Source organism: Rhamphochromis sp. 'chilingali' (assembly GCF_963969265.1).
Source record: "Rhamphochromis sp. 'chilingali' genome assembly, chromosome: 11".
Classification (NCBI taxonomy): Eukaryota; Metazoa; Chordata; class Actinopteri; order Cichliformes; family Cichlidae; genus Rhamphochromis; species Rhamphochromis sp. 'chilingali'.
In genome coordinates, this window is record NC_137938.1 from 13,905,462 (window position 1) to 13,966,409 (window position 60,948).

At 40.3% G+C, this 60,948-nt stretch overlaps 2 protein-coding genes across 12 annotated transcripts in view; one reads left to right on the forward strand and one right to left on the reverse strand.

The window, feature by feature from the left end:
* The window catches only part of ulk4 (unc-51 like kinase 4), a 108,528-nt gene extending 99,185 nt beyond the window's left edge, over positions 1 to 9,343 (reverse strand). For all 5 annotated transcript variants that reach the window (XR_013973384.1, XM_080896417.1, XM_080896419.1 and 2 more), the window contains exons 1-16: positions 9,319 to 9,343; positions 8,504 to 8,644; positions 8,078 to 8,177; positions 7,647 to 7,786; positions 7,391 to 7,553; positions 6,918 to 7,019; positions 6,739 to 6,822; positions 6,493 to 6,568; positions 5,082 to 5,225; positions 4,196 to 4,389; positions 3,731 to 3,800; positions 3,325 to 3,496; positions 3,050 to 3,110; positions 2,753 to 2,937; positions 1,904 to 1,950; positions 1,413 to 1,491 (exon numbers count right to left, since the gene is read on the reverse strand). Coding sequence is in view for 4 of the 5 variants with exons in the window: in XM_080896417.1 (XP_080752543.1) it covers positions 1,413 to 1,491; positions 1,904 to 1,950; positions 2,753 to 2,937; positions 3,050 to 3,110; positions 3,325 to 3,496; positions 3,731 to 3,800; positions 4,196 to 4,389; positions 5,082 to 5,225; positions 6,493 to 6,568; positions 6,739 to 6,822; positions 6,918 to 7,019; positions 7,391 to 7,553; positions 7,647 to 7,786; positions 8,078 to 8,177; positions 8,504 to 8,641 (1,755 nt within the window). In the remaining variant the exon portion in view is untranslated. The remainder of the gene's footprint in view (positions 1 to 1,412; positions 1,492 to 1,903; positions 1,951 to 2,752; positions 2,938 to 3,049; positions 3,111 to 3,324; positions 3,497 to 3,730; positions 3,801 to 4,195; positions 4,390 to 5,081; positions 5,226 to 6,492; positions 6,569 to 6,738; positions 6,823 to 6,917; positions 7,020 to 7,390; positions 7,554 to 7,646; positions 7,787 to 8,077; positions 8,178 to 8,503; positions 8,645 to 9,318) is intronic.
* A 14,108-nt stretch (positions 9,344 to 23,451) lies between these two features.
* trak1a (trafficking protein, kinesin binding 1a) lies at positions 23,452 to 60,051 on the forward strand. Of its 7 annotated transcripts, none has more exons than XM_080895771.1 (16): positions 23,452 to 23,662; positions 32,305 to 32,499; positions 46,131 to 46,207; positions 47,141 to 47,257; positions 47,398 to 47,498; positions 47,704 to 47,812; positions 48,558 to 48,636; positions 48,756 to 48,886; positions 48,992 to 49,066; positions 49,588 to 49,725; positions 49,853 to 49,929; positions 50,039 to 50,278; positions 50,726 to 51,036; positions 52,996 to 53,472; positions 54,945 to 55,047; positions 56,238 to 60,051. In XM_080895771.1, the coding sequence occupies exons 3-16, from the start codon at positions 46,157 to 46,159 to the stop codon at positions 57,298 to 57,300; spliced, it is 3,072 nt and encodes a 1,023-aa protein (XP_080751897.1). In that variant the 5' UTR covers positions 23,452 to 23,662; positions 32,305 to 32,499; positions 46,131 to 46,156; the 3' UTR covers positions 57,301 to 60,051. The 7 variants fall into 7 exon arrangements, 5 of the variants coding, with proteins under 5 accessions (XP_080751897.1, XP_080751895.1, XP_080751896.1 ...); XM_080895769.1 differs by lacking the exon at positions 23,452 to 23,662 and adding an exon at positions 29,132 to 29,255; XR_013973301.1 differs by lacking the exons at positions 23,452 to 23,662; positions 32,305 to 32,499 and adding an exon at positions 41,865 to 42,270 and having other exon boundaries at positions 56,238 to 59,037; positions 59,303 to 60,051.
* The last annotated feature ends 897 nt before the right edge of the window (positions 60,052 to 60,948 follow it).

The window sequence follows — 60,948 nt, forward strand, 5'->3', positions numbered from 1 at the left end:
AACAACACTGCTTTCCAAGCACCAATCAGTTCCCCAAATTATGTCAAGAAACCATTTTCAAACATTAGAAAGAAAAGAAAAAAAGTCGAAGTAGAGCTGGCCAATTTCAAAAGAAATTATGGCAGAATATCTACTCCACGGTTAGAAGCACGGTTAGAAGCACACCAATAATCTTAACTAAGTACATTAGTGGTCACTCTTTGTGTAGAGTGGAGTTGAGTGGTCAGAGATACACATCCTCCTACAATTTCTAATGTTTAATGAAACAGCAATGTTTACAGTAAGTACTTCAACTCTTTATATTATATATACACTCCTTTGGCGAGGAGCGAGGCACACCCAAGGGTCCCTGAATGACCAAAACACACACATTACATGGATTCATCCAGACACAAACATGAAAATGATATATCATAGACTGATACATAACAGTTATATATTAATCGTTATACTTGATTAAATAAATTGTATAAATATTTATACCACTATTATTGTGTACACTCAAATTATTTTGGCAATATTTTTTTCAGAAGCACCGTGCCAATATAGCCACTCTGAATTTAACTGAACTGATGAGAGCAAAAGTGAGAGAGAGAGAGGGAGAGAGAGAGAGAGAGAGAGCGAGAGTGAGCAGAAGCAAGAGAGCGCAAGATATCTCTAAAGTTCCTATTTACTGTACACAGGCTATGGTTGTCTTGTAGCTTTTTAACGCCGCCAGCTGGTAAATACTGGTACTATAAAGTATTTCTACATCTTGTTTCAGGACAGTTTTTTTCCTCCTTCCTCAGCTAAAAGCTTTTATTATTGTTTGCATGCCTCTAAACAAAAGTACTAATTATGGCCACATGCACAATAAAATTAAGCAAGACATGCTAAATCAACCTTTATGTATTTTGTTGTGGATAAATTTACATTTTTACATCAATAAATGTGCTCTTTCTGGTATTTACTGCCACATTGTGGTGTAAATTTGTACTGCAGGTCTGAGGATCATGAAACATTTTGAAGAAAACAGGACTTCTCAATTTTTTGGTTACTCAGCGCATTAAATAACTTGTCGTAAATAAAATGACTGTTTTGCTCTTTCTATAGTTGCCAGTGTTACACTTTTATTTCTAATACATAATAAATAAATAAAATTCCATAAATAAAATATCTATTTAATTGCATTGATAATGTCTTGGGGTTTTAAATCTGTGTTGGCACACCTACACAATTGTGACAATTAGCTAGGAGCCCTAGTATAAATTTTATACTAACATTTGAAAATTGTGTTAGGTTAAGGTTAAAAAAAAATGAGCAAATGAGCAGTAGCTGTTCTCCCTAAGTAAATAAATAAATGAATACATGGAAATAAAAAAATCTAAAGGAAATAAGCATAACTCTATTTAGTATGTGTGTATATTCCTGACCTCAGAAACAGGACTGTCCAATCCAAGGTCACTACAGTGCAGAGCCAGTAGTCCCATCACTCTGAGAACCTTGCTCCGTCTGCAAGGCATTTTTCATTTTTATTTATTATGTTAATTGTGAATTTTCAGCTTGGATATCATCTCGGGATTTTTTAAAAACATTTTCAGTTACTGATTTTATAAAACTGGTCATGGTGTTTAAGTTTTCCAGCATCCTTAGAAGAAAAACACAACATAAAGCAAAGAAAATGTATAAACATCAAATTTCTTAGAGCATGCTTAACCACTCTAGATATAATCATAGGAACTGCAGTTCATAAAACAATGTTAAAAAAAAGCAATTGGGAGAGGATGTAGAATCGTGCTTCTTCTAATTATTCAGTAGCTTTTCTTTAATCATAATGTTTTGCCACATCAGAAATTAGCACTTTAAAAAAAAGCAATGTTACAGTGTCCCCTGTTTATAGAACAAACATACATTGTATACTTACATGTCCCAGTTAGGAGCTTGTCGCAACAGGTGGACCAAAACTAGAAGCTGAATGAAGAATTGAGGAAATTAGAGTGACAGAAAGAAGGAAAAGGATAGCAAACAATGTAAATATGTAGAAAATGATGATATATTGCCACAAAGCATGGAATCTAAGTTCATTGTGACTTCTAAAAGGATTGTTAATGAGAGTGTTCGGTGTTTTAGTAAAAAGAAATTAACTTTTTTCAAATTCAAATTGTTGAGTGGAAAAGATGAGCCGTATAAAAAACAATTATCATTACTTTATTTAATTACAGATAGAAAAAGTATGGTTATATCAGTAATAATACCATAAATAAAAAACATTCTAAATATAATTTTCCTGTGCTTTTGTTAATCTTAATCTTACATTTTTTTCAGGAACTCTGTGCCCAAAATCAGATTGAAAGAGGTATCTTTATTTGAGCCCTGAATAATTCTATGAAACTGCATCCTTGTGCGGTACTAATGACTCCCACTTGACTAATGACTAGCTGGGAGCAAAAGCATGACCCACACACCTACATCCTCTTACTGAAGTTCTCTGTTGACAGGGCAAACAAACAGACAAAAAAAGACAGCACAAGGTCAGTAGAAAATGAACAAACTGGAAAACAATAGCTCATTATAAATATTCAATTGTAGACATGCCAGTGGAAAGATTTCCAACTATAATCTTCCTCAGCTAACACTAAGGATCCCTTGCTGTCATGTAGGGTTGAGATATTAAATACATTCTATTAAGCTGCACAGTTATGCAACTGTTCTCAAGAAACCCACCCAGCAGATCATATTTCAACAGGAGTCTAAAACAAATATGTTTTCCTACCAGTCTTGAGTTAATCAGCCTGTTAGCGATAACTGTATGTCCAACCACACAGCCGAGGTAGCACAGGAGGTTGAGTTTGGATCGAGTGGCCGTGGAAGTGGAGTGGCTCTGTTCTTCAATGGATGAACAAAGCTGTGATAGAAAGACAGTCCACTCTTCATCACTCAGAGACTGTAGCTTCTCACCTGCAGGAAAATAGAGAGGATTCAAGATAAAAACCAGGGACAATACACTGAGATACTTTTTTGCTTTTTTTCAGGACACTAAACTGACTTTGTGCCAGCTCAAAAAACATACCTGAATATGCAGGTACACATAGGGTTTTAGGATCATATCGCCCAGGTGTGTTCTTCAAAATCTGTTAAACAGAGCTCAAAATAGTCAATTGTAGCCATTTTTTCTACATTGCTAGTAAAGGTTGTTAATAAATGTCTTATTCTTATGTAAGAAGGAGCAAGAAAGTTTCCCACTAAGAAGACTTAAAGACTAACAGAGGTTTGACAGATGTATTTTAATGAATTAAAAAAAGAAATATGAAACAGCCATCATATCATATAATTACACGCCTTTACCTTGGGGTTGTCGAGGACTGGGGTGACAGTGAGATCAAATTCAGTGTGGAGAAGATCCTTCACACAGGGTGTAGTGTCAGTACAGTTACTGGTAGTGAGAGTAACCTGAGGTGCAATGTTCTGATTTGGACAGTCAGATGAACTGCAGTTTCTGATTGAGTTGGCACGGGAGCTACAAGAACAGGAAGAGAAGAGTATGGAGAGCAATGTATGGTTTACTATAGACATCTGAGTACCACTCGTTCTAGGTGTGTTCCTACTGTAAGAGTAAATCCAAAGCTTACATATCACTTTTGAGACACGAGATTCACATTCTTCCTCTGGAATGATTTATCTGTAAACTTGTGCACTGAAAACAGGAACAAAACTCTGTAAGGGAAACTAGGAAAGAGTGAGTACAGAATACCTGAGCAGAAAAATGGCCTCAGTGCTGTCCTCATCCAAACCACTCTTTGGCTTCAGGTCTGAAACATTATCTGGAGAAGTAAGCACGTGTGTACTTAAAGACACATAAATTTGTGGTATGGTGAAAGATGAACCTTACATCATAATAAGCAGAAATCAGATCTGCACAATAGAAACTACTAGTATAATGTAGACCTACAACAAACCAAAACCAAACACAAACAAATTCTAGTAAAAAAAAATGGTAAAGCAAAACAGTGGAATATAAAACCAGATTAATGATTAATTAATGGTTTGAAGATAAATATTGTAAAAAACAGAATCTATCACACATACAATGTTCATATATACAAAAATGACTAGTGTTAAAGTACAAATTAAAATTCAAAGTTAAGTAGCTTACTGTGGCTAAGTATTAAATTTTGTTGCTTAATCTAAACCACACAGACTTTGACGAATCTGTTACCTAGTGTGAATGACTTATTGGGCTGCAGTGTGCGGCACATTTGCAGACTCCCAGTTAACTTAGAGTCATCGTCAGGTTCTCCTTCTCTTCTTCTCTCCCTTCCGACTTCACTATTCAGGGTCTGGCTTTGGCTCAAGGCTCCAGAGGATGTGTGGTTGACAGAATTTTGGCTGTCAGTCCTTCTGTCACATGGCCTGTCAGTTGTTGTAAGAGATGATATTAGTTTCTCAGACATCCCATAAGCTAGCTGACTGAGGGCTAAGTGGCTGTTGGCAAGGCTCGCTGCTTGCCACGGATGGAAAAGGTCACATGTGTTTGTGTGTCTGTGGAGGTAGTGAGAACTAAAAAGACTTCATGGTCATTTTCTTTCTTTTTCAGGTCTGAGCACTGGCTGAAGTTACCCTTTCTAACGTGTAACAGAGAAAAAGGAAGTATTTCCGTTCAGACGGGTTCTTACTACTCGTTTTACTCGGTCAGTTGGTGTAAGTGAAAGTGCTTCCTGCAGAAAGCAGGACACATGAAGTCTACTCATGAATGCACCCAGCTATCATCTGCACTATTCTTGAATGGATCCAGACAGATATTGCAGGCAAAAAAAGAAAATTTAAAGATCAATTCAACTTAATCCAACATCGGTGTTCTTGTATGTAGCTCCATCGGATAATGCCAAGAAAAGGTCTATGCTGAAGCACATGAGTGAAAATGGCGATACAGAACCCTTTCTGCAAGCTGTTTCTTTATTAGCTAAATTCTCTGATATCAACCTTTGTCAAACACGATTCACATCCCGACTGACAGCCAAAAATAACAAGGAAAATAAATGCTGGTAATTATGTTGGACTTTTAAAATCAAAACAGATTAGAAAAATGAAAAAACATAACCTACCTGAAACTACAAGAAACAACCTCCTTGCAGACATTTTCTGCCTCTTCATTTTCTTCATTCTTCTCTTCACCTTTTTCGGCATCCTCTTCCTCCTTTATAATCTGTTTCCAGAAAGGGTGAGCCAGCAGTTGTGGCCAGTTCATCCTAAAGATACATCAAAAAATCAAATGCATTATGAGTAACACCTTACAATACAACCAGGAACTATAGCAACTCCCCTGTAAATGGAACTTTAATTATTTTATTTGAAATTACATTGTAGTTACATTTACCTACAAGTAGTATCCCAAGACTAAGGGGTTAATAAGTCAGTTTTTTATATTAAAAAAAAAAAAAAAAGAGAGAGAGAGACATAATTAAACTGTAGGTAAATTTAAGCATGTATAAAAAAATTTAGGTAGTGCCTAAATTCCTGGTATTATACTGTATGTATTATACTGTATTTTTAAATACTACATAAGTATTTTTAAGTACTGTGTAATTTCTTGGTAATTTTGTAGAAAATCAAACTACACTAAACTACAAGTCAGACTTAGCTCCATTACACAGGCCTGCAAGTTTATTTGTTCTTGTAATTTAGAAAGGGAGTCCTTCTTGCAATGCATTGGCAAAATAAAAGGACAGTTAAATAATAGAACATCCATCATGCAAGCACTCAGAAGCTTCAGTTAATGTCATTAGAATTGGGAAAAATATGATCAGGCCGTATTTCCAACCATGATTCTGGCATGACTGTTGATGCCACACGAGTTGGTTTGGGTATTTCTATAATTACTGATCTCACTGCAGTCTGCACAGCTCTGTCGAACTGGAGTGAGAAACAAAAATACCCCGTGAGAAATACCTTGATAATGACAAAAGTCTCGGGAGAATGGCCAGAGTGTGCTGACCTGACATTAAAGCCGAAAAGAGCTCTGATAACCACGCTGGGGTGAGCAGAAGAGCATCCAAAACATTTACAACTTCCAGGCAGATGGGCTACAACAAAACAGGACCATGTGTGTTCTCTCCTATCAGCCAAGAACAGAAATTTGAAGCAGCAATGGGAACAGACTCACAAAAACTGGACAACGCAATACTGGAAAAATTAATGATTATGAATAATGAATTTTAATTTCTGCTAAGGCACACAGATGGCAAGGTCAGACTTTGGCATAACTAGCATGACTCCATGAACCCAGACTGCTTTGTGTCAGTTCAGACAGGTGGTGTAGTGGTGTGGTGATTTTTTGTTTTCAGCACACTGAGCATTCATTCATTCATACTGATCACTCATTTATTAAATCCCACTGTCTGAGCAATGCTTCTGAACATGTGCATCGATTTATAGAAGCATTTGAGCATCCAGATGATGAAACTATAGCAACTGTATCAGAATTGTAAGTGTTTGTTGTGTGTGTATGAGCTTAACCTCCTCTCAGGGTTTTTGTTGAGCAACCCTTTCAGAAGACTCTGGAAATCCTGGCAGGGAGAACCTGCAGAAACCACTGTACAAAGAAGAAAATTAACCAAACAAACAACAACAAGAATAAAATCAACAATTATCTGTTAAAACTATTTTTTTCTAAATATCAAACACTATATGAAATGTGACATCTTTGTGTGCGAGTCTGTGTCTGTATATAATGATGTGGGTGTGCGAGGAAGTGTTTGTCACCTGTCTGCCTGGGAGGTGGTGGTTCCTTATTCAAGATCATCTCTCTCAATTCAGTGTAGTTGTCAGAGAAGAAGGGGGGTGTACCTGGGAAACAAAAACAATATAGAACAGTACCGTATAACATATTACAGGCCAGAATTAGTATTTTCATTAGTTTGAGTCTGTTTGCATATCAGTACCGGTGTACATGTAGTATAATATACAACCAAGAGACCAGAGATCAGACTTCATATTAGTTTCTGATCCTTCCAAAACCTCTGGAGCACTGTAAGCTGTAGAACCTGAAAATATACATACATAAATGCACACAGAGTAGTTTAAAAAACAGATAGTATAAAGTATACAATATGGTATAGTCTTAACATATTTTAATTTTTTAAAAAGTTTTTATGCTGCTATTTTTTAATCTCACCAAGATTTCAAAACAACATTCCCTACACAAGACTTGTTTTTGTCATTGCCTTAAGTGAAATACCTCTCCTAAGGTTGCACACCCAGAGCACTGGATGCAACATTAAGACCTTGCTTACATTTCCATCTGATCAACAGCAGCTACTAACAGCTGTATATCTTTAGAGCCTCTCTTATCTCTAATCAGCTGGTTTTATACAGTCAACAAATGATAGCATACAGAAACAGCATGATTACTAACCTTGTAATCTTTTCTTTAAGTTGTCAGTGTTCTGATTGCTGTCTCCTTCCTCTATCTCCTCAGATGCAGAGAACAAGGTAAGGAAATCCTGCAGCGTGTCTCCCTCTGCCTTAGACAGACAGAAGTTACCAAACTTCAGAATGCCGCTGCCATCAAGTAGGATCTATGAGCAACAGAAAGAGAAATATTACAACATTCATATATGATGGTAGCATTGCTGTTATACACTTACATAGAGATGAATGCAGGTGCAAACCTTAGCAGGAGTCAGGTCAGAGAAAATGATTCCTAACTCATGGATGTGTTTCAGTCCTTTGACTAAGTGCCATCCAAACCTTCGTACCGCATCTTGTGACAGGCTTCCATCATGGGCAATTACAGACTCCATGGAACCCCCTGAAATTTACAGCACATGTTTGTATGCAAGTTTGGCACATGAGGTAAAAACAAAGAGAACAAAGAATGACACACCTTGCACTGCTTAAAAAAAATGTGGTTACAGACTATACCAACACTGAATATATATGAGTAATGGGGAAAAACACATTCTGAAAGGACATTTATTATTAAAAACTTAAAATATTAAAGTAATTTAAGCCTTAAGCTGCTATAAGTTGTGGTTCTCATCAAATATATTCTTTGATATTCGGGTACTGTTTATAACAACTGCCAGGAATAATGACTGACCTGTACAAAGCTCCACCACCAACCACAGGTGGTTACTTGTCTCATACCACTCGTAGAAGTTGGCTATATTTGGATGATCCAGATCCTGGGTGAGGCGTACCTTATACAAAAGTGAATCATCAGAACACTTTTATAAAGCAGGCTTTTTACGGCAAAGCTCAATGCCAAATTCCACCTAAAAATATCATGCACTAATCATTCACATGATCTTATTCAATATGAAAAGCACACTGTATATATGCTAGTGTACTGGGAGCAGTGGCCTCAGAAAGGGAGATCATCCCCTAACAGGCGGAAAATAGATTGACAGTTAGATATATCAATACTAATCACAGCCTTCTTTGGACTGTTAAAAACAACTCTGTTATTGGTATATAAAACTAATACAACTAGAAGATGTACTACTAAGTTCAAACATTGTCCTACATGGTTAGTAATCTCGGATTTCTTGGTTTTGTCAGTGCATTTGATGGCAACATAGTTGAGATTGCCCTTCCTTCTTCCTTTATAGACAACTGAGTTGTGGCCTGCCCCAAGCTCCTCGTACAGAATGAAGTTTTCCATTTGCTGTGGAGAAGAAAAAAAAGGCCTAATTTATATCTATTCACTTCAAACTTTTTTTTCCCATCAGTGAAAAACAGAAGCCTTACAGTAATTCAAACTATACCATGCAAGTTGTACAGTACGTATGGAATATTATCTGCTCTTGCACGCGTTTTGATAAATGGGACCTCTGGGATCTTGTCATAAATCTGTTTTAACAACATCCAAATACATATATATATTTAAAGATGGGGTACTATATTTGTTGGAGAGCCACACCTGTAAAAAATCCGCCTGATTACCTTTAATTAGCGGAACACCTGTTTTACTACAGCAGCTTCATTAGAGTCAACCACTTTCATAACGAACTCTTAACATTCACCCAGAAAGACAAGACAACAAAGTGTGTATTTTATGCTTAAAATAAATAATTAACCTTTATGTGTGAAAAAACATATATGTTATGAGGCATTAACGTAAACTTTAAAATAACGGTTGACCTCGGGGGCTTCATGGTCTGTTGTACGTTCAGGAGCTCAGGTAGTTTGCACTCTTTGAACAAAAAAAGTTAACAGTTGAAGTGAAAGTAATTATAAGAGACCTGCACACGCCTATACACAGGCTCATAAAAAACATTTGCGATTAATGCTGAGCTTGTTATTTTTTTACACTTCACATTAAAGTAGCTTGAAACCTACCTCTTCAACGACCCGCTGTTTGTGAGCGGAAGAGTGATGGGTCGCATTGTTCCAAATGGAAGAGTGGGGGGTAGTGAAAATGTTGGCATGAAATAAAGGCTGTATCTTCTCGTCATAGTCATTATATGTGCATACAGATAAGTAATTATATGTAATAAAATGTTTCGGTTTAAATAAGATATAAGCAAAACTGTGATTTTGTGAAAAACGCTGTATTAGTTTTAACCTGATCCACCTCCAAATGGTATATTCCCACGTTGCTAGGATACTAGAGTGAACACAACAGACAGCGGGCGCTTGGAATCCAAATTAAAGTGGCTGTAATGGGGTTTTATAATAAACTATAACAGAGAAATTTATAAAACTCAGTTTTAAATTTGTGTTATAAAAATAATTTTCAGAGTACTTCTGAATATTCCGGAGGTAAGCTCTAACTCTGGTCATACTCCGGTCTTCGGGGTCTAAATGCGGGCATACACACAATCCATGTGAGAGTGTAGAATGACGTCATTAATTAAATGATATTGGCAGACAAAAGGCCTTACAGTGTTTGCCAGCCCACAGGGCAGCGGGGACACTGGTGAATTAAGTTAAAACTGTGTGAAATGTGGTCACGTGTGAGACGTTTTCCATTGTGGCTTCGTAAAAGGTGATTGACTTTATTGAAACTGAAATGTTTTTCTAAACCTAACCAAACGGTTTTGTTTCCTCACTCTAATCAAACTGTCTGGAAATGAGAATGAATAAATAAATTGTTTTTAAAAAATGTTTGAAGCTGGCTTACGAATAACTTAATAAGCTAGGGATAGAAGTATGTCAGTCTTTTGCGGCAAATTTCTCTCCATATAAGAGCAGGGAACGGTGGAAATCTGCATAAATTTAAAACTTCCCAACTAGCTAGGTTACATAAAAATGCCAGGGACGAATTCCGGAGAACATATTTCATTCAACAAAATAAAAGCCAGTGATGCTTTCAATGTATTTACCATAGTTTTTTGTTATTGCAAAGTTCAAGTAAAGACAACAGTCATTACATTTCTTAACCCGGCTGTGTAACCCGACTGTGTCAACTGAGGAAGTTCAGGGTCTCTCCAAAGATCCTCAGGATTTTCTATACAGGCGCTGTGGAGAGCATTTTCACAGAACATCACATCGTGGTTTGGGAACAGCTGTGTTAAGGACCAAAAAGCTCTCCAGAGAGTGATCCGTACAGCAGAACGCTGCTGCAGGATTGCTCTCCCCCCGCTTCAGGACACCTAAACCAGGAGATGCCGGACTAGAGCAGCGCAGATACTGAAGGACCCGTCCCATCCTGGCAACAAACTGTTCCAACTTCTGCAATCCGGTAGAAGGTTCCACATCATCCGAGCAAGGACAGAGAGACTCAAGAGAAGCTTCTATCCCCAAGCCATCCGGGCCCTAAACACACACACCCGCCCTCTCACATCATCTATAATTGACTGAGACAGGACTCTCTTCCAAACACTCTAAACCCAGGCACAATGTACATTTCAAATTCCTTTAATTTTAAATATGTTTATATTGTCTATTCTGTAAAATAGTCAGATTGTCTATTCTTATTAATGTACAGAATTCACCTGCTTGCTGCTACTACTGCACATTCACCTAATGTATATACTATATATATATATAATGTTCTTCCTCTACCCCCCCCTATTTTTGCACATGTCGAGGAGCGTGTCAGGTTACATTTCACTGTGTGTTATACTTGTATAACTATGCATGTGACAAATAAAGAACCTTGACCCTTGAACTTTGTAAATACACAATGACAGCTTTCCTGGTTCAATGAAATAGATTGTCTTGACGCATGCTCAATCATCAATGTAAGTAAATCCCAAAAAGTTGATTCTGTTCATCTGGGAATGAAATAGTAACTCCTATGCAATGCCACTTAAATTTATGAAAAATGTGTATGTGTCCATACACTGTAATATAAACAAGAAAATAAGTAAAGTCCTACTCTGAAAATGAAAATGGGGAAGAAAAAAAAATCAGACATTGTCTAGGTAAATGATTTTTCTCACTATCCGTTGTATTATGTTAATTATAGTTTTTTATGTCCTCTGAAATGTGAAGAAGGACGGTGTAATATAAATCTATGGTTTGTCAGATAAATTTAATTTCAATTCAGATTTGATTTATTTTCATTTAGATCTAATTTATCTTCGACACACGAGCCATTTATAAAATTTATACTGATTTTACTGCATGTTCTAGTCGATATTTCGTCAATGGAGGTTCACCTCATGTAGTTTGACAACGAATACTGACATTAAGTATTTTATTTTGAAATCTCACAGACCGGAAGTATGTAGTGAGTTTTTCCCGCTTGTATTCAGCTGTGCTCGGTCAGCAGCTTTGTTTCAAGCGCCACACATTCGCTCACTCTTGCCGAGGAAGTAAGAAAACGGCATAAGTTTTGTGAACAGACACGGGGTTTTGATTCAGATTACACCCGTCGCTGGTTTGCTTGTCTTATTTCCAGACTCGTGTTGAGCTGGTACTGTGACCGGCAGCATCACGGATCATTTTATACCGCCACAGTGTGAGCAGGGTCCGACGGAGCCGCTAAAGTGTCCTTTGGTGTTCGCCCCCACCCCAAAACAGAAACCGGAATCATTTGGACTCTTCGGGGAAATTTGCGCCACAGAAGCGGTAAGAAGTGTTTCACGGTGCTGTGTGTGCAGGTTCGAAAGTTTGCCGATCATGTGGAGCAGGTGCAGGTTGCCACAAACTGGTACCCCTGAACTGTCACCCTAAAAAAACGACGTGAACCCTCTGTGCGTTAATATGCGGTGCGATGTTTCACTGCATTTCCTTTATACGATTTTGTTTTAAGTGACCGTTTTTGTAACCGAACTAATCCCTTGAGCTAGATCGACAGCCTAATAATGAAGCCGTGTTTGCACGAGAGCCATCTGTCTCATGTATTGCCACTGTTTCTAGTCCTTGCCTGTCGCTGCTGCTTTGGGGTGGGCACTTTTAATAAGATTAAGGTAAGATTTAGGTTGATTTAATCTTATCACAGTAAACCTGTCTTCATTCATTAAAAACAGCCGAGGGTCCCTCGGTCTTCACGAGCGGGCTGACAGATTACCACAACCTCAACTTTTGCCCTTAATGTCAAGTGACATGAGGTTATTATTATCATTTCTCAGTTTAGAGAGTTGCCTCTGTGAATAAAACCCCTATATAAAGTTTTTTGGGAACAAATTGGCAGAAAATGTATCAAATTGAGCTTCAAAATCCAGTCAGAAAAAGGGGCACTCTGCCAATACACTCAATTAGGGAAGAGCCCACCAGAGAAGTCACAGCAACACAGTACTGTAAATTCAATCCATAGTACACTAAACTCTTGCTCCATTTATATACTCTCTAGAGGCTTCTTGCATCATATATACCATGTTTGAGTAGGCTGCTATACCAAGTTGTTCACACATAGTAAGTATCCCTTCACTGACTTCCAGTGAAGCTAGGTATCTTTCCTGTTAGCATATAAGGCTCCACATGGACAGGTCCCTGCTTATATAGCAGAGCCTTTTAAACTTTATCACTGCAGCCGGTGTCTCTGATCCTCTAACCACAGTCTCCTAACTATTCCTCGCTCTACTTTTAAAATGAGAGGCGCTCATGCTTTGAGGTTGTGGCACCCAAACTGGGGAACAGCCTTCCTCAGCCTATCAGGTCAGCCGATTCCATTATTAGTTTTAAACAACAGCTGAAAACACATTTTTATTGGTTAGCTTTCTCTTAATCTTTTCCTCTTTATTTTGGGATGTCGTTTACAGCTCTTTGTATGTATGGAAATATGCATGTTGGAATGCATGCCTGACCACATGGCTGATTACGTGTCTGTATGTCTGTATTTGAACATGTATACTTTAAAGTGTGCATTTTATCCAAACTGTGACGTGCTACGTAACTCTGTGTCTTGAAAAGTGCTATACAAACACACTTATTGTTATGAAGTGATAGTTTTCAGGCGCAACGTTTCTTTGTCGTTCCTAGGAAGCTAAATTAAGGTTCCACTTAGTTTGCCAACTAACAGCACATGATCTGTGGATGGTCTGCGTACTGTCTCACTGCTCAGACACACAGCAGAACACACTGTTAACGCTGTGTCTGCCAAGGAAGTTCACACGGCGTTACTGACAGATTGACTGAGGTGTGTCTCTGGTTGTTGTTTTTTTTCTCAAAGAGCTGTTAGTAGTAATAGCCAAGCCCCTCAATAAGCCAGAATGAGCCTCTTTCTTAAGGACTGCAAAATGTACATTGATTTATTTTGGATAAGAAATATTTCTCCAACTCATAATCAGTCAGCACCCAGACCTCCATGTTGATGTAACACTGGTTACAAATGCTCTGAAAAATCCAGAATAAGTCAAAGGTTGCTTTTATGAATGAGACTCTGAGTGTTAAGGACCTTCAAACATCTCTTACTTCACTGGGATTGTACTTCATGAAAATATGGTCTGGTGTTTGTTTTAAATTATAAATATTATAATATTATTAAAAAATAAATATAGTAACAGTATTTCCAGATTTTAAATAAACAAACAAAAATGGGCACTTTTCTTCTTTGTCATTGTGATTTTTATCACTTGTTTGCCTTTGGCATTGGCCTTTGTTTGCCTGAACACTGGCACTGTCACAAGAATAACTTTGGTGCCGAGTAAAGTTTATCCCATTCTAAAAAATATATAAACTTTAAAAAAAAAACTATAAATATATAAAATAGAGGAGCCACATCAACCTTAACTCTGTCCTCGAGACCTTCATTTTTTGTCTTGCGTTGATTCTGTGAGATAAAACAGAAGAGCAGGAGAAAGGGAAAAAATGTTAAATCCAAATCATGTCTCACCCAGCAGGTTCAGCTGAAGTGAACTTCAGCTTATCTGTATTGGCACAAATGAAGCTGATGTACTGAAAGCTTTCAGCTGGTGGGCTATTTCATATCGTACAGTGTGCAACAATAACAAAAAAAAGCAGGACGAGCACATCCTGTAGGATCTGTGTTGCTGTTTAATACTGTTGTCTAAAAAACAAACAGCGATTCACATCACAGGTGATATCTGACTACTTTACTTGATAGTGACATTTGCTGTTAAAAGCACACAAACTATGGATAAAAAAAAGCCTATTTAATGTGAATTATTATGCTAATTTCTACCTCAGTATTTTTATTCTTTGAATGATTCAGTTTAAAATAATCCTTAATCTTATTTAATTCATTTAGTGTCTGAAACATACAGCTTTAGCTCGCTACTATCTCTTTAGGTTAACCTTTTTCCTGATTGGCTAGCCCCGGCAAGCAAAAGTTATGCACAGCGATTGGGTGTGGCTGTGTTTTTCCTCAGAGCCCAAGCTCTGTATCTGAGATGGTCATAATGAGGATATCAGCTCACTTTGACACACCATACAGAACCTAGAGTAGAAAAAAAGCCTGAGTATAAATATGATAGCAGAAAGCCTAAAGCATAATAGGGTACCCTTTAATGGCAAACAGGAAGAGAGTTATTTTTAGTGGGTTACAGTTCGCTGAGCTGTCTCTGCAAAGCATATGTGCTGGTGGTTATTGTGAATCGGGCTGAAGTGTGTATCAGACTCCAACCCAAAAAACGAATAGTTTGTTTTTATTGGTCAAAGAAGATAAAGGATTGCTGGATTAGATACTCCCCACAGTGCTCTTTGCGCTAAGAAGTTCTTCTTGTTTTACAAATACTACAAAGTGTGCAAATACCAGGCCTTGTGTACTCTGCTCTGGTTTGCTGTCACAGTTTGCAGAATCACTTCAGACTGTCAGATTGGCCGTGGGAGGGATTTACAGTACAGTGCAATCAGTACAAAGTGTCGACATGGATGGCTTTCTTTTCTTTTTTCTTTTTTGAAAGATCTGTTTTCCATTCCAACTGTGGGCTATCCCAATGTGAGTCACCTACTGTAAACAGCTTAACTGTATGCATGACATTCTTGGCCATGGTTTTGTTGCTATAACACTGTCTTTCTCTTGTCTATAGAATAATAACAATGATAAATCACTTTAAGAGATGGAATAAGAACTAATCCTTCTTCCACCATGTTCTCCTTCTCATTCTTTCTCTGGATGTGGTCTCGTCTTTCCAGCCGATGGCTGGGATGGAAGAGCTTCTCTCCATTGATGCTTATTTTTAAATGTGGCTGTATCGTCATCTTTATGAGAATCTGTCAACTCCTTTTTCTTGTTTGCTCTTGCAAAGCAGCATCCCTTCCTTTCCTGTCAGCACTACAACCAGGAGGTATTCAACTCTGATAAGTGAAGGGAAAGGTTTTTGAAAAAGCTGTCTTAACCCTCTTCAGCCAGTCATGTGACATTTTTCCTCAACTTCTCTCTTTGTCTTCCTCTTCCTCTTTCCTCCCTGTGAAGACGGTTGAATTGAGACTGTGTGAGTCCATATGAGTAATGGTATCAGATCTCTGTTATCTGACAACATGATTTGAGTCTGTAGGAACACAAAGGACTGGTTGCTATGTGTCACTGAAAGGCGCTCGCATTGTAGGAAGTACGTCAGAGAAGGATACAGTGAAGAGAGATGAAAGGCCAGAAGAGATTCTCTCCTTTATTTGTGTTCGTTTTATGCAAGTCTTGATCTGTTCATAGTTAACAAATCGTACCAGTGAAGCACGGGGACTTAAAAATGCTGTAGTGATACGACCACCTCTGTAGGACAGGGTTCTGTAAATTCAGTACTCATAATAATATAAAACTGAACCGAGCAGGCAGAATGCTAAATCAAAGTCCCTGCATCTACAAAGGTGATTTCATTTGTTAGTCAAATGAGATCCTGCCTGGAGCTGCTGTGTTTCAAAAAACACCAACTGTAACAGTGTGTGGGTACTAAAGATACTGCATTTAGAGCACAGAAAAGACAGTTTTGAGTACTCTCTGGCAGGCATTTATATGTCTGTCACACCATGGAGTGTGAGTGATTGCAACAGTGTAAGTTACAGCCATGAAACTTCACAGGTGTGTCCTAGAGATCAGGCAGAGTTTGAAGATGGGTGTGGTCTGAAAAGCCACTGGGGTGTAAGATTCTCTAGTTCTCCTTTTTCATACATTTGTAAGATATAAGCAGTCATATTTTACCATCAAACTACTAAATCTCTACAAAAGCAGTGTGTTCACAGGGTTAGTTGTCTGTGAAGGTTCTCAGTCATCCAGGTCATCGTAGTCAAAGGAGCTTGCAAAGAAAAGCGTCTGGACTTCTTTAAGTTGCTTGAAGACGTTTCACCTCTCATCCGAAAAGCTTCTTCAGTTCTAAGGTCAAATGGTGGAGAGTCCCAGATTTAAACCCAGTGGGAGTATCCCCCCAAAGATGGACAAAAGGACCCCCTGAAATCCTCTAAGCCCCTGAGCCAAGGTGTGAAAATGGGTGGACATTTTTGTTTGTGCCCAATATTTGATATTGCTGATATCTGAAACCTAGAGAAGATGATGCTGGGGAAAAATGAAAGGTTTCACATAATCTCATTTGCAGGAAAAAGAGTAAGGGGTAAGCAAGAGGGAATTAAAGACGCATCTGAGACTTGACTGAACCTGTTAGGTAAGCTTCTGACCAGTTAAACACGGCTTAAGAATTAGCATTACCCTTTGTATTCAACAGTGCTTGATCCCTTTGTGCATTTGTTGTGTAATAACACGATTATGTGGGCGTTTTGGTTTTTAGTCAAAACCAATGGCTGCCTGATTTCTGTCACCTTCATGTCATTATTATTTATTCAGGGATTTAACATGTCGGCCTGCAGTCCTGAGAGACGTTATGGTACCAGTTTTTACACATTTATGTCTGGTTCAGGACACCTCACCCATTTGCTACTGAGGCTCTTACATGTTTGTGAGCATAGCCAAAAAAGAGGTTTTGAAATATGTCTTAGAGCTGATTTAAGTTCAGCTCAATTGGTCCCTTGAGTCAAAAAACACTGATAGGAAGTAGTTTATGGTGGACACAATGTTTCCTGCGTTTACGCTCTAATTCATGATCACAGCTTGTTTTGCACTCTCTCCTGCTACTAGACTGATGACCACCAAATGTCTGTCAGGATATCTTTGTATATTCCATTATCCAGAACACACACATGCTGCACATAGCAAAACACTGAAAACTGCACAGCTCCAAGTCTAAGTGCTTTACGTGGTCTGCTGCTAAAAGTAAGGAAATCCCCTCTAGCTAGGACAAAAGTGAACACTCAGCTGCTAAAAAGTGCTGCAAAAAGCATGTATTGTGAATTGATGTATTGACTGTGGTGTGCTTAACAGCAGACATGCTAATGGTATGGCTAATAGGTTGTGTTGTGTATCCCAATTCTAACTCTCATAGTACTTGAAAACTGCGGTATTAAATCTCCGTCAGGTAGCTGATATTTAGCAAATAGCGCAGTTGGATGTCTTGTTTCGCCAACTTGGTTGTTCAGCGTAGCTTATTTTGATTCACAGTTGTCTCGATCAAAAGGTGGTAGGTTAGAATTTTGTGCGTGTGCGTGTGCGTGTGCGTGTGTGTGTGTGTGTGTGTGTGTGTGTGTGTGTGTGTGTGTGTGTGTGTGTGTGTGTGCGCGCGCGTGCGCGCATTTGAATGTAGTAAGAATCAGTTGTTGTCAGTCAGCGTTGGATTAAAGCACTGCTATTCTTTTCCAAGTAGTCGAACATTAAAGGAGGCTTGTCCTCAGTTGGATGTCAGGAAAGAGCTTACTCACCTTGGAACACTGTGAGGTTACACCACATGTGTCAGAAAACAATAAACATATTTTGGTGTCTCCTGTGAGTTCCCATGCATTAAAAGTATGTGAAGTGTAATGCTATCGGGATTCACTCGAATCGACACATTTCTGTTGTTCTCTTGGCGTGTGGTATACGTGGTTTTTCTGTTGTTGCCTATTATCTAAGAGTTGTTAAGGTTAAGTTGGAACAAAGGAAGGGTTAGGCCACTGAGCTGGCCTTGACTCAGTCTTGAAGGAAGACGTTTTTAGCATTACTAAAAGGTTTGGGTGGTGCAGCTCTGGTTTCTTAAAGCAGCTGTTGAATATTTGTGGTCTGTGTTGTAATGTCCATGTTGTTGCATTTTCAAGCCCAGTCAATAGTAACTGATTAACAGACTGCACTGACAAATCAGCTGTTTGTCTTTTTCCAGACTGTCAGGGCTAAGATTGAATAGTTCTTATCTCTGCGTAAGATTACAAAATCTTTTTGGGGTGTCGCAAGTTTTATCTAAAGACTTGCTAACTCAAGTCCTAGGGATCCACACGTAAAGCCTTCCAGACAGCTGATGTAAATGATTTAAAATGTCCACTTAACACATCTGTAATCTCATAGTAAACCCACCTTTACACTTACTGTTATTAACCAAATACAATCAGTGATGAAGATGTGTGTTTGCATGTATTTATCGCAGTCATCTTATACGTGATACAGTGGAACAATTCTTGTACTTTTGCCTCTTAAAAGCAATGAATACACTGACCAGCTCAGTCACACTAAAACACAATGGAAGAGAAGGATAGGAGGGGAAAAAGTCAACACAGTGTGAAGTCATGCTGTTTTGCAATGTGATATTGCATCCATACTGGGACACCAAATATCAGTATTTTATTAAAGAAATTAAAATACCAGTAATAAAATGGCCTCTCTCATGCACTACCATCCTGAGATAATGTTAGTTGAGCAAACTTATTAAATGACCTCAACTGAAAAACAATCCAAAACTGGACACACTCAGCTTGACAAAGATACCTGCTAATTCGAAGTAAGCTAATGGTTTAGTCACACGAGTAAAGGTAGGACAGCAACCACCTTGGATATACTAAAATAAATAAATGAATAAAACAACCTGCCTGGTGATTGCACAGGTCACCTGATAGGAGGCATCTTTCTGCAAACAGACTGACTAGGAGAGACTGCAATTACTCTCAGAGATTCTCAAAGGTTTGCAAATAATTTAATCTAATTTAAAACATTCCCATTTATAATGTTGCCATAAACATGTTTGCAGCAGTCTGAATCAGTCTCAACACCTTCAGTGGACTCGACTCAACTGACTGCCAGCTGGTTATTTTCATATGGAACAGGAATTGCTGAGCACAAACGTAAATATTAAATGTGAATTTCTGTCTATGTAGTCCTGACTATTTATCACAATTAATTGGTGAGTTATGAGAAACCGATTGCATGTAACTCCCAACTAGAGCAGGGCGATATGACCAAAAATATTTATCACGATATACATTTGAAAATTTGCAATAACGATATAACTGACGATATAACTGACACTAGACAAAATACTTTACAACTCCACAACTTTATTAGTGCAAAAAAAAAAACCCAAAACATCAATGTATTTTCACTTAAACAAGCAGGTGTTTTATGTGAATTAAAGTTATATAAAAATGTAACAGTGCAAATTCAAATTCCTTGCTGACAATTGTTGAGACAACGCCGGTCTCTGCGATTCTTTTGGTCCTGGTAGAGATCACGCTGAGATGTTTCCATGTTTTGCACAATCCTTTTATTACCAATTATTCTTACAGATGCATCTGGAGATCAGCACACTGCAGTTCTATGCTAAAGGCTGATCTCTAGAACTCCACACAACAGTTACAGTTATAACCTCTGGTCTCCTCCCCCCTACAGTAAACATCCCCACAAATGGAAATACACTAGTACAGTGGCCAAGGGTGCTGACACCCTGACCCCCATCTCCTTTTATGGTAGTGCCCGTTTGCCCTTTGTCTGCTCCTCACCCTCAGTAACTCTTGCTACTGTCCTGGGGGTGGGGGTTGATTGTTCTCCTGCCCTGTACCTCAGTTCTTTGTTCCCATTCCAAGCCTATTTTCTATTTTGTATTCTTACACCCATTAACCGCAATATTATAATGTTGCAAGCAATCACAAACTATATTCTCTTTAACTCTGATGTATGTTAAGGAATCTATTCTCAACACAGTTTAACCAAAAGGCATTTCCAGTGGAAATTGGCCGACATATCCTCAGCATAACCATGTATAATATCCACAAAACTTAAAAAGAGGTCATACACACACAATACGGTAATATTATGTTGAAGCACAGTACGTATCACTCCGCCAGGCTCCTGACTACGATAGTAGTAATGCTCCGATAATCCATCAAGCAGTCCAGGTTCGTAGCTTAGCAAAGTCGTACTGAAACATTTGACAGATTTTCGAGCGCCGTGTACCACATAAAATCGTTTCTTTTTTTTCTTTTTTTTTTTTTTCTCGTTTCGAGGTCAGTAAACACAACCAGAATTCATACATAAGGCACACGGGATTATAAGGGGCACTGTCGATTTTCAGAAAAATCAAAGGATTGATTTTTAGTGTGCCATATTTTCCAAAAAACACGGTAATAACGACGGCCCGCTAGCATGCGCTACCAAAACTAGTGCTTTGTTGTGTATCTGACGGACGAAAGCTAAACCAGTTCCACACCACTGAAGTTGCGTTTCATTCAACGATTTGCTTTTGCCGCCATGCTTTTTCCGACGTGTGCGTATGAAAACAAAGGCACTGCGCATGCGCGTCTTACCCATATTCTATCGCGATATTTCATTTTTCTATCGTTGCCCAAAATTATACCGGTATTACCGTGAACGGTATGATATGGCCCAGCCCTACTCCCAACGTGATCCCATTCAATCACAGACGATGGCAGACTGACTCCGACTTAGGACAGGTTTTAATGACAGCATTGTTATGGCTATTATATTATTATATATAATATTATGCATTATCAATCCTGTCCAGGTATTTGTAGTTTTTTGTACCTCCTTAAACCACTGTCTACTACAACTAGAGAACATGCTTAAAATATTCTAACATGTCAACACCCTTGTTATCCACCCATATTAGTTTGTCCATTTACTTTTAAGCATCTGAAAATGGGGGACTACATATAAAAATGACTGTCACTCTGAAACAGTTAATGCAATCATTTCTTAAACCCCTTGAATTAAAGCTGAAAATCTGCCTTTCAATTTTATGTTTGTTTGATTGATTTAAGATCCTATGAGGGGATGTAAAGACACAAAAATACGAAAGCGATGTCGTCCAAAAACTTCTTGACCTTACTGTATCATTGTTGCAAAACCTGTGACATAATGAAAACGATGAAGTTGGTGGAAACTACACCTTGTCCTTGAGCCCTGGCTCCACAGCACGATGATATGTTGTTCCCACCATGTGGAATTTTGTGGCCATAACATAGTTGATCCTTGTGTTGCTGACCTAGTTATTACTGAAACTTAACTTCAAAGTACAGTAGTGCTCGGTCAGCATTACACTTGTATAGCAATGACACATCCTTCATTCAGGTTGCTAAATGTGACACAGTTCAATTATCTCAAAAGGAAAACACTTGAATGAAACTATTTAATAACAGCGTTGCTTTGTTTTTCTGCTTTTGTTGACTGATATCGGCAAATAGAATGACATTTATAGAATGACAGGCGTTTATTTTTTGTGCCGCATCAGTGTTGATCTGGTTAGTGGTTCTAGGACAGTGTGACGAGGCATTAAAAGGGGGAAAAAAACGTAAAAAAAAAAAAGGTTTTGAGTGATTAATAAGAACAGAAAAGTGCCATTTAAGTATTGGTCCAGGACATAAAACCGAAAAAAAGAGGAATAAATGGCATCAAAAGCAAAACAAAGATAATAAAAATATCAATATTGGCATCACCTGGTATTAGCATCAGCTGCTAATAATAAAGATGCATGACGCAGTGTTTTCATTGATTTACAACAATTTTAATTTCTTTAGAAGTTGTGATAACTAAATTAAGACTTTTTTTAAAATTCAAACATTAATTAAAACATTTAGGTTTTGACTTGCAGTACAAACTGTGGCTTGGTGTATGTTTTGCAGAGACTGTTGTCATTAGCAACAATATTTAGGCCTTTTATGATGTACATTTGCCCTTAAATAATGGAAACTCTGTGACCTAAATTCTGCTTCCCACAATGAGATCTTACTCAGTACTTCTGAGAGGAGGCCTTGGTGGAAAAAAAGACAGATGGTGAGAAAGAGAAGGAGGAGTGTGGGGAAATACAGGGGAGGGAAAGGGAGTTTTAAAACCACACCTCCATGTTTTTTTTTGTTTTTTTTAATTAATGATGATCAGGAGTGAGTGTGTTTGAATGGCTTAAAGAGAAACGTAGATGAGTTCCTCTTGCTTTGGCAGCCTGGAGAGTGATGTGACTTGTGTCTGCCTTTTAGCTTGTTTCCCAGGTTTCCTTTTATCATAGATGCTGTGGCTGAATTGTTGTAGTTTAATTAAACAGTCACTTAATGGTAGTTATCCACTGCGTCACATTGGCACATTGGTTTTCCTTATACTGGAGTATGTGATTTAGAAGCATTTTTTTGAGGTGATGCTCTGGATGGCGTTGACAGTATACTGAGAGGGTTTTCTAGTATTTCATTTAATCCATGTATTTATTTATCTACCCACGAGTCACAACCTGTTAAAGTAAAAATAAAAACCTAATTATAACCTCCTCGGGCATAATTTTAGTTACATGCCAATTTAACTGGTTTACATTAGGTCATAGCGGTATACCTGACCAGCTGATAAGACAGGTTAAAGTCATGTCTATGACACTGTCTACACTCGAGCATGTGCACTGCTTCTTAGCCAATCATCCATCGTGCAGAGAAGTGTGATACCATGTCCATAAATACTACAGCTTGCCCTTGTGTGATTGAGAAAAAGAGAGGATCTAAATGTGTTTTCACAGGGCAAACTAAATAATATTTAAAAACACACAGTTTTAACTTGAGCTGGTGAGATGTTGTGCTTTGTTTTACATGATTTTGCTTTTTAAACGCTGCGATTTTAACATAAGCGTTGCTAAATGTAATTCTTTGTCCTGTCTTTCAGACATTGTCTCTGCACGATCACAGGAGTCTGGTTTCGCAGCTGCCCCGTCTGTGCCTTGCTGGTGAGACAACCTGACCATTTCCGTCCTCCCCTGTCAAATAAATGCGCTCAGGACACTTCTAATTCAGTTTCTGCTTCGGCGGGTCCAAGTTTGGTCCATGGCCGGTCCTGTTTTTAATCGGTAATCACTCAGCGCCAAGCTGGACCCGAGGGCTCAGACTCCCCCCACCTGTTCCTGCTCCCCGCCCCCTAAACAGCCTTCCGAACACATACACGCATCCCAGCTCCGTAGCCAAGCGCGCCGATTGGCCCGTGAGGAGGAGGAAGAGGAGGAGTATGTCAGTGAGGCTGCACTTCAGAAGTTCACGGCCACCTACACAGATGCTGAGACCATTACTGGTAATTGCTGCATGCATATGTTATAACTGTTGGCAGACAAAACTTACTGGAACCCATTTGGCGCTGTTGTATCAGCACTGTGTGCAGACATGTGTATAATTCATCTGTCAGAAATGATCTCCTTTGGTCCTTTACAAGTCCATTTGGCTGCATTAATGTATTATAGAAGTTACACAGTACAGCACAATTTAACCCAATTAAAAGTTTACAGTAATGCCAGCCCCCAGTCTCTAATGGTTTTGGAGTAAGGTGTTAGGAAGACTGCAGGCTGATGGAGGTGGTTTGGATGAGAGTGAGGCCTTTGGAGCTGTGAGAAACTGTCCCTTTTCTGTGACCCTTCTCTAATGTAACATCCTGTCAGTGAAGCAGCTCCAGGGGACTTCAGCTGTGTGTGAGCCAGTATGTGAAAGAGAGAAGAGCTCTCAGTGGACTGTTTCCTCAATAGAGCAGGATGACACTAGTGTCCAAAATGTTGCTGTGCACTGGCCCTTCTCCTTTCTCTTTACAGTCTGGGAAGAACACCCACCAGACACTTTTAATTGAGTTGGTATTACATACAAAATTAATGAGTATTGATTATTTTTCTTTCCTTCTTTTTGCTATGCTAATCATGCAGAAGTCTAGATTAAAGGAGGTTGGGATTCTGCGGATCATTAGGGAGGGAGAGGGAGCTAAGTAGAACCTGGCTAAAAAGCTACTTCAGCACTTCATAAATGATGCCAAGCACTTATACAGCACAATAGTGTGTAACGTTCATACTCACAGGAGCAACAGGAAAAGACCCTCCCAAAGACATTCTTTTTCCACCCTTGGGCATGATCTCAGTTCCTTGTATTATTTTGAACAGCAAGGTCTCGCTTATTTTTATGTTACCAAAAAGGTCATGTAGGAAAGTCATACTCATATTTAGATTTAGTTACACTTTTAGAGTCAAATCGACTGCCAGCTCACCAGACAGAGCACCTCTGCTCGTTCAGCATGACCAAATCAAAGGTTTGCGCTTATGGCTTATTGGTGACCAGGTACACACATGTACTGTAGCTGGTGCAGTGTAGGGTTTCCCCATATATAGAATTTACTTGGGCAGGCCACCAAAGTAAATTAACACCCACCCAATATAAATGGCGATTCATATTATCCATTCTAGAGAACAGGGCCATTCTTGGTCTACAGCAGGGATGATAGTTTTTGTTCCTTTAGAGATCCACTACAAACTGAATGAACCGAATGGAAAGTTGTGAATTGTTATGAATTTGACGATACTGGTGTTTAGTGTATTCTGCCCAACAATCATGTTTTTAAGAGAGCTGAGCAAATCCCATGAAAAACATGCAATCATTTTGAAAGTGAAACATAAATGTTGCGAAATCTAAACTTTCATGGAAAACAGGCCGAAGTGCTTAAAGAAGAATTAATGGAAAGAACTGCATGTCTGAAAAGTGTTATATTTACTGTTAGAGCCCGACCGATGTCAATGGGGGTCAATAGCAGCCATTTATTGATATATCAGTATCAGCATTTACAATCACCTATAAATTAAAAAAAGAGAGAGAGATGGGAGAAACGCCCTTTAACCATGTCATGAGTGTTATGTAGGGCACTCTATCACTTCCCTGCTGGCAGCTCGTAAGCGTAAACGAGTAATCCCTGACTTGTATAATTAAAGAAAGATTAATTTTAAACTGCACTGTAATGCGATCTTAGTGAGGACTAATAAATTACTTCACATAATAAAAGTGAAGGATTATGTTTATGCTTTGTGTGTCTAAAGTAGAAAATATCTGCCGATATATCAGATGTTTAAATCACCCATTCCTCTATCGGTGATTCTCTGGTATGGACTTTTAGAAGACTGAAACCCCACAGTGCTGTGTACATTCATATGACAGCTTATTCGCTAAAAGTCAGTGTCCGACTTTTGTAGGTAGTCTGTTATACCCTAAACAGCCCTATAAATCTATAATATTATTGCTCTTTATTAACTTAACTTAATTTTCCTTTAACTGTTGGCTTTAATGCATAATTAATGCATGCTGTTTGAATCAAAAGGACGGTGTTTTTCTTTTTCTTTTTCTTTAACATATACGTGAAACCCAGTTCTTGATTTCAGGCTGACAGGCTCATTCTTTAACAGGTCACTTGTATTTACAAAATCAAAGCTGTGGTAGGATCTACAGCAGCCCAGTTTTAAAGTTGGCTGAGGTGTTCAGGACAGTGCTGCCACCTGCTGGTTTGTGTTCAAATTTGCAGTGGTTTTGTTTGTGTCCTCATGTTTCCCTCTCTCAGCCTTCCGTCTGTCATTCTGCTTCTCCAACTCTCTCTTTGAGTCTCTCACAGAAAGAGAGAGCTGGTGTGGGAGTGGGTACGGGCGAATGAATGAACACAATGAGCTGAATAGAGCAGCTCATTGCCATGCGGCAGTTTCTGGGTGTGAGATGAATTCTCCGTGGTTACCAGCCTCCGATGATGTAAAGAGTTGAGTAACAGTGAAATTATGGGATGTCTGATGTGGAGAGGACGATTGGGAGCAAACAGACACATAGAAAAGTGGCAGAGGACGGATAACTTTGGTAAGCGGCTGGCAAAGTTATGGCAAGTGGAAAAACGGAGTTTGAATCTGATCTGATGGGTATGGTCCCCTGGCTCTCATCCAGTCACAGCACGCAGAAACATCCACTGTGCTGCTATTTTTGTTTTTTCTCAAAGGAGTGCAGGGTTCTTCTTGTGTTTTCACAAAGACGAGTTTGGACCTGTGCTGACCCACCAGAGCCTCAGTAAAGCACTCAAAACACTGTGTGTGGAGATTAGCCTCTGTGAGCTAGTCAGTCTGACCAGTGCAGTCACTGTTTGAGGGAGTGTAATCATGGAGTGGAAAATTTTGACAGGGGGGGAGGGGCTGCTATACACATAAACTGAGGGTTGCTATGGCTACAATGTTTTTGTACATAAAAAACTATGAATAATCCAGCAAGAACAACTGGCTGACTGCACACTTTACAGAACAAACTGAACCTCATTCGTTTGGATTTTATCAATTCTGTGGACTTGAAAAATATTTAACATTGAGTTGAATCTGAATTTAACATTTATAAAATATGCACTGAGTTTGTGCCAGATGTAGACAGATGATCTCATCTGGAAACAAATGGAACACAAATAAGTGATTTCAGATATTTACATACTGTATCTGATGTTCTGTGAAGCTGATGCCTCTTTACTATTCTGGCTGATGATATTAAGGGTTAGGGTTAAGCGTTTACATATTTTATGTATTTTAATGTCTAAAGAAAAGTATTCCTTTGCCCTCCATTTCTTGTCTGTTAAAGCTGTCCTTTAAGCTGCGTCCACACTGGAAACGATTGGCTCGTCGTGCATCGCTTTGTAGCCAACGGCTGGTCACTTGTGAACGTTCCAGACTCCTGTTGCCTGCATCTGTATTTGTATAGATATATAAGTTGAAAAAATATCTCCAGTCACAGCTACTTTGTCTCGTCAGCGAATATTTTGCCCATAGTCGCTTGAAGTCACCGAACGGGATTGACTCTCTGTGGTCTCTGGTTGCCATGTCGCTTGCGGTGTGATGCAGCGTTGCCGTGTCATTCCACAGGATGACCAACTAATCAAAATCGCCAGCTCACATTTGTATCCAAGTAAACAGATTTGTGTTATGTGGATTCTTACTTTTAAGCGCACTATTACTAAGAACAGATTGGTGTAACTTCAACATTCGTGGATGTTACTTAGACACACATCACCGGCACTCCCCGACAGCTGCTTCCTCCACCAGCTGGAGAGTTCACAAACAGCTTCAGAAACCAAGACACCAAAGCGCTGATCCCAATCTGATGCAGCATCTTCAGCTTGCCCCGGAACAAGCCCCTTCGATAGAGACCACTATCTTTCATCCCACAGGACTCAAATGATCCGGTGCCAGACCCCACAGCAGAACCACAGATCTCGTGCAAACATCCCTTGACCAGTAGGCACGATTGAGCTCTACACAAAGGAAGTTGGTTTTGCTCTGTGATTCAGGTTATCAGAAGTATAGTAGGCAACCACAGAAAATATATGCACATGAAAAAAAAATCTCTTTGTACTAACTGCACAAACCAAACGAGAAGCATTGCTGTGTGGAATTTTGCATGGTTTTTGTCCTGGAAGAGTGGGAGTCACTTGACCAAATATTTGTGATTTATAATCCACAGTTAAATCCTTCTTTGATGGAAATTGTAATGATTTATTGGGAAATCCAACAGCCAATCCCATGTTACGTTTGTCATTCAAGATGTTTACTTTCAACCTGTCAGGTAGGACTTGAGGGATTTTATTTTATTAGTAATAAACTTTTTATTTACAAAGAAAATAACACCTTAGCAAACACACTAGGCGCAGATTCACAGGGTTAGTGACATTTGAAAACCCTGGTTCGCCACCCACGTGTAGATGTGTGAGCTGCCGGTGACATTTGATAACACTGACGTACTACTGCGCTTTATTTCACGAGTGCACCCTCTGTGACCAGCAGCTGCTTGTGCTGCAATCTAAATCTGGATAACACTCTGCTGCAACTCCACAGAGCAGCACTACAACTTAAATGGAGGCAATTTTCTAAGTGTTAGTGGATTATAGTTTGCATCAAACCACCCACCAACTTCTGTACTTCCTTTTACTTGAAATTACCTCATTTCTAAAATGAAACATCTCAAAGATCGGTTACTTTGTGCACCACCCTAATCGCTCACATTACCGTGAAGTTTGGTAACTAGTGATTCTAAACTGATTAGTGCAGCTATTAGTCTGCTTCCAAGACTATTACGCATCAGCTTAGGATAACATGTAATCATATCGAGCTTTGTTTGGTGCCAAAAGCTGGGATCTGTGGGATTACAGGGAAAAATCTTGAGTGGTGTTTTGGCAGGTTTTCTGCTGGAGCTTTGCTCCTGTCGCGCACACACTGTGATTACTGCTGTAACGAGGAGAAACCTTTTCCGCTGGTCTGTTTTTGTGGTAGTTTAACACTTGCTCTCTAATATAGCAAAATCTCCTTTATGTTGAGTTTATTATCTTTTGGCTCAGGCTGTGTTTTCACCACACCTCGAAGCACACGCACACTCACACTTTTAAAATCTTGAAAGGCCCAATCTCTTGATATTAGTGTTTTAGTAATGGAGCTTGAGCAGCATCAGACCTGGTGTGGCCACAGTTGGTTTATACAGGATAGGGAAAGTAGTGTGTGTGTGGCTTTCAGCTTGTGTGCAGAGCCCAGCTGGGTTTGTTGGCTGCCAGAGTGTGGAAAAGTGAGAGAGTGGGGCGGTCCATGTGATCTCTCGTCATTGGCATGTCAAGCATGATGGGACCAGTTTGGTTGGCTCCGGCCGCTCCTCCCTCCCTCTTTTACCGCCTCTCTTTTGGTCTCCTGCACTCTGTACTGTCCTCTAAAACTTTTAGTACTCTGCTCTTCCCATTTCCCACCCTCCCGGCACCTCTCTCTCTTTCTGTGTTATTTCCTGCGACCTTGCCCTCTCCAGGATCGCTGGAAAATGTAATTGGAGGGCAAGAGGGGGGCAGTGGTTGTCGTGCTCGGGCACCATGAGTGAGTACGCTGTGTGGAGAATGGTTTTCTAGCAGTTTCAGCTCATCTCTAGTGATAGTTATGAGCAGTCTGACTAACATCTGGACAGCTTGCTCGCCGTATCTTCTGGCTATCCCTTTTGTTATCTGTTTGTCGGGGACTGTTGCTTTCTTGTCTTTTTAACCTTGTATATTGAAAGGGGTGTTAAAGAGCTGGCTTTGCAAAGGAAATGTTTTTATGTTTGAATTCTTTCAATCTGTGAAAAATCAAGTGTCACATGTCGTCATGTGGGTTCAGTTTTATAGTAAAAGATAAGATTTCCAGGTTTAAACGGCTAAAAGCCTGTCAGTGAGTGTGTTTTAGGAAGAAGGGGAAAAAACCCTGGCTTTTCAAGCCTTGACCTCAGGGGGCAGAAGTGCATTGTTTTGGTCAACAGGAGGCAGCCATGTTGCATTTCAGATCTATGCTCTCTAGTTAAAGATTTGAAAGTCATGTCTGGGAGATTGAACGGTCTGACACAAACAACTCGTGACTGCTAACATTTCAGCTGATCCTAGTCAGTCAGTAGCTTTCCTTTAATATGATAAAACCCTCTCTGTGTCTTCGTAGCCTGCTCGCTGTGTTAGGCGGTGTGTTTATCGCTCAGACGGACTGTGTGACAGGCCTATTTTTACATTTGAACTTGAACTTTCTTGTTGTGGTGTCCTCACAGCTTGTGTGCTTTGTGCCTCCTCTGTATTTACTTCAAAAGGTTTTACTATCCACTCTCTTATGAAGAGACGGTGCGATACAAAAAAAATACAGATTTTTTTTTAAATGGTCCATAGTAAATGTAAAGGTCAGTTGTGTGATCTTCTTTCTGTCACATGAAAAAATAATTTCAAAAATATTTTTATATGTATAATTGTTGCATTTCCCAAGAGGTCCAGGTGATCTGCTTTCATTGCTCACCTATTCTAAGAGGGAGCCCCATTTGTTTCAATTTTTACACTGGACGCCCTTCCTGATGCAACCGAAAGGGACTTTTTCTCCTCCCAGGATCAAACCTGGATCTTTCTCTTGTTAGGCGAATGTGTAAACCACCACACCATGGAGACACAAAGTAGTCTGAGCCTAAATGCTCAGTAGTATCAAATCACAGGCAGTTGGTACCTACAGCTGCAGAGAGAGGAGGAGCAATGGCTGTAACATTTATACATTTTCTATGTAGGTTAATATCAGAAAACACACACACGCATATTTCATCCTGCCTTTCTTTTTGCCTTTAAACAAAGCTCAAAACCTTGTTGGATGATATTTGCAGTGTTACCATTCTTAAACATCACCCAGTTTACTGTTCATGTTTCATATCAGAATCCAAATATTGCAGTACATTTAGGTATATTGAATTCATGCTCCTATAATGTCAGATTGTGCTCTGCAGGAAAGCTTTTAATACACTTCAGTTACAAAACTTCAGTGTCAATATAATTTTATTTGCTGCTGTACTTTGCGTAAAACCAAATGATCTGCCAGAGATGCGCTAATCAATCATAATCTTACTCAGAGAACTTTTACACAAACCAGAGGCAGCACAAAGTGGCAAAATCCAGAAAATTGTGAAATGTCACTTGTTCTGATGGAACTGGGTATTCAGCACTTACATCTGTGTTGAAATTTCTCTGGCTGTGCTTGCTAAATGTTTCCCCAGCCTCTGCTGTGAGTGTGTGTGTTCCCCTTTTCAGCACAGTCAGTCATTCAGTCTGCATTAGAAAAACTGTAAGAGCGCATTGTTGGGGAGACAGACAGACAGACGGGCAGATAGAGAGACAGAACAAAGAAACAAAGAACTTTATTTTTACTGTATGTTAATTCCCATGTTTAGTCTCCTTCTGTCAGTCCAAGAGCTTCTCTGTTCTATATTTGTGGAGGAGGGAAAAAGAAAAAACTTGATTTGTGTGTAAGCAGAGAGAATGTGTTCTCTAATAGAGCCAAAAATGGATGACGCTTTTAATAGCACACTAAAGTGATGTGTGAACAGAGAGCTGCATAGCTGAAAGCTTAGGTAAGGTTATTTAAGTTTGCACAGCAGAGCACAATTGTGAATCAGTGGTTCACAGAGGAAGGCTGCTGTTGATTTTGTGCAGGGGGAAAAAAGAGAGCACAACTGAGTGGCTCGGTGGTTAGGGCTCACGTGCCTCGATCCTTCAGTCCCCTCTTAAATCCCAGCTGACTGGAACTTTTGTGGTGTGTAATGTCATCCATCCATCTCCCTTTACTATCTCTAATCACTGCAGCTGTCATACAAGGGCTGAAAACACCCAGTAATTATTAAAATGATAAAGAAAGAGGCCATACAGAGAGCAATCCCAATTTGGGCTATAACTATGTAAGAGATGTATACATTTCACATCTTTTATTTTTATTTTTCACAGGAAAATATAGGAAAAAATTAAGACGGTTGATCTCAGGTTACTAGGGAAGCCCTGCAGCTAGTCGACACCTACTTACATCTGTTTATTTATTATGTCTGAGCAGGTTAATCTCGTATCAGTTGGCTGCAGAGAGACTGGAGACCTGATTTTGTTTTATCTTGTTTGGTATGCATGGCATCTTTATCTCTTTCGGGGTAATAATGGGCTTAATTATGGCAGAGAAATTATTTATTGTCTTAGATAAGGATGTGGCACAACACTGGATTCAAACTTAATTTAAACTGTTTGGCAAGCCAGTATTTTATAAAAATGATTAGAAATGTCTGACATCTAGCTCATTTCAAGCCTTTACAGTCGCAAAGCTACGGTTAATTAGGGATACCAACTCAACTTTTAGCTGGTCTCCTTTTTGGTTTTCTTTTTCCTGCGATTAAAACCTAACCAGTTCCTCAGTGGGCCACTAGAGGGCCTCATACACCCTCCGGTTCAGAAGACTGCATGAGTGTACTAAATGAAATATATTGTCCTGATTACTAAATTGAATAACTCAGAAGTTCTGGTGTTTCCTGTGTCCACTAACTTGATGAAAATGTGAAAGTAAATATTTCCAAAGAAAGCAGCAGTTATTCTTCACTTTGTCTTCTCTCCTTGTGCAGATGTGTGTAACAATACTGATTTGCCGGAGCTCGAGATTATCAGCTTATTGGAAGAACAACTGCCGGTGTACAAGCTGAGGGCTGACACCATCTTCGGTTATGACCAAGATGATTGGCTGCACACTCCCCTCTTGGGCCCTGACGCTGCCGTTGACCTGACTACTGAACAGATTGAGGAGACCCTCAAATACTTCTGTAAGTTCGTTATGCTGCGTTTTCAAAATATAATAACACGCGTGTCCTGTTGTTGGAGAGTGACAATGAGAGATCTGAGTGTTATGGCAACGTTAATGTTGTGGAAATGAGAGAGGGTGTTGACTCCATTGATGTCTCCGTTAGTGTGGGTGAACCAAGTGACCGTGGTTGCCAAAACAAAATTAATAACTGCTGTCTATCTCACTCTGGTTAATGTTTTACTTTTTCGTGCACTCAGTGCGCATGTTGTGTTTTTTTTTTTTTTTTTATACCATCGTCAGCACTTGCCTTATCAAACTGTGGCTTTTGATTGCAATCTGTGCCAGCTAGAGTACGTACAGACCCACATACACACAATTTGAATTAAACAAACATGCACAGGCTCGTGATAACATGTGCAAACACTGCACATGGCAAACCAAGGGAGTGTAAAGTGTTTTTGTTTTTTTTTTCACAATTAATTATTAATATCTAACTCATGTCTACTTGGAATAGTGACTCAGGGTAAAACATGTTCTAAAAATAAACCAAGCATCTTATAAATAGGCTTAATCAAGAGCTGCAAATACACCCGGTGCCCCATTGCCTGCACCTTCAATTTAGTATTGACATTCATCACAGAGAACCAGCCTATCAGGTGATAGCGAGGGGGCAGAAGAGCCATTATTACAAATCATGAAAATAGTTTTTTGCTGTACAGTCAATACCATCACTGTGATTTGTCATCATCTGTATCTCCACTTGGACTTTTACTAGCTATCCCCATCTGCTTCAAGGAGATGGCTCTGTATCGGCACCCTAAGCAGGAGTGATACATGAGCTAAGATCTTTAATGGTAAAGCTCAACTGATCTTGAGTGTCTGATTGTACAGACCATCACAAAGTGCCAACGTGTTACCATTTTTAAGCATTTATATAATGAAAAGTCCAGCCCAACTTGCATCTTAATCAGGAGCGCTGTGGGGGAGGGGGATATAGTACACGCTGTTGCATCATCCGAGTAAACATTGATTCGATCTGGTGCCTGAGAAGGATGAGTGTGAGGAGGTTGTGACATGAGGCAGCTGACCGATCGAAGGCAAATCCATGCTGTGATGACATAAAATGCACACGTAACAAAGACTGTAGACTGTCTGATTGGTAAATTTGTTTCACAGCCTCAGCTGGTGATGGATATTTTGTCAACAGAGTAACAGATAACATGTAGGAGATGTCATTTTTAAAAAGACTGAGGTTTTAATTAGAATAGCTGTATGTTCGGGATTGCGTTGTTTCCTATTATTTTATCTTTTGATTCAACTGCATACCTGAAATCAAATAGCAGCGCACAGATACGTATAAATGCAATGATATTACATGTATTAATGTGCAGGCTCACTTGGCAAGCAGCTCTAACTGATCCTGTAATGGGGTCTTATGCAACCTTACTACATTACATGAGTAAGCAGTTATATGACTCTACTGGCACATTAGCATAAAACCATGCATGTCACTTAGTTAGCAGCAGTTGCTTTTTTTCACACTGTAAGAAACACTGGCTGTTTTTAGCAAGCAGCAGGTTCACAGTATGTTGTTAGCCTTGTCTTAGCCCATCCTGTGAGCATGTAGCTGCTTTACGCTGTAGTTTCATAATGTGCTTCTCACTGGTTCCTCTCACGTGCTTTCTGCCTCCCATGCATGCGCTTCATCACTCCCTATATGACAAATCCCAGAATCCCCATTTTGGTTCATTCATTTTGAGTTAGCCACGTCACCCCTGCCAACGCTACACTGCCTTCTCTGCATCTACATGCTGCTCAGCCGTAGGCTTTGGAGTCTGAGGCTGTTTCCATAACAACGACACAGAAGGACAAAGTAGAGGAGAGGAGGGAGGGCGAAATGCTGACATGTGAATGGTGGGCGGGAAGAAGCTGGTGAAATTCCCCCCCCCCCCATTGGCTACAGACATCCTTTTAGCCCACCCATCCCACTGTGTCGTCATTCTCATCATTTCTGCTGCAAAACCCGTGACTGCTGCTGCTGCCTTGCTCTCTGTATCTCTGTGTTTATTGAGTCATTGCTGGAGATGCGGTTGTCCATGTGTTGAGCTAAAGAATGTTACAAAAGGGAAGGAAAAGGTCATTTTGCGAACATGGCCAGAGTAACAGCTGACAGCAGCCGAAGGTGGCCTGACATGAAGCTATAAGTGGATGGACCTGATTATTTGCTCTGATTTGTTTTGGAGTGACTCTGGAAATGTGACGACAGAAAATAAGGAAGATGAGGGACATATTTGGCAGAAGATGGAAAATTTGCTGAAAATGGTAGACTACCTGACGGACTAAAATACAAATAAGTGACTCGGTGTTTTTTCCAGCTGACAGCTGATGACGCAAATAATGGGTTCTGACTGATGAAATCCAAAAATGGCACCAGCAGTGCATTAAATTAAGCATAACACAGCAACGGGCTGGTGTTACTCAGTGTGGAACAGAAAAGAAATCTGATCATGAGAACCAGATTCTTACCTAAAGTAACCGTGTCCATTCTGGTATCTGCTAAGCATGCTGAGAAAGAAGAATTGAGATGCTGACCTATTGACCACCAGACTCTACTGGAAACCAGTTAAAGTGACAGATGCTTGTTTCTGACCATACTGGGATGCTACAGTTAAGTATGCTGGGACATTGGCACATCTGTCTGTCAGAGCAGTGAGGATGAAGAGACGAGGCCAGACCAGAGGCCAGAGGTTTGTTAAGGCAGACTACTACGAGCTGGACTGGTACTATGAAGAGTGCACTGATGGTAAGAGAGCACTTCAGTGTGGATTAACATGTACAAGCTGAAAAGCCAGACACTTTCCTGGAGTTGGAAAGAGGCTAATTTCTTTATGTAGCAAGTAAGTAGCTTCTATTGGATAGCTGATTTCAAGTGGAAGACTGTTACTTAGACAGCTGTTGTGGGGATTGTATCCAAGTAAGACATTATTAGTACAGAACAGTTGAGACTGAAAATGGGATAAGAGCAACTACAATGGAGAAAGAGAGCCGTTTCCTGCACTTTACATACGTCAACATGTCAAATTGTTTGCAATCTATCTAAAAAGAAACCAATTCAAAGCACAGGCATGGAGGACTTCCTGGAAAGTTAGCTGGGAATTCTTTGGCTTCAATTTCACACATATTTGAAGTGCTTTGAGGAAGTCGTGCACACTGAATATACATTTACTGTCTTTTAAGTAACTCACTCTTGGGATCCGCTTGAATGTATGCTAGTTTCTTTCCTATTTAAATCACGTGAATGTCACCTTGTGGCTTGGCATTCTCAGCAAAACCATGAAGGTAGGTGTTGTGGAAAGGACAGAGAGGAGCAGCATTATAAACAGTAGGTGCTGTAATAGGTGGTGTTTGGAAGGTGAGTCAGTGGCTCCTAATATAGAGCCAAGTAGTAGTTGTGGGTGTTAGGTGTTGGCGGTGTGACTGGACTTTATGGTGGTTCCTGTGTTTCTGGACAACAACTAGAGATCTTGTTGTGCTAACGCCAGCTCCCTCCTGCTGATGCAGCGGGTAGCTGGCATTAGCACATAGCGATAAAATGAATAAAGGTTATGTTGTGGAGATGGTGACAAAGTAACAAATTACAATAATCTAGTCTCAATGACATAACTGCAGTAAATGATAATTTCATAACAAAGAGCAGGATTTTTTAGAAGAAACCTGTAATTGCTTAGAAATAAGGTTTCGAGTTTAGATCTGTGCTGTTTAGATCTTTGCTGCGATCTGTGACCTGTCTTAGCTAAGTTTGCATCCATGTATATGTTTCTGCTCATATGCACAAAAATGAAAGCTTTTATCTGTAGCTTGTCCAGCAGAGCGGCGCCAACTCGGTCGTTATTGTACATTGAGGTCTCACTGTAGCACATGTAGCAGTGCACTGTGCAGATGGTGCTGTGGAGTCAAGCGGTGTCCTCACTGTAGGTTGCTGACTTGTTTTATTAGAAAATGCTGCTGGAGCGTTAATGAAGAGCTGATATTAGCTGATATCAGCCCCTGTTGGAGACCTAAAAACAAAACAAGCTTAAACTAATGCAACGTTATAAAATGATCCTTTATGTATTGAATTCCAGTGTGTTACAACATCCTGTGGTATTGTCTCAAAGTAGCTTTAGTGTGTGACTTGAAATGATTAAATACCAGATTGAATCTGCAGATTGATCCACATGGTCATGTGACAGGTGTCACTATCAGCAAGGTGCAGTAGTGGCTCGCTTGTTACCCTTTAGTGCTTTTTAGCTCCTACTCTTTCTTCACAAACATGTCCGTCTTTCTACTCTCGTCTTGGTCCTTTTTGCTCCCTAATTATGATGCACCTGCTTATGGTCCCTTTATTTAAAGTGGGATGTAACTGATTTCATGCTATACGTGTAGTTCTCACCTATAGTAATTGCTTTGCTTTTGGTTGTTCGCATGCACATATTTGTGCACTTTTTGTATTTTGACATCATTAAACTGCACACTTAATATGGATGTTGGAGGAGAAATGAGTTCATTGTCCTATATTATGCATTCTTACATAACAGTTTGAGATGGATTCCCAGTTCGAGCTGCGCAGCTTAAATGTTATTCACATGTGGCCAGCTGGTATAGCTTTTATTTCCAGTCTTTTTTAGGAACTGATATTGCCTGGTAGACACTGACGGTAGGTTTACTGTGTTAAAATGTTTAAATGCTGGATGAGAAGGGACACACGGCTTCTTTGATAAAGCTTTTCATGGAGTGTCGAGGCAGAAATAGATACGCAGCTGGTTTTATGTTGGGGAGGGATGAGGAAGTAGGTTGGCTTATATTTAGCCCAATGATTTGCATGCTCCTCCAAGCCAGTCTTGTTGATATCAACCTGACAACGACTTTTTGGCACTTCCAGAGGCCTTCAAACAAATGGCTTCATGGACAGAGGACAACCAGGACAGCTGGGCTCAGACTGGGGCTGGGGCTAAATAAAAGGGCCCTGTTTTTCGATTGGGAATGTAAGAGATGGTTCTAACAATATTTGAATTTCAAGCTCGACAGCAAATCCCAGAAAAATACTTGATATTGGATACCATTTTTTTTGTGTGTGTGTGAGGGGAGAGACAAAAAGAAACAATGCAAACTATAACGTCAATGTTTGTTTAATACCTCAGTGTTATTCAAATTGGAGCTTTGACAAATTGCAGGTTCATAAAGTGATATTCAATGTTGTGAACGTCAGCTACTTCAGAGGGCCTGTGTGCCTGCCGCAGATGACAGAAAAAGATGAAGCCAATCCAATCTTTAAGTGATAACGTGATAAACCCTGCTTCCGAGTCCAAATTACTCTGCGTTTATTAAGGTTGTTGGGTTTTCAACGTTTCTTAATGCTTTTGTATCTTGTCCTATTTAATCTGAACAAGCCCCTAAAGGGGAAAAAAAAAAGGTGGTGATCACTGTCGGCCTCTCTCAATTTTTATTACCACTATTCTACCACTATTTTAAAGCTCAGTTTTTAAAACCTTACGATGTAACTACAGCCCAGCCCATGCAGCAGTATATTAATGACTAACCTCGTACGGTAGATGGTAGATTATTTCAGTTGTTCTCCTGACTGAAGTTTGGTCCGTTTACAGCATCCTGCCGTGCAGACACCTTCGTCCCTAATCATTGGGAACCTTCCATTAACTTTTATCGAGTGGAAAAAAGTTAGCGCTCACCCTCCAGCTTCAGTATGTTTATATTATGCTAACGCGCTAACATAGCTGTGTAGCTAGCCACCACGTAGCACATCGTTATATACCAGCTAGCCCAACTTCAGTAACCATACAAACGTCACTACTGTTTAGTTTTCTGTCTTCATTTATGTCAGAAGTGATAGCAGAGCTTTACGTTTTAATTTTTTCACAAATCCCTCAGTCAGAACCTGGTATATCATCTTTAGATGGAAATTTGTTACACCTGGTAGCCACACAGATCATTTTATTGAAGGTGAAAGAATTCAGACAGTTTGTAACTCTCAGTGATGCCGCAGTGTTTGTTTGACTTTGGGACCTGAAGAGGAGTTTGGACCCGGACACGGCTAATGACGTCAGACTTAAAGACTGGATATGGAAGTACCTTAAACCTGCATTATGTCTCAAGGCCACCAGGTGGCGATAGCTGTGGTTTAGGGCTGCCACAAACGATTATTTTGATAGTCGACTAGTCACAGATTATTTATGCGATTAGTCGACTAATCAGATCATCATCCACTGGACGTAAAACTACAGCTTATTGCACCAGCAGCATCTGCTCTTATATAACTATCATTAGCTTACAGCTTTAAGCTTTTAAGGTGCTAACTAAAAATAAAGACAAGATGATAGTTTATTCAATTTTAATGAAATTTGCAGATTGTTTCGGTGAAGTTTAATAAACTCCTTGCTATCTAAAATATAACAGGACAACGGAGTATATTCTCCAGCATCTCACACTTCTGATAATCAGCTGTCTGCTTGAAGTTTATTCAGCTGTGTAAAAACTATAACTTTAATCTCAGACAAACCGATTTACTCAGGAACAAATAAAATACTAAAAAAAAAAAAAAAGCCAAACAACAACATTTTTAATTTATCTAAGTGACTCATATATACCGGTATTTAACCTGAGTAGCGAAAGATGGCGGTGGGTTTGAAAACAATTTGCCGGGAGTCCGGTGTTCTCACGGCGCTAGTGACCTAGCCCCCGGCTCGCTATCGAGCTAGTGGGTAACAGACGTCTCCGAAAACGTCGGAGCGCTTTTGAAAATATGTGGTGTCCTGATAAACTGAGCCGATATTTGAGGTTTACACAGCTACATTCTCGGCTGAAAATATGTTAAACGTTTATTTTGTGACCCAGAAAGAATAATAAGAGTAATATTAAAACTAACTAGCTGCCGCCATTGTTGGAAACTAAGCTGGGCCGCGCTATGAATTCTGGGACACAGCTGCTTCTTCTTCTTCTTCTTCTTCTTCGGGGTTTAACGGCAGCTGGCATCCTTGTACATGCAGTGCTGCCATCTTCTGTTTCAGTCCGTTATTACACTCTTAAATCCTGCTACTTATTCCTGCGTCTTTTGGGATCTTACAAAGCTTCAAACGATGCGTCGACTATTAAATCAGTCGTCGACGTAATCGTGACTAGTCGACAAATCGTGGCAGCCCTACTGTGGTTGCAAAAAGACGTCTTGTCCTACAGAAGTCTATGTGAAAACAGTGCTCAGTTTTGACTTCATGAACTTTCCTGCTGAGTTCATGAGCTCAGTCAGTCATTTTTGGTCATATTGAATAAAAAATTAAGTCTATTTTGTAAATGTTGGTGTTTCAAACAGGAGGATTATCCGTGGTACGAAATGGTCAAGCCCGCCCATTCTCATATCACAGTAGCTACGTCCATGTACCTTGTCTACGGTCCCTAGCTGAAATATGTAAGCTGAAAATTTTCAGCTTACATATTTCAGTTTGTGTGAAAGTCTTACGTTTGCTTATTGAAGATTATCAATTTCTCGGGAGGGTTTTTCTTAACTTAATTTGATATAAAATGTACATTTGATGCACCATTTAAGTGGATTAACAACAAAAGTCAACATTTTCCGAAACAAAAAGTTTTTTGGTTTTTGAATAAAAGACTCAGAGCTTATTGCAAAACAATATATTATGTTTCCATGAGAGCTAAAGTGTGAGAACTATTGGAGCATTAAGAGTCAACACGACCATAAAACAATGGGGGAGGTAAACGCTGCCTGGAGACACTGAGTGGTGTTTGTCCAGAGCTCTTTTGTTGCCTGCTGTGAAGCATCCATAGGAACATTGAGCGGAGTTACTCAGGCATGTGGGACAGTATTGAGCTGTCATCAGTGTTCTAGACCAATTACTATAATTATAACAGTTGATCGCGGACGAATGAGCAGAAGACGGAGCTTCTTTCATGTGTCATTTTTGAAGACTGGCCCCTCTCAACAGCTCAGCTCAGACATGTGGCACTGACATAGATCATATATATATATTTAATCTTTTTTGTTAACATGCAATGAATATTATGGTGTCTTATGGTAATATCTTCTTTCAAATGTTTATGTTTTTACCTCACCTCTTCCACCGCAACTATTTAAATGTTGCGATAAAGGTTATAAATTTACCATTAAGCTGATGTCACAAATTTACTGGTTAATTTGTGGTTTAATTTAAGCCATCAAACTATTTATTGGTCTTTATTAAACTCTTGAAATGTTGTGAAGCTTTGCTGGAATTTTTTTGTTTTGTTTTTGAACGGCTTGTTTCATGTCAGCGGTTGTCTTGTTGCTCAGGAACTTGAGGCATGAGATTTGATGCCAAACTGAAACTCTGCCTGTCCACTCTTTGCAAACTCTTTTGTCGTTGTGTCTTAGTCATCCACTTCCTGTATGTCCCCATTCAATGAAAAGAAATATTTTTGCTTTTGCATCACACACTGGGCTAACAAGCCAGAAGGAGACACAGATGCCTTTGGGGTTGCATCAGGAAGGGCATCTGGTGTATAAAATCTGCCAAATCAAACATGAGAAGCTACCCGCAGTAGCGACCCCTGGGGAAAAGGGGAACAACCCAAAGTAGCTTTATTATAGCTCACCTTGTAAATGCAGTTCATGCAAGATTAGGGTTCACAGTGCCTTGTGTTTTGTAGGGTCAATTTGTATGGCTGTACAAGTAGGTCTCATGCACTGTCTCATGAAACGAGTTTATTCTTCAGTATTTCTTCTGATTGACTTCATGGAAAATCTCTAAGCAGCTCAGCTCAAAGTGCCCTTGCTTATCTCTTGACTCTCTTGATAACACTGTCTGCACGTTAACTATAGTATGCAAAAACATTCACCTGTGAAGGTGTGTGTTTGTGTGTCTGGCCCAGCCCTGGAAACAGGTTGTGTGTTATTTTATGCCCTGCCCTATTGTCACCATAGAGCTGAGCAGGACTGTACCAAGTTATTTTAAGGGTGTGGGGGGGGGGGGATTGTAAAGTGACTGGTGTTTGTTGGGAATTGTTCAAGGAGAATTCTCTTTTGGTTGTCTCTGTTGTTGTTGGTCTGAACCACAGCGACCGCACATTAGTAAACCACTGGATGGATAACACAGATGAGACTTAAAGGCATAAATATTATGCATTTTCAATGCCCTCATCTGCTTGATTAAATCTGTTTTAACCTATTTTTTGTTAAATTGTTTGTTACATTGTTGACCTGAGGGAGTGTGCCAGTTTACCCGATGTTTGTGGCAGAGTGGAGAAGGCCATTCACTGACTGGCCACAGAGAAAAAGGGGAGGAGTTTGGTTGTCTCACTGAGCTGCCATAGAAATGACACACACGCTTAGAAATTCAATTACAAGCAGGTCCACGCACACAGGCTTTACCAGACATGTACCATGGAGTGCACAGAGAGGCACATGACATTTAGGGAGAAACTCAGAGTCAGTCAGGCATTGTTTGCATACTTTCACACATACACACACACAGACTAGGAGATTAAAACACACACAGGTAGAAACCATGGCGTTGTATCTGGTTAGCTGAAGCATCAGGGGAGAGGATGGCACTCTTCTTGTATGGCGATGAGGACAATCTGGATTTGCAGAACGAGGATAAAGAATATTTTTGTTCGCCAAAACATGACAGCACAGAGCAGGAAGAAGAAGAAAAGGAGAAGGAGGAAGAATATACCAGTTTTCCCAGTGATGGAAGGTCCGAAGGGGATGAAGAAATGGATGAAGAGCAGCAAGTTCTGTGTGAAGGTAGCAGTGAGATGTGACTAAATCTCTTGATGTTACTTTTGTTAATCCTTATCACTCAGTGCAGTAAGACACCTGTTTATACGATTTGGAACTATATAAAAATAACAGACGCCATTTAACCTTCCTGTAGGCATCTGTAGGCTATCATATCTCCTGTGGCTGTGGTTTCATCCAGCGGGTACTCTCCCTGATGTTGATTATTTGTGTGTTTGGCTTCAACACAGCACGGTTCACCTGACTGCTGGGCTGACAAGTTCAAATATGGGCTTGGCTTTTCATCTCAGCTGTGACTGTTGTTTTTGATATGAAGAGCCAGCAGGCTGCAGTTTGAACTGCAAACGCGCTCGTTCTGTGTTTAATCCTTCTAGGGTTTGTTTCAGGGATCCTTAAAACGAGATGAGGGAGAAGGATGTGCATCATGAGGGATTTGCACATACACTCTAATGCCAATTTGTTAAGCAAGAAAAAAAAAGTCTCTTCGCATTAATGTTCGATAATGTGTGAAGTGTTTGGTCAGCGCGTTTACGTCGGCTGCTGTTACATGGATATGTTTTGCAGTGGCTGTTAAGATAAATACGTGCTGCTCCAGCTAAAGACGTGGTATTTAATGGTCTACACAGGCTGTGCTTGGGGTATTAATGTCAATAACAGGGCTTCCTTTCTGTTTTCTTTTCTTTTCTATGAACCTGTGTGCTACAATTAAGGTTATTATAATGTCTGTAACTCCAGACTTCAAGCGCACCCACTACTTCTGCTGCACACACAAAACCGAAGGCCACGAGGGTGTGCTCACGTGGAGGTTTGATTACATTATGGCTCTAAATACAGAGTCACCAAATCAGATATCTGTGTTTAAGGTGATTGTCTTTAGTCCTACATATCTCCAAAACCCACATAGTTTTCACAGCTGCTGAATAGGACCACTTGTCTGATGTCCCCTTTCCTTTGTCATCGTCTTGGAGCAAAATAAATAGAAAGAGATGGTGTGTGCGTGTCTTAAGTTACCCAGACTTTGGATAATATATCAAGAAAACATCCTGCTCACCTCTCAGAATTAGGTTACGCTTCCTCTTTGATAATCCAGGTTACAGTCACCTTCTCTAACCTGTGCTGTTTGTCTTTAATGCCTGTTTCTCACCCGACTGGCTTATTAAAGTCAGTCAGTAATAGACAGACTTTCTGTAGTCAGATCAGCTTTTGTTAGTCAAACCATCCTCACTTTTTTCAGCTTAGCCGTTTGACCTGGGTGGAGTGTTACCATGGAACCAAGTCAGCATGGAGAGTTTGATAGATGGGAGGTAAACAGGCTGCACGCTCACTATCCGCAGCAGAGTCCTCTATTAGGCCAGATATCAAGTAAATAAATGTCTTGTGGGTGTTGTGTCTCTGTGTCTGTGCGTGAGTGCACGTACACAGGTTTCCTCATACCAAATTATTCCAGTAAGTTTGTGGTTCAGCAACGCAAACATGAGAAAAGACTGAGCGTGGATGTTTCTCTTTGTGTGTGTGTGTGTGTGTGTGAGACACACTTGTGTCTGACAGATAGTTAGCCTTTTGTGATCAACCTCTTTGAAGTGGGACTGTGTTTTCTTTTTTTCCATTTATTTTTAGTATTACTATCAAGGTAGCTTGAATATTGGCATGTCAGTGCACTAGTGCCATCCATCCATCCTCCACTTATGCAAGTCAGCTCACAGCAGGCAAAGCAGGATATTCGACGTTCTTCTCCCTACACTTTCCAGTTCCTCCAGAGAGATCCCAAGACTCCTCTCAATAGAGATGAGATGCAGCAGGTGCATGATTCCACATGTGCATGCCTGGAAAACCTCCAAAATGAGGCATCCAGAAGGAAGCATAACATTCCTGAACCTTCTCAACCGGCTCGTTTTCACACAAAAAGGCCAGTTGAGGTTTCAGTCCATATCTGTAACTCAACAACTTCTTTTATGCTGAAACGTGACCCAAGCAATCCGGATCGTGAGAGAACAACACTTCCTGACTTTAGAGATCCCGTGTTTAATTAACTTATAATAAACTTGTAGTGCTAGCAGACAAATGTGGGTTTGGTAATAGTCCTAACATTATATGTACTGAACCTATCCGCTTATCATTGTCTCTGTAAAAAATGACACAAAAGGCACAAACGACAAAAACAGTAAAAATAAATAAATAAAAAATAAATAGAAATAAGATGCAGGGTTTAGGTGAAGACCTGATTTGAAATTGCCCGTGAAACTTTTGGCAAAAGTTAAAGGGCAAACAAGCCAAGGTGCCCTTATTTAATCAAATAAAATGCCTTGGTAGTGCTTCAACGTTTCCTACCTTTGTTAGCTTACTTAGTTAAGGATTTAATCCATTATTAACTTCTATTTCCATCAAGCATCCTTTTCCTTGTTTCCAGCAGTCATATGAGGACTGCACCACACAAGGACATGAAAATCTGTTGTTTACATTGGCCGGCTCTCTTTTGCATTCTGCCAGAACGTCACACAGTTTAGCATGTTGATGAAATTACTTATTAACAATTTATTATTGGTTACAAATAACATAATTTATCTTGGTGAGCTTACCGACATATTGCAAATCTATCAGTGACAATTTATGGGATTACAACTAAAATAAGCCTGATCAAAAAGAGATGATCTTAAAATGGAGTTGGTACCTTTTTAGAAATGTGTGTAACTAGTGGAGCTTGATGGCTCCATACTACTATGATTTGCATTTGTATAGCTTACAACATTTACATTTTAAAGGCTCCCCTGGGCCTGAGCAGGGGTATGGGGGTGAACTGCAGTCCTTTCAGGCTGAAACTTGGTGTGAAAGCATTCTTCCCTGCCCCCGAGTTTCTGCTGTTAATGTGCATTTCCACAGGAATTTATAGCAATGTTCATTTATGAAAGTCTCACTTTTCATGCAGTAGAAACTTAAAAAAAAAAAAATAAAAAAATCTGCACTCACAAGTGAAGATACTTTCTAAAAAGGTTGCTATAATTTTTTTTTTTAAATCAATTTGAATGAAACAAGTTGGTATCAAGGAACAGACAAGCTGGTTTTGTTGTTTTATGCAGGTTATCTGTCTATGAATCGTTTCCAAATTAAACTATGAAGTCATACAGATGTAAACTCCTCTGTTTGAGGACTGAGGGAGTTAATAATAAGCAGCATGGCTGAGGCGTGGCCCTTCACTTTGACCTCTGTGTCACTATTCAATAACTTATCTTTTCTGAGTCATTTGCTAGGAACAAAAACCCTGAGCTATGCAGAGGGTCATTGTTGGCGTATTTATGCTTTCATGACTTTAGTGCTGTCAAGTCCAGTCTGCGCTGTGTGCTGCACAGGGCTGTAAAACCGGGCATATGCATGTAGATAAATAAAGCTAATGCACTCCACACCCACAGCCCACACCCGTTATAACTATGAGCCGTATATGAGGCCTTTTCTTCCAACACATTATTGTACAAATGTCTTAATGCATGCTCAATCATCCAGGTAAGTAAATCCCAAAACTGGACATGTTTATAAGTATTTACTTTTATACAGGTCATGTTTGTCAGGCATAAAAATAGAAACTAACTCCTTAAAGCATCCATCCTCTTCCTATTATATTAAATGTTATATTTAATTTTCTTTGGCGGTATCTGCATGTATGACAAAAATGGAAAATCTTTAAAGAGGCAATAAATTGCCCAAAAAGCTGCCCATAGTGCTTTTTTCTGGCTTGAATGATATGAAAGCATACATGAAATCAGCCTAGACTATGATTTAATAACATGATTTATATTATAGTCAAAAAAAAAGAACTGTTAAAGCTTCTGGAAATGTTCAGCACTCAGTTGCTTTCACTGTTTCTGTGTCTGCAGTGTTGTGTGCTGACAGAGTGGGCCAGATGACGAAGACCTACAGCGACATTGACGCTGTCACTCGACTGCTGGAAGAGGTAAAATTCAATAAAGTAGAATAACCAGGAACCCAGGACACTGTCAGAGGGTCTGCAAGGCCATTCGGTCACATGGTGTTATGTCATAGTCAAAACGCGGGCGGATTTATCAGGGTTGCGACAAAGAAAGCAACGTCATAAAAGCTGTTTCCATCGGCTGATATTCAAATGTAACTTCATCCTCCTCAGCTGACTGCGCTGACCAACAGAATGTAAAGCAGGGAGGAAAACAGGGTGACGTCACTGTTAAAGTATGAACCTGAGCAACCGGACAGCATTGTGAAAGCATGGCTTAGACAAACAGCACCATCACCAAACACATGACTTCCATTACTGCGAACGCAATTAATGTCAGATCTGTATATTTCTGATCATGTCAGTTATTTTTATTTCTTGTAGCACATGAAACTATTGCAGTATTTGCTTTGCTAGTAGCTTTTAATAGTACAATAAATAGTCCTGTTGATGTAGTGATAGAAACAGGAGTGGCTAGTTAACAATAAGCTTTTAATTATTGCCTCATGTTGACTGACGGGAGTTTTCCAGTGCGGCTGATGTACAAAGGTTTCCTTTTGAGGTTCATATTTAGTGATTTGTGGATATTGTGTTGCTTTTGCCACTCTTTTGTTTTGTCCTTTTCTTCACTGATGTATTTGAATTTACCCAACATTTAAAGCTGGTTTTAGTAATTCTGATACACGCTAAGAAGGGTTGTCTGGTGTAAAAACTGTGTTAAATCAAATATACAGATCCTTGAAACCCATTTTTCTAATAAAGGAGCAGCTGAAACAAGCATCTATATATTAAACTAGGCTAATGGTTGAGGGGTTTAGTTTACGTAGACCTGAAACAGGGGGAAATTACTAACACGGGTCTTTGCAAATGTTTAAACTATTGAAATTCATTTTGCTAAACGCAGCTTTGTCTCTGCAGAAAGAGCGTGACTTGGAGTTAGCGGCTCGCATCGGACAGTCACTGCTGAAGAAAAACAAAGCCCTCAGTGAGAGGAATGAACTGCTGGAGGAGCAAGTGGAGCACATACGAGAGGAGGTAAACAACGAATGTGTGCTCATCAGTGCTTCAGTATTTGGTGGTGGGAACTGTGTAATAATGTATGTCTGTGATGAGCTGAACGTCCTGCATGCCCCCCCCCCCCCCATCTTCTTCTGACGTCAGTCGTCTCCTTATAGGTGTCTCAGCTGCGCCATGACCTGTCCATGAAAGATGAGCTGTTACAGTTCTACACCAATGCAGCCGAAGAAAGCGACGGCGAGTCGATTACCTCTACACCGTAAGTCTCCTTTTATTACCTCCTTTCCTTGCTGCTCAGTATATTTCCTCATTGTTCCAAAAAAACAAAAACAAAAAATTAATTCTAATAATATCACATTTTAACTTAAGGTTCTTTGGGTTTTAACAGGTTTTTTAATGAAAATATATAAAGTCTGTTGAATGACTTAAACTAACAAGCACAACTCTTTCCTGTGTGTTCACAGCGTCCGTCCCAGTGAACCAAGTGTGTCATCACCAAACTTTTTCCCCCTGGAGTCGTTGCAGAAGAAACTCAAGGATTTGGAGGAAGAGAATAAATCATTGCGATCTGAGGTTTGGTTTTTTTTGCATGATAGTCTAACGCGCATGCACTAGAAAACTACTTTTCTTCTTCTTTTGACTACTCAGTATGTCCTCCTTCACTATATCCATGAATTTCCACTGTCATCTTCCTCTTTTCCTCCTGCCTGACGGCTCCGTCTTCAGCATCCTTTGTCCAGTATATCCACTGTCCCTCCTCTGCTCATGTCCAGCCTTGCCTCTTTAACTTTGTCTCCAAAATATTCAACTTGAGCTGAGCTGTCAGTCTGAAGTACTCAGTGAATGACTCAGACCCACACGGCGTTCGGTAACTGTTTAGTCACTTTTATTTATATGTCACACACCCAATGTGTTTAGATCGGCACTGCTAGTTCAGCCATGGCCAGTTTTCCAGCTGGCTCCACGCTCACACTGCCGGTCCCCGACATCACTAAAAGGGAAAAGAGAGTTCATCAGCCTAATTCCCTTCACCTGGACCTCAGCCTCCCTGACACTGCCCCTCGAGCCCGCTGAGCCAAAAACCACACCCCTGCCACATACTCATTTCTGACTTGGTCCATTCTGGTCACTTCCATTGAAAATCTTCTAACTGGCCCCCAGTCTTTTTGTCAGTGTCTCCAAACCATACATCATAGCAGGTCTCACTACCATCTTATAGATTCCCTATAAAAAACATTCATATAAGAAAGTCTTATATGAATTATAAGCTTGATCTTATCTTTGCTGTGATGTGAAGTTATTTTCATTTTCCCTCCAGGCGAGTCATTTGGAGACAGAAACGATCTCCTATGAGGAAAAAGAGCAGCAACTTGTCAATGACTGTGTCAAAGAAATACGTGAGTGGCTTTTGTTGTTTATTTGTTCCCCCCCACACACACACACACAATCACAGTCACTCTTTAGAAGCAGTGTGGCCATAAGCTGTATTTTGCTGAACACCTGTTCTCATTCCCAGGCGATGCCAACCTGCAGATTTCCTCTCTGGCTGAAGAGCTGGCTAGGAAGACTGAGGACGCCTCCAGACAGCAGGAGGAGATCACACACCTCCTCTCCCAGATAGTCGACCTCCAGAAGAAGGCCAAGCTTGTACGAAAGTCCCGATCTCTGTCTCAGATTACATTAAACGCTAAAAATACTTTGAATGCAGTCGGTTTCACACCTGTTGTCCTGTTTTGTCTGCCGTGTTGTCAGTATGCTTTGGAAAATGAGGAGCTGACTCAGCACTTGGGTGCAGCCAAAGACGCCCAGCGACAACTCACTGCTGAGGTAGGGCAGTCCAGGGCCTGGTCACCATGGCAACAGCACTGTGTTTTCTGCATTGCCAGCTTCTGCCAGATGAGGCAAATTTGTAGTGTGACAGTTATATATATTCCTGCCATCAGATTTGTATTTTTTGTTAGATTTTATGATTTTAAAAATGATTACTTTATTATTAGGATGCTAATTATAAAGTAATCATCTTCCACATGCTTCCATCAACACATGTTATTGGTCCAGTAGAGATGCTGCTGATGGCTTCTCCTGTCTTCACATATTATTATATCACCAAATTTAGCACCCACAGTATATTGTCCTTTTTAAAAACATATTTTATATCATAATAAAACAGCATGCAAAGCTCAGTCTCTCCGAGAAGCAAATTGTATGAAAATCAGTCCTGTCACTGTTTAAATGTAACTGAGAGATAAACAGGAGACAAATGACCTCCAGGCTGGAGGTGAAACACTCTGCTTCAGTGCGTTTCATTTTCTTCTCTGTAAAGCTCTTCCTCCTTTCTTCACTTTTAGTTGCAGGAGTTGCAAGACAAGTATGCAGAGTGTATGGAGATGCTGCATGAAGCTCAGGAGGAACTGAAGAACCTGAGAAATAAAACTCTCCCGCTCAGCACGGCGAGGCGTTTCCATTCCCTGGGCCTGTTCCCGATGGTGAGTGATGGAGTTAAATTTTTAAGGGTTTTTACAATGCAAAAGAAATGTACGTAGTTAGAAGAGAGACTGTCTGTCTGCATCACAACATCTTCAGTTCCCAAGTAGCAATTTGTTTCTTCTCCAGGACTCACTGGCAGCAGAAATAGAGGGCACCATGAGGAAGGAACTCCAAATGGATGATCCAGACGTAGAAGAGCAGAGGTACATATCCTTTTTTTTTTTTTTCCTCCACAGTATGATCTGATTCAGATGTTAATCATTTGTAATAATCTAAAAGTCATCCATCAACTCCATGTTTGTGTGTCTGCAGACTGCATCCGAAGCGAGTTTTCCAAACGGTGAAAAACCTCAATCTGATGCGTCAGCAGCGTTCTTCTCTAGCCCCCTCTCCTCTCAACATCCCAGGCTCCAATCAGACTTCATGCTTCACCTCAGGGCGTTCCAGCAGGGTGGGCACGCCACGCTCCAACTCCATTTATGGTAGTGAAACAGGAAGTGGGATCATCCTAGACAACAGGACTAGGAGTATCCTGGAGACGCCTGATGACGGGTATGGACATCGCTCCCGCTACGGACCGTAGATTTGAATGATGAAGCATAATGACCTGATGAAATGTATTTAATTTAGAAGCATCCCAGTTAGGTAATTAACAGAGTGCTCATTTGCAGCTGTTTTGAAATTTGATTAAGGTTCTCATTTCAAAGTTTGGCAAACACCTTGTAGTTCCAGTTTCACAAATAATTTCCCGTGTTTATTTGTCATATATGACAGTAAGTTGAAAAACTTAGTTTCTTCTCTGATTCAAACGTTTGGATTATTTTTCCAAATGACTTGTGAGGATTTTTTATACACTTAAGAGTGAAATAACACAATTATTTAAGGTTTCTTCTTATTTTTCCCCTTTTGATAGTGAATTAAATTAAACGATCATTTTATTATCTCAAAATAGAGATTAACTTTGCAAAAAACTGTACCGCTGTCTGTCTCCCTCTTCAGGTCAGAGGACTCCAACAAGCGCCCCCCTGGTACCCCTGGGACTCCGGGCAGCAGGGACTTGGAGGCAGCATTGCGTCGCCTGTCGCTCCGCCGGGACAACTACCTCTCAGAAAAACGATTCTTCGAGGAGGAGAGGGAGCGAAAGCTGGCTTACCTGGCCAAAGAGGAGGAAAAAGGAGGACCAGGAACCCCAACGGAAAGCTTGTTCTCGCTTTCCTCACATACCTCAGTTGGAAGCATCTGGTCAGGGTACTCATTCACACCCAGGTCCTACCTGCCGGAGAAGCTGCAGATTGTAAAGCCGCTAGAAGGTGATTATTCCTCTCAGAGTCACAAGTCCTCGAATCTTCCACATGATGAAAAACTAAATCAGAATTTCAGCAGTGAAAAAGCCTTTCGCAATGAAAATGAGATTTTGAAGGAAAAACACAATGAAAATCAGAACCAGGTGCAAAATTCCAGCCTCACTCCTCCCAGAGCATGCAGCCAGGGCTGTGAAACCCAAAGTCAAGCAACTCAGAGTGAGAATCAATACCTGATTTTTCACAAATGCAATCAGTCCAAGATCTTTCTGAGCGCCTCACCAGATCCTAACAAGCTGCGAAGGAGCTCCAGTTTGATGGAGCTGAGCAGTTTCTCAAGCTCACAGCCTCCGCTGGCTGTAGCCACAGGTCTGCTGGAGAGGTTGGTGCAACAGGATGGTAGTTTAAATCTGCAGCACTCCTTTTATTTTAGACATACGCAGTTGCGCTGCAGCTTTGAAATATAGGTTAGCCTGCTGTGTGTGGAGCAGTGCACTGGTTCGAAGGCTGCAGTTTAAGAATGAGAATAGTTCAATGAACGTTGTGCACACAGTAACTTATACAAAGTCGATTTAATGGTTTCTTTTCCTAATATTTTATTCAAGTGTTGTACTTGGATATTGGAGCGTGTCTCAAACTATAAAGTTGTGCACAGCCATAATGTGTTAAAAAGCCTACCTAGCACATAACAACACATGCTCACTGACACATTTGCAGTGAGTGATTTCCTGTATGGTATTTGAAATGCACTTTCTGTATTTTTGAACACATGCTGAACATGTTTCTGATGCCTTGTTCTAATAGAGGAGCTTTATTTATTATTTATTGAATTCTTAGTGTTGGATTGTAGATACAGAGCAGTTATCACTATATTTATAATCTCAGAAACCTGTTTTTGTTAACATGTACTTGTTGTGACCTCTTCAATCATCCATCCACTCTCAGTATTGTCCAGTGGAACTGAAAGCTTCCTTACATCTTGTACGATGGCACCACCTAGTGTCCAAACTTGAAGTTGCAACCATTTGCGTCATAGGACAAAAATGTGTTCTCCAAGCACGTGAACTTATGAAAATGTAAAAAACAAAAAGAGATGGAAATGTTTCATTTCAAGTCTAACAGCGGTGCAGAAATAAGAAGTAATGTAGAAACAATCTCAGGTGATTATTTCTTAAATGTTCATCTGTCTTCATAAATTTCTGAGCCTTTCATCAGTGTCATGATGCTGTATGTACTGTCCACCTCTTCCACTCGTCATTTGTTGGCCTTTCAGTTCACTTTGGTCTTTGCACTTTACTCTTGTTCTATTCTCCTTGTTTGCTTTCTTTGATGATTTCTTGAATAAAGTCTTCATCATTTTCCACTTTCCTTTTCTCTCATTTCTTCTGCGTTTGTTCTTTTGCACTGGCATCTCTCAAAATGCATCTCTAGTAGAAAACCATTTTTCTAGACTTGAAATTCAAGCAGTCCGGTGTGCGAAGACACTTTGGCCTATAGACATTCCTCCTTTGTCGTGACATCCACCCTCAGTGCTGTGTGCGAGAGTCTCTGTGTGCTGCATAAAGAAACGCTGTGACAGTGTTATAATCTAAGAATGTGCATTTGTTGCATATGTATGCGTTCTCGTCTCTACTTTGGAGCTTAGCCTAGTTTATATATGTGTATATATAACGTACTGACAATAATTTTCTAGTTTTCAAGCACATTTCAACACATAAACAACACCTACTGAACATAAGTGACGTCTTCGTGTTCACCTGCAATAATCAGGTGCTTTTAGAGTTTAAACAGATGTAGTTTGTTTAACCTGTGATCATTGAAAACTTGATAAGAACATATCTGTAATCGATAATCACAGATTTTGTGGTACTTTTTCTGTATGCGTGTTTAAAGGAGGTCACGAACTTGTTAAAAATAGCTGAAGCTGCTGTTGATTTTCGTGTAACTTGAAGATGTGTTTTTTCCTAGGCTCTGCTACGCTCCACGCATGGCAGCAGCTGGCTCAGCCTCACATGGGTGCTCTGCTGGATCATCGGCCCGGTGTGGTCACGAAGGGCTTCCGCACTTTGGCGCACGAACAGGAACAGGAGGACAGCTGGCAGCTGGACCAACCAGAGGAGGATGAACTATCATGTGACTCATTTAGAGCCGTGCTAGGGGAGAGCCCTGCTCCCACGGATCTGCCTCGCTCTACCTCTACTCCCGCAGTCTGCCGCAACAAAAATGGCAACATTGAAGAAATCAGCCAGTCAGACGCACTGAATGGAACGATCTGCGCGGCGGCAGAAGCAGTTCAGGGAAATGATGGACATGTTGCAAGCATGCCCTTTCCTCTCTCCAACACGTCCCCTTCCTCTCCGCTGCCTTTTTCTCCCGAGATCAACGGGCATGTGGACCCCAAAGAGCGCCAAACCTTACAGCCAAACACTGTGGACCGCATGCCTGGTGAGGGAGCCTCTTAGCTGGGGTTACAGCACTGCATCAAACCATAACACCTTCATGTTTGACCTGGAGCATGGGGATAAAGGGGACGAGGGTGAACAGGAGGGGTGGCGGGTTTAGGGGCAGGAGAAAGGATTCATTGGACACGTGACATCCCATCCTGCATGATCACGCTCATGTGTACACACCTGCACACGCACCCACCCCAGGAGCTGTACCCGTGTATGCAGCCAGCGAACGGCAACGAGACAGAGTACATGTTTTTATTTTTGTTCTTTCATTTCCGTCATTTTCCATCTGCAGCCTTTCTTCTCAGTTCACACTTTCTTTTGCTGCCACTTTTTTTCCTTTATTTCAGCCAATTACGCTTACACTCAAAGTTTTTCATCTTTTGCAAAGTCTTTAGTATCTTTAGGTATATTCTATAAAACATTTTAGACACTATTTAGGAGCAGGAGGGTTTAATATTTCATGCTAAGCTATACTGTTTTGTAGCACACAAGCACGCAGATACAGAAAGAAATTTGGCAGGTCAAGTGCTGTTGGGGCAGCTGTTCGAGTCACATGAACTTGTAGCGCTTGCGGCTAGCTAATATTGGAGCCTACTGAGCAGCTTTGGTGTGGAGGACTGCCGTGCCATTGATATTCTCTTGTCCCAGAGTACAAATCTTGTGGGAGTGGGTGGCTTTAACTTTACGGCTACGAGCCAAAAATGAGAGAGAGAATTTAAAACCCAAAGCTTTATTTTTATTAAGTCAACATGGTACCATTTAAAATGGAGAAGAGGCGCAGACTAGAATAAACCTTTGTAAGTGTTCCCAGTACAGGGAAACACCGAGAATAATAAAACAAATTAACGCAAGAAATTCAAGTGAACTTAACCCTAGAAAGGGTGTAAACATTGTAGTGCTATAACTGTAATTAATATGAATGTAAAAGCAGAGCACAACTTGAGAGGCATGGATCTCTTTATTAACACTAAAAAGTTAAAGTGTTGCAGTGAATCAGCCCCGTGTGGCCTTGGTTGTAACTTTAATACCACTGCAATGAAAAATCTGCCTCATAACTTAACTCTTCTACCTCATCTAAGTGTTTCATAATTTATAAAAGATCAAAGTGGAATAAACGCATCTTTATGCTTTAGGTATACAAACTGAATATTCAGTCACATCAGATGAGTGTGTGACTGATTCAGCTGCTGCTTCTTGTTGTCGAGGCTCACCCTTAGCAACTACATTTTCACAACCAAGGCTATTAGCTGGGATAGACTTCGAGTTTCTCTAACAGAAACAAGTATACTGGGGGGGCTAATGTTAGCTGGGGCTTTCGCTCGGGTCCTGTACTATGCCCACGGTCTATTTTCTCCACGTTGTTGTTAACATTTTTTTTGCCTCGTTGTGTTTGGTCTATTTTGTGTCAACACTAAAAATCTTCCCCTCTCTTCTTTTTTTTCCTTCCCTTCCTTTCTCCTCCAGTTCTTTTCCCAGGGAAGTGTATGTCCCACACTAGCTCCACATATACCTTCACCACCTGCAGGATTCTCCACCCCTCTGATCAGCTGACCACTGCATCCCCCAGGTAAAGAATAAATAAACACATCAACACTTAAATACTTCATTGATAAACCTTTGTCTTTAGCCTGATTTGTGTAATGATAAACAACAGCTGGCAGTCAGACATATTGTTTTGTACTAAATGGCAGACCTGAAGTAGTAGGTAATTGAACGAGCCAGGTTTTCTCTGATTTTCATTCCAGACAGGGCTTCTGTGTTGCCGTAGACCTGGCGCATAACGCTCAATGTCTTGATTGGCTTAACAGGTCATGTGACGAGGAAGAAGAACTGGAGTTGTATCACATGGTTGTTATGGCCGAAGTAGAGCAGACCCATTGAGTGCACCTACTAGTGTGCGCATGGGTGAGGAAATGCATGGTAGTGCATTTCTAAAGATTTGCTGGTGTGTGAAGCAGAATAACTTTGGGGAATTTGCACCGTCTCTCTTTTGTCTGGTCAAACTTAGTGGGCAGCGACTTGTGGGCAGCTGCGTGAGGCAAATTTCACAAGCACTAAACTGTGAAAAAGCTCTGCAAACACAAACATGTCATTTTTAAAAGCTGTGTCCTCTAGTTAGTCACTGGACAGTGTGCTTCTTATTTGCCTCATAAGTTTCCCTGTTAGGAAGCCGCTTTGTAACTAACAAACCTGACATCCAGGAATCCAATCACTGATCCAATCTGATTAAATCTAACTGTGTTATACTCGGTGGAAATAAACTAAGCAAAGAGGTCCATTTTTTTTTTTTTTTGATTGAACAAAGTGTTCTGAGAATTGGCTGAAAGGAGATCACTCACTTTTAATGCTTAAGGTCAGCTTTCATCTTGGAGTCAGTTAGTTTACAGTCTCAGTTTTTCTGGCACTTTTCCTATTAGATAAATGTCACGTGACGGTGTACTCCCTGCAGAGCGGTTAAGGGCTACAAATTGGACTGCTGTGCTTAATGTTTCTTCACCATGTATACGGGGCTTGATTAACTAACTTTCTGTGTGATTAAATTGTTTAATGTGTGAACAATGTGTCAATCAGACTTGATGTTTCTGAGTTTTAAGAGTACAAATCAATGTGCAGACTTGAGCTTAAACTTGTGTGCACGGCTCAGTCTTCCAGAACAGGATAAGATTTAATAGTCATATTAAAGGCTGGTGGTGTCTGTATAATTTTGGTTATGCTTACTCATCATTTTTCTTTTGTTGTCCTTCCATTCCTCTCCAGCCCAGCCATGGCTGCGTGTCAGAGCAGTACCTGCCCGGGCACGCCTTCCCTTACTGCCTCCCCTGTACCCTTCTCAGCCCCACCCACGCCTTCCTACACACCCTGCTGCACACCTCGCCGCCTTTCCCTCTCCCTCTCCCTCGCCGAGTCCTCCACCAACCTTAGGGACTCCACTAAAACCACCAGCACCTCTCTAGGCCTGGTGCGCCTCCTGCTGGAGAATGGAATTTCTGCCTCAGTGTACAACCCACGCAGCTGGGACCGAGGGCTGGATGCTTCGGCAGTGTTGGGAGGGGTTCAAGCACAGAGGTGCACAGAGAGACCGGAGCAGGGTGGAGTCAAGCACCTGGGAAAACGTCCAGACACCCTCCTCCTCCTTCAGCCATCCAGCCCACCCAGCTCACCTCACTCCAAATCGGCTTCCTCGATCGCTACAGGCCCCATGTTTCAGTTCAGCCCTTCCGATGACGACCCGCCGTTCTACGATACCTTCCTCGCTTCTAAGCCGGCTCGTACAATTTTGAGGGAAGTGCTGGGGGAGGCAGAAAGGGAGAAGGAGGGCCAGGTGGACGATGACAACCAAACAGAGATGATCAATCTGCGGCTTGTGGACAAACTGAAGAGTTTTCGCACCCTTTCCCCACATTCTGCTTCAGCTTCATCTGGAAGTACTCTGTTAGGCCCCTTTGGTTCTGCTGGACTGGGGAACAGCGCACTGGGTGGGGGGCTTCCAGGACTGAGGAGGAATCGAAGCTATCCCGCCATGGTGGGGGCCAGCATGGTGATGAAAGACCCAGGAGGCCCCCCCAGCACAGAGATACTCATACCGCATACGATGCAAACCTCACATACACAACAACTCACAGCGCACACACAGGAAACGGGCAAAGTGCAAACAAAAAAGAAGACACTGGTCACAAAAGGCGTGCACGTACCACAGACTCTAAATGCACTGGAAATGGTCACATCGCAGACGATAATACAGAGACACACCAGGCCAAAAGGCGAGGTGGGGGATTCGACCACACACGACCAACACAACGATGAAGAAACCGGGACATAATGGAAGCATTAAGCGCATTACATCATATTACAACACACAGTCTCGCGTATTTTACAGAGCAGTACAGTACTTATGACACGACCACACGTGCACAACCACACACACTCATTTACAAAACAAAACAGCATAAGCAACTACACCGCAGTCATCTCTCCCGGACGAAAAAGGTTAAAAAACAGATGAGTGACACAGTCCAACTACAATTATTCATCTTTCTAAACAGTCATGATAAGTGAGCTGGGATGGAAATACTGGCTAAGAACTGTTACACTGTGTTATACTCATATTCTGTCAGGCCAGACTAATGATGTTGCCTTCTTGTCTGTTGTAACTGCCCAGTATATTGGACATACAGTATACTGTGTCATATAGTATAATATTAAAGGCCCAATCTGGTGCACGTGTCGCCCACGTTACCTGTTTTTGCAGAAAAATGTAACAAATTCTTCTTGATTTATGCAGAAACTGGGGTTCTACACTGTACTGTTGGACTACACAGTCGGTGCATTCACACCACCAGATGTAATCTTTACTTTTAAGATTACACATGGCCATACACCAGATGTAATGTGTATGTCCTATGTAAACCTGCTGATACTACAAACAAGATACTCCTCCAGTTTTTGGCTTTGCTTTCTAACTTTTAACTCGATGTGCAGCCAAGGAGTGTTTGTCGTGTCCAGTCCAGTGTTGCCAAAGACCGTCAGCCAAAGCGAAACTAGAAGAGCTTCAGTTTAGGAACTGGAAGAAAAAAGTTTTGAATGACTGTGATTTCTGCAGTGACGACTCATTAAATGTAATCTGCTCGATATTTAAGTCGCGGTTAGAGACAAAGGCAATCTGACTAAACTAACATACAAACAGTGGTCCTATTAATGTCTTTATTAAAACCTTTCAGATCGTGCTTGTCTCTAATTGTGACAGATGTAGTCCAGACTGCATTTTATGAATGCTACTCCTGCATTATGTGTGTGTTGCAATGCAGTGGAGTTAGCTGAAAGCTATGCTACGTAGCAGTGGCCATGGCTCTAGAGATCGAGATTATTTTCTGCCAGCAACCCCTCCCCTCTTTGTAATTTATACTTTCAGAGAGAATCCAGATTGGGGCTTTATGTCCTCTTGCTGTGACTGAATTTTCTTATGTGCCTAAAAACAAACATACTGTATGTCTGTAGAATATGGATCTGCGTTTGTTTTAGTTGATTACTTCATATTTTATGTTGCCTTTATTATTATTATTATTATTATTATTATTATTATTAATATTATTATTAATATTATTATTATTATTGTACGGTATGCAGTAGAGAGGGTACATAAATGTACCTATGCCAATTTAAGGTGTTTGTGGCTCTGTTTTTGTCATTTAAAAAAATTGGGGGGCGTTTGATGCACATGTGAAGGGGGATACAGACCAGGTCTAGATACAGACATCTGCTAAAGCACTGTGACTACAGACCTGCAGAGAACACGAGTACTCCCCCCCCCCCCCACAATTTTGGCTCACCTCTGTTTTTGTATTTGTCTAGTCAGCTGGAGGACGACAATGAATGTTGGGTGATTTGATTGAGATTTCGATGCATGAAGTGGTCGATAACATTTTAAGTCCTGCAAAATCCAGATGGAAGCTGCCACATTGCAAAAACCTCTGCAACATGCTAACCGCTGAGCTTTCACCGTAAACCAAAGTTATATGCTGGTGAATACTGGGAGGGACCATTGTCGTGCAGGCTTGAAGTTAGTTTCCTTCATTTCTTTTTTCTTTTTTTTTTTTTTGCTCATATTGCATGTGCCCCTTGTAGCAGAATAATTTGCATACATGCTGACACCTTTGTTATTTATTCTGTCAAGCATGCGCAGGAGTAAAAAAGGATTAAAGCAATATTAAACAAGACTTGATTTCTGAATGTAACTGTAAAAAAAAAAAAAAAGATTTTTAAAAAATGGAGCGACTTGAAATATTCACGCTGGTTTTAACAGCTTGTTGTTTCGTCTGCAACAGTTTCCTGCTGATGGTTTGGTGTCACTGAAGCGGGTCCAGTTGCTGCCGTTTGAACTCACACTTTGATGCTCGCTTATGAAGCGGGGGATTTTTAAGCACATCAACTGTCATATTTTCACCCATCCGATTTGTCAAACAGACTTTCTTTTGTTCATTGCCACTCTGACATTTTGTTGTGCACATTGTTTCCATTAGAGTTCGAGTTTGGGCATTGCACCTGGACCAGTGAGTGTTTAGTGGGATGAATGGATGCTGACCTGCTGTGGTTCTTGATGATTAAATGACTAAACAAGCAAAGGTTTTTTTTGGTGGAGGGGGGGGAAACGGATACTTAGCAATCATTGAAGTATGTGGATTGTAAAAAGTAAGCACATCTGTCATGACAGCTGTTTAAATGAAGGAATTTTGAGGATTTTATTTATTTTGAAATCTCATAAAAGCATTTGGAATCCTTTCATTCATTATATTAATCAGTTTTTTTGGCACTTATATTAAAATCTTAAAAACATTTCCATTTCTAACAGTGGGTAAAAACCCGACAGTACACTGATGCTGCTCAATGCTTCATGGCAGAGCAAGGTGTTTGTCAAAATCAGACCATTTTCAGTATTTAAAAAAACAAATGATAAGACTGAAGAAACAAGGAGATGGCGTATGTGTGTTTGTGCGTGTATGCTTTGCTTTTGTGTGTGTGTGTGTGTGTGTGTGTGTGTGTGTGTGTGTGTGTGTGTGTGTGTGTGTGTGTGTGTGTGTGTGTGTGTGTGTGTGTCAATTCATCTGAATGTAATTTATGACAAACAGTAATCCGCTGTAGGGCCATACATTTGTGTACAGTATGTTGATTTAAGTTCCGTTTGTGTTAACCTGATGAAAGGGAACTATTATTGCATTGTAAATGTATGCAACACAGATAGTCATGCTAACTTGAAAAAAACGAAGAGGCATTTGAGTTGTTTATTTTTGGGTAAAGAGAGGAAAACTGATGAGTTCTATTCTACAGAACTGACTGTACTGTCAAATAAATAAATAAATAAATAAAGACTTTGTTTTGCTTCATTCCATTAAAAGTACACTTTTTTTTTTATGTGTCAAATCACAATAAGTCACTTCAAGCTGCTCGACGTTCTAAGGTGAAGAGTAGTGCTGTGTGATTGTGCAAATACCAAGTACATACAGAGCCAATATTACCGACACTAATACTTAATGTTACCTATAAAGGCTGATGGATGCGGTGTAGGGGAGAGTAACGCGTTATCATTTATGAGATCATCAATTTGCAAATTCTGAACACATTTTAATGGCCACATTTTACTTAATAAAACAAAAATCACCTTTCATATTTTCATATATTGAGTGTTAGTGGTTTGGGGACTGGTTGGGGTTGAGGGAGGGGAGACGAGACAAAGCCACCAGAAATTAGTAATAAATAATGACTACATGCAGAGCGGTGTGTAAACACAGGGCATCATGGGAATCCCCCAGGAGCCAAGGGCTATTGAAGCATAACTGAGGGTGGGTTTAGGGTCACCTGATCCAGCCCTAACTACAAACTTTGTCAAAAATAAACGTTTTAAGCCTAATCTTAAAAGCAGAGAGGGTGTCTGTCTCCTGAATCCAAACTGGGAGTTGGTTTTAAAAAAAGCTGA

Bases quoted from the DNA above. Each gene is read 5' to 3' on its own strand.
- trak1a (XM_080895768.1), top strand. From the start codon at position 42,069: ATGGCACTCTTCTTGTATGGCGATGAGGACAATCTGGATTTGCAGAAC. The intron at 53,473-54,944 runs GTGAGGGAGCCT...TTTCTCCTCCAG, and splicing joins CACTGTGGACCGCATGCCTG to TTCTTTTCCCAGGGAAGTGT. The intron at 55,048-56,237 runs GTAAAGAATAAA...ATTCCTCTCCAG, and splicing joins CTGACCACTGCATCCCCCAG to CCCAGCCATGGCTGCGTGTC.